This window comes from Zingiber officinale, chromosome 1A, assembly GCF_018446385.1.
Source record: "Zingiber officinale cultivar Zhangliang chromosome 1A, Zo_v1.1, whole genome shotgun sequence".
In the NCBI taxonomy this organism is placed as follows: domain Eukaryota; kingdom Viridiplantae; phylum Streptophyta; class Magnoliopsida; order Zingiberales; family Zingiberaceae; genus Zingiber; species Zingiber officinale.
This window is the reverse complement of record NC_055987.1, coordinates 114,731,532-114,803,620: the sequence shown is the minus strand read 5'-3', so window position 1 is coordinate 114,803,620 and position 72,089 is coordinate 114,731,532. Positions and strand designations below refer to the sequence as shown.

General features: G+C 38.0%; 2 protein-coding genes and 2 long non-coding RNA genes across 6 annotated transcripts; 3 read left to right on the top strand and 1 right to left on the bottom strand.

Annotated features, from left to right (window-relative positions):
• The first annotated feature begins 3,056 nt into the window (after positions 1-3,056).
• LOC122028893 lies at positions 3,057-5,312 on the top strand. The gene is made up of 4 exons (XR_006124991.1): positions 3,057-3,354; positions 4,178-4,360; positions 4,445-4,623; positions 5,243-5,312. It is a non-coding gene; the product is annotated as an uncharacterized LOC122028893 (long non-coding RNA).
• Positions 5,313-12,053: 6,741 nt separating this feature from the next.
• LOC122009358 lies at positions 12,054-13,247 on the bottom strand. 2 transcript variants are annotated; one of them, XM_042565480.1, is made up of 4 exons: positions 13,087-13,247; positions 12,831-12,918; positions 12,380-12,695; positions 12,054-12,259 (listed from the first exon to the last, which is right to left on the bottom strand). In XM_042565480.1, exons 1-4 carry the CDS (start codon positions 13,183-13,185, stop codon positions 12,115-12,117), a joined length of 648 nt encoding a protein of 215 aa, XP_042421414.1. In that variant the 5' UTR covers positions 13,186-13,247; the 3' UTR covers positions 12,054-12,114. The 2 variants fall into 2 exon arrangements, with proteins under 2 accessions (XP_042421414.1, XP_042421422.1); XM_042565488.1 differs by having other exon boundaries at positions 12,831-12,915; positions 13,087-13,239.
• A 7,911-nt stretch (positions 13,248-21,158) lies between these two features.
• Positions 21,159-22,069, top strand: LOC122001914. Its single transcript, XM_042556902.1, has 2 exons — positions 21,159-21,826; positions 22,066-22,069. Exons 1-2 carry the CDS (start codon positions 21,159-21,161, stop codon positions 22,067-22,069), a joined length of 672 nt encoding a protein of 223 aa, XP_042412836.1.
• Positions 22,070-25,608: 3,539 nt separating this feature from the next.
• Positions 25,609-26,505, top strand: LOC122009348. 2 transcript variants are annotated; one of them, XR_006119538.1, is made up of 3 exons: positions 25,609-26,067; positions 26,159-26,255; positions 26,446-26,505. It is a non-coding gene; the product is annotated as an uncharacterized LOC122009348 (long non-coding RNA). The 2 variants fall into 2 exon arrangements; XR_006119539.1 differs by having other exon boundaries at positions 26,144-26,255.
• Positions 26,506-72,089: the final 45,584 nt, after the last annotated feature.

Sequence of the window (72,089 nt, the reverse complement as noted above, 5' to 3'; positions counted from 1 at the left end):
GCTCTGGTAAGTTTGTGTCCTAGGCGTTTGCTGGGAGCAACTTCAGCCAGAGATTTTTCTGAGCCTATAGAGGGGATGTAAGCTTGATAACAGGAAGGGAAGTGGTTGCTGAAGAAGTAACAACCACTGGTGAAGAAACAGCTGGAAAAGGGACAGCAGGAGTTTTCGCAGGAAGGCTCTCAGGCACCTCAAGAACCACCTAAGAGCTGGAGGCTTCTGCCAGAGGAATTGAGACCTCAGTTGAGGAGGGATGATTGAGTGCGGCAAGACGTTCTTGCTCTTTAGCACGCAACTCAGCCTCTTCCAGACGTAGCTCTTCATCAATTAAAGCAGCATAAAAACCAGCCACTACACAAAGGGAAGAAAATGTTTTACTTAGTAAAAATTGATACGAGAAGAAACAGAACTTTACCTAAGGAGCCGTCTATCTTATATTTGACCGGGCTTAAACCAAACTGATACAAAAGATCGCTCCACAGCCATTTAGTGATAGAAAGACGACAACATATCAACTTTTCACAGTAAAGGGGAAAAGAAGGATGAAGGTGAAGCTCCTTAATATCAGGCAAAGGGGGTAAAGAAGATTTCCAAGCATGAGACCAAGGAATAGGTCCCAGAAAATTTACAAAAAAGAAGCGAGATTTCCAGGCTTTGAGAGAGGAAGGCATATCATCAAAAAGGGTCATCTAAGTCCTAGATTGGAAAAGGAAAACACCTAGCTCCGCTACCTTTGGATAGGAAAACATAAAAACATTTTGAGGAGTAGGAGGAATATCAAGTGTACGAAACAACATGTATATACCACACAAATAACGAAAGGCATTGGGCACAAATTGTTGAAGAGGAATGTCAAAGTATCGGCTTACATCGATTAGAAAGGGAGGAACAGGAAACCTTAAACCCCCTATCAACTAATCCTTAAAGAAAGTTACACAGTTAACAGGAGGATGGTGAGGATGCTCATCTAGCTTAGGAATTATGATGTTATATGCCCTAGGAATTTCATATTGCCTACGAATAGCTAGCTGAGCATCCTTGTTGAAAGAAGATGAAATTTGAGTATACCAGGAAGCAATCGTTTCTTCAACCATAGACAGAAGTAAGGGTTAACAGCACAACAAGTTACTTACTTAGAATCAGTAAAGAAGATCACTGGGAAACGGTGAGCGCGAGGGTTGATCAAAGATTGCTGGAAAGAAGAAACGCTAAGGCAGGAAAGGAGGGACAAGGTCGACAAGAAGATGAAGGGTTTAGGGTTGATAAAACATAGGGTCACCGTTAGATCATAATGCCTTTTTTCAATGAACACCGTTGATTATAGAAGTGTGCAGATGCTAGTGTTACAAAGAAGATGAGAAAAGACATGCATCATGTGACCATAAATGGGCATTTATGATGGATGCGACAAATCGAATCATAGAGGGGTTGGTGCCGCCTCGTTGTACGCCTAAAAATTGCTCTTATCGTTGAAAGGCCAATCATAATCAAGGAAATTCTGGAAAAAGAGGCGTAGTTTACTGTGTGCAATAAAGAGAGATGGGAGAAGAAATAATAAAATAAAGTCTGACACCATTTCTACAGATTAAACTTAAAAAGGAGCTTAGTAGTGATATAATTTAGATTAGAAGCCTCCTGGCTTGTCCAAGAAAGGGAAATATTGACCAAGCATTATAGATCGAGTAAGTGTCATAGTGGGATGTTTTGAACAGATAAGGAATCCCATTTACTCTTGTTAACTAGAAAACCCCAAGAAAATCATCCAGTCTTATACAAGAAACCATTCGATTTCATATGAAAGACGCAATTAGTCATATAGTGTTACATTTTCCTCTCAAAACATTAAACCTTAGAAGGTCAATAAAAGTTACAAACATGAGCTCTCAAACTCGCATGGGTGGGAGAAGTGGAAATATTTTGCTTGGCACGAAGGAAGCTTGCCCGGGTTGAAGAAGTGGTAATATTTTGCCCGGACGAAGGAAACCATGAAGTAGAGTGGTATCATGAACAAGAGGGCACAAACTCGTTCATACCCTCTCAAACATGTGGCTGAAGGGTTCGCCCCCTACCTGAGACTTTGGAACTCTGCTTCCAGAACATCCACCTTAGCCTGAGACCGAAGCAACCTGGGCTGCGATGGTGACATTAATTGATCACTAATAACACATCGAGCCATTAAGCCGTTCCACTCTAGGGTCTTACGCTCTTGAGTCGGACAAACTTTGCTCCTTAAGATTGTCCCTGACCTTGTTTGGAACTGGTGATCGACAGAAATACCTCTAACTCTCGTGCCTGAGAGTTAGCTAAATCTAGAGTTTGAGCAGCTTCATTACAAATCCTATCTTCCCCAACATAAATTGCTCCCAGAGAGGGAGGCCTAAAGTCATACTCTCAGTAAGGAAAATGGAAAAGAACTGAGGAAAGTGAAGAAGGAAGGGAGGATCACAACCCTATTTAAAGGGGCTAAAGGACTCACGACATCACTATACCTGGGTTCACGGGATTGCTGTACTATGAGTCACGGGGATTACTATAGAGAAAGTCACAAGACTACTGCAATGGCCATGGCAAGGACATGACTAAAGATGAGCAAAGAGACAAAATTAGGCTTGGGTCTAGTCAGTCGGCTACACCTCCTTCGACTAGACTTGAAGGGAAGACTACACTACAAGAAAACAGGGTTTCAGAGACTGATTTTTAAAACGGAATTAAAATCTGTTTCAAATTTTAATAATTTAGAAACAGATTTGATACGGAATTACTAATCCGTTTCACTTAAATAAAATATAATATATATAAAAAATTTTGAGATGGAATTTAAGATGAATTAAAAACAGAATTTATAAATAAATTTTTATAAACAAAAATAAATATGGAAGAGTAACGAAATTTGATACTAAATTTTATTTGTCCCTAAATCTGTTTAAAAAATTTATAAACAATAAATAATCCGTTTGTGATATATGGAATTTAGATAAAAATTTATTAAATAATTATAAATATATTTTATTTTAATTCATTATTTAAAACCCTAGAACTGTGTATCTTCACTCAAGACACGCCGACTCCAAGACTTTTGGGTTCTTTGGTATCTTTCTACAAGGCACGACAATCCACCAAAGCTCAAGTAATCCTAATCTTCTCCACCATCCTTCTTCTCCATCTTGCAACACACGACACCAGTTGCGTCCTAATCGCGCGGTGGCTATTGCACACGACATCGTTCGCTGGGACCTAATCACGCGGTGGTTGTCACGTTGCTGTTGACGCAGCCACCATAACCTCAGCCGTCTTGGCCACTGTCGCGGCCATCGCCGCTTTGGTCGCGTCTGGCACTATGTGATTCTTTGGCTGCCCGTATGAAGAGATATGCCCTGTTTTTTATAAATATTTACTGTTTTATCAATAAAATTATTTTTTTTCAGTATGATAGTATTATTGCAATGTTTTATTGTTATTGTTGAATGGGAATTTCCACCGTATATTGTTAATATTTAGGTTCTCTCGGTTTCATTGATGACCTTGTCTAGATGAAACTGCTTTTCCCACTAATTTTATCTTCTGCTCTTTCCATTAGCCAATTTAATTACATGGGTATGGTATTCTGAAAGGAAACGGTTTTGGAAAATCACTATTATCCTTTGCCTGTGTGAACATGATAATCACTTCGATCCCTTGTTATATCTCAGCATGTTGAAAATATTTCTATTTTTAAACAATTGGATGACATCATCTTCATTATCATTTTAAGAGCTCAGAAAAAAATATGTCATTTTCTGAGAATAATTAAAGCTTCTGAACTTTGTAGTGCAAACTCTAAAGTAGAGAATGTCAGTTTAATTCTCAAACGATGATTTTGATTCCTTATATTTATACTATTTGATAATCTCCTATTTTTCATGTCATGTTACTTTAGTAAAATGTAATGGTGAGCTCTTGTTCAGTTAAGTGATAGTATTTCATTTCTCCATACTATTTAATGCAACATGTAACTCATGATTTTGAAAAAAGATGAATCAGAAGTTTCGTTCACCTATTATTAATTTGCCTCCAGGTAGAGACAAATATGGGTCTATGTTCCTTTTTATCAGTTGTTATCTCTGTGTTTTACTTATACAGCTAACAATATTGCATATTTAATTGGTACTACAGTTTGAACTGGATGCCTCTTGTATGACAGGTCCATGGACACAATTCAGTAGTTCAAATAATAGCAGTCCACTACAAATTTTTAGTAAGTCTCCTCGTGGGGGTGCAATGAGTCCTGTTGGAAATAACCATGTGGTTGGATTAGCATCTGTACTTTCCCTAATTTTATCAACTTCTACTAAGATTGCACCAATTGGGAAGGACCAGAAAAAAGGTGGTCATTCTACTCTGGCAATCTATGTTACCAAGCATGTTGCATTTGGCAATATAGGCATTTGAAAGTTATTTACTTATACAGGCATTCAATGGGAATAAATTGGAGAAGTTCAACAGTGAGAAGGTTGATTCTCTAGCATATGCCTGAATCCAAGGCAGAGCAGCATTTGTTGACCATTTGCAGAACTCAAGCTTGATGAACGAGGATAAGAGATGTCACCCTATTCTTTTTTATTATGAGAGAAAAAGGTCGGTGATCAGGTAATATGTTATATGTTTTTGCACAGGTAATCATAGCAAATTTTAGTTGTGTTTGACAACTGGTACGTACATGCTGGCATCATAATGGTTGACATTTGGCAACCAGATCAGATGTTAAATCTTTTGTGACTGTCTTGCATAACAATGATCAATTTATTTCATGAATAAAGTAGATGTTCTTGGTTAGAAATAATGACAAATTTGCATTAATTTTCATTTTCCTTGTCATTTATTAATGAGCATATTTCATTTGACTGATCTCATCATGTCAAGTTGTGCTTAGATATTTTCTATGAGGTGCTTGACTAAATATAGTTTGATTACAATTAATCATAATTTTTTATTGCAGTAGAGTTGCCAAGTTAGATGTGCACGTTCAGTAAAGTCAAACATAAAAAATGATTAATTCTATCTAGTACCATTCATTCACCCATGGAGTCAGATTAGAGAACAATAAAGATTTACTATTTTTTTATTGTATATTTAGATGGGAAGTTTCCACAGAACCTTTTTTTAAACTATGTTTATCTGATTTTGATACATTCTTTTAAGTTTTGCATGCTTCACCCTTCCATTTTCCTGATGAGGATGATTGTTAATAGTCTAGTAAATTTTGCAGGAACTCATTCAATTAAGCAATATGCATGCTCCTTAAGAAGGTGGGAAAGGTGGGGAGTCACCTGAAAATCTAGAAGAGAGCAATCCAAATAGAACATCTAGAAGGGACTCACTTGAAGTTTTCGGGATAATTATTACCCGAAACTAGCTTCGAAGGATAGTACTTGACTAATTCATGGCAAACATGAGTGTGAATACTAACATGTCCATAGCTATCCAAGTGTACGATATGGCGAGTGTGGGAAATTCAGTTAGAAGTTGTATTGAAAGGGTGCAACCACTTTTGAAACCCTCGATGCACCAAACTATCACTAGTGTGGCGTGTGTGGTTAATGGAAATAGGAATTATATTGTATGATATTTTTGAATGTTAATTGTATGATATTTTTGGATTAGAAATTAATTATATTTATTTCAATGTTAATTGTATGGAAGTTGATTGTTTTAAATATTTTTAATCGGTTTGAAATGTGTGATTATTTTTGGTAAAGTATTACGTAGATGAGAAATATAAAAATATAATATAATATAAATTTAGTGATAAATTTAAAAATTAATTTATATATAAATTTATAAATAGAATTACAAATGGATTTATTAATATATTAAAATTATATTTGTTATGAAATTTGAGACAGATTAATGACGAATTTAAAACAAGATTAATGACGAATTTAAAACAAAATTAGAAACAAAATTTATATTTAAAATTAATTTCATTTGATCAAATTAAAAACAGATTCATAAACATTTTTTCAATCTGTTTTTGAAATTAGAGACGGAATATTTTCGTCTCAAAATTAGCTACGGGGCTTTCACTAATGATTTTTGAGACGGAATATTTCGTCTCAAACATTCTTTAGAGACGGAAAAATGACTTTCAAAGATAGAATTTTTCGTCTCTGAAGCCTTGTTTTCTTGTAGTGCTAGTGATATGAGCTAGGTTTAGTGGGTCCCCAGTGGGAAGGAGAAAGGAAATGGCAGAGTTAAGAAAGTAGGATAATATCTGTCGGGATGTGCTTTGAGAAAGATAGAGTAATATCGGTCGGGATGTGCCTTGAGAAAGATAGAGTAATATCGGTCGGTATATACCTTGAGAGGGATAGAGTACTACCGTCTGGGATAATACCTTAAGAAAAGATAGTCCAAACTAGTCAGGATATACCTTAAGAAAGGTAGACCAATGTCGATCGGGATATACCTTAGGAAAGGTAGGCCAATATCGATCGAGATATACTTTAGGAAAGGTAAGTCGATATCGACTCAGATATACCTTAAGAAAGATAGGCCAATATCGATCGAGATATACCTTAAGGAAGGTAGGCCAATATCGATCGAGATTAAGAACTATTTAGGTTAGTACATCTGAACATAGACTAGTATTAGTTGGGTGTATATAATCGCCTGGGTCTGAAAAGATACCAGGCTTTACGGAATTCACAGTATATTACTAGACGATTAGGACCTACGTTGAACAATAGTCATAACCAGCCCGGACATAACTTAGGCTCAATTTTGTCCAATATAAATCATAGTATAATATCGGGTTGTCCACAACATAGTGGAGACAGGGTAAGCAAACATGAGCGATAAATATAACTCGATATAAGATAGGGCGAGAGCAAATGTTTTAAGAATATTCATAAATAGCTTATGTGATTGTATAACAGGTTGACTAATTTGGCGGGAAGAATACTTCTAGGCTCTTCTGCAAGTACTAGATAACAAAGAAGATATATCTGAGATACAAAAAAGATTCCTTAAAAGCTATTTTCCACAAGTACACAGTTCACGTCATCTCATAACAAACTCTAACAAATCGGGGTCCACTTCATGACTACGAAGATTATGTGAAGTGGTATAAAAAGAGGAATCCTTTCCTTTGGCAAGGCAAGTAAAGGCTAGTATTGATACTCATCACTCGTGTGGCAAACCCTAATTTTCCATTATTGTTCTTCTTCTTCTTCTTCATCTTCTTCTTCTTTCTTCCACACTAAGAGAGATCACTGACTTAAGTGTCGGAGGGCCTAGCCAGGGATTCCCACCCCGGTCTTAGGTCACTGACGATAGTGTTGGCTGGTCTCTTGTGTGCAGGAAGTCTTCGGAGCTCCAGATCTAGATATTTCTCATCGGATTCTTCCTTTGATCCTCGGATTTCTGTGCCAGGAGGGCGTTCTGTGGCTTCATTCTTCCAGATCCGCTTTGGTTTTCTTGGATCAGGTGTTCTGCAGGTATTATTCCTCATCGGCAATGAGTTCTCTCCCCACCTTTCCATTTTGTACAGCATCTTAGACAGGATCAACAGCAATGATAGTATAGAATCAGAGAGCTAAATAGAAAACTAAAAGTGTACAAGTGTTGTTTCACAGTTTCTTGTCATATTTAGCTTCTGAGAGCAGAGCTGCTTATATATCCCTACTCGAGGCGCCTGGAATGGAATAATATTTTATACTCGACACAATTGTACGTGGAATGTCGAATTTGGCTAAGTTTCAGGTTTCAGGCACCCCGGACTGGTTTGGGCATCTCGATTTGCTTCAGGCGCCCTGGACCGATATCGGCGTCCCGGACTGGTCCTAGCGCTCAGACCGGTCCTGGCGCCCCGGACTGGTTTGGGCGCCCCGGGCATTAGAAGTCAGCCTTTTGCTGACTTTTGGTCCTGGCTTCCTTCTTCGGTTTTGCTTGCTTCTATCTGAGTCTTCCGCTTCGGCTCTGCTCGCTTGGGTGATTTTGGCCATTCGGAATATGACTCACCCGAACCCAACTTCCGACATTCACGAGCAAACTTCCGCTCCGGCTTCTTGTCCCTCGGAATCATTGCTTACTTCCTTATCGTCCGCCAGCATACTCTTCCATAGCTTTTCGTCCCTTGGACAGCTACATCTTTTGCTCCTCGAGCAATCTTCCGCTCCGGTTTCTCGTTCCTCTGAAACAACACACACTCCTTTCTCGTCCATCAGTGTACTCTTCTGCAGCACTTTAGGAGCCAGAGAGTGTGGTGAGAAACACTAAGTACTTTACACCTTCCGTATATTAGTGAAGGAGATAGGTGTTTTTGAATTTTAAGAGGTGGTCTTCGAAGTTGGTTACCCCTGCATATTCCCCTATTGCTAGGGGTGGTAATGCTTCTCCAATTTGTCATCTAATATCCTCTAGGAGAATGGTGTGCTAATCCACTTAGGAGAACTGCAAGCCATAGGGACCTTTCCTTTGTGCACGTCTTATACAGGTGCATTTCTAGAAGACTATGCTTTGTTCCACCCGGTCTATGTCCTCGATCGACGTGCAAAATAATGGTCAATGGCGTATGATCGAGAAGGGTGGCACGGGTGACAGATGGACTAGTGGAACATAAGGCGGTACCAAGCCAACAGCCGGAGGAATTAGGTGGTGCCCCACTGGATTCCCCGCTCAGGCTCCTCACTCAGTGTGAGGGCCTATTGTTGACATGGCAGGGTCATGCGACAAAGTGTCATCGTTGCTATTTGTTGTTGTTGCTGCACCAGCTTCTATGCCCAAGCATTAATAAACATTTCTAATGCTTTTTGCGTTAAAGTAACTGTGGTGAGTCGTCCAACTTCTTCCATCTTTGAGTTTCAGATTCAGGTGAAGGTTCCCACAGATGACGCCAAATATAATCCTGTTTGAAAGCTAGAGATAGCGCACTAGGTAGGTGGCTATGACGTTGACTCGGCGAACACTCTCAGATTTAAGGAAGGGTTGTGAGCTGGTGCACAAATTTGCTTTGCACACACCCAAACGAATAAACAAAACGTCAGTACCAAAAACCAGGGAAAAGGTCCCTAACAAAAGCCCTCTGATGCTTAAGTCAATAACTGCCCAAGCGGGAAGAAAAATACTAGTTGAACAATGAGAGCTTGCGATAATAAAATATGTGACAAAGCATACCTTACCATCGGAGAGGACCCCCATTTATATATCACCTCTATAACTTCCACAATTATGAAATAACAGAGAACATCGAGTGTCAGAAGTTATTAAATAAGGAAATATGTATAGCTTGGGAGGTGTGTAGTCACCGTCCGAGGAATCTTTCGTTACCCGTGTGCACCCTTTCTGTAACTGACACTATTAATGAGGCGGTTGGAGGACTATCCTGTCATAATATGTCGACTGATGGAAGGTGTAATAAAGCCACCCTCAAGAAAGGTTTTATTGAATCCTCATGTTATTATAGAAGAATATTCTCTAATAGATGGTTTTTATTTTCTGATAAACGGTTGCGATTTTCTAACAATGTTACCCTTGAGTATATCTCGGCTTGATATTTAGCCGTTCTGCCACATATTGTAGTGATAGCTAGCGATATATAAAGGAGACACTGAGTTCTGTAAGAACATTAAGCCATTAAGACTGCCCTACCATATATCGTGCGGCATTGGAGATCTGATTACAGATAGAGAGTCAAGTCCCCTAGGTCTGGGTAGTTCTACGACCGACTAGCCATATGCGAGTTACTTGCTTCTGAAGAATGGGGAACCAACTCCCTAAAGGCCCAACTAGTGATTTTAACCAGTCGTCCTGGTATCTGGAGGCCTATCTCTGAACTGATATCCTGAGCTCCATAAATTCGGTTGGGTTTCTTCTGAGTTTTGCCTTTGTGTGCTTGCTTTATAGAGATTAGGATACTAAGCCATGGCATTTTGGTCAACGTTATACTCGGCCATCCGTATGTAGGAGGACGAGGGAATGTCAAGTGAGAGCCCATATGCTTGACTAGCTGTATATTAAGTTGTAAATTTGAATCTGAGAGTGAAAAGTTGGATCCTTGAGACCTGGACGACCCTACATCCCATCGGTATTTTATTAAACTTGAGCGTCTCAAGAATGTTTGATTAGATGCTAATTGTTCTGATGCATGAACGACTCACCAGGTCTCTCGAGTTGTCCTTAGATTGAGGGTCTCAACGTTGTGTAAGGAGCAAGGGAGTGACATGCGGGTTGCCACCTTTCCTTGACTTTAACTGTCATATAATCTTGACCTTGACTTCCACATTATTCCAGGATCCACATTTAACACCCCGTATCATTACACAAAAGTCATTGTGCAGGATGTTTCATAATTACATCTTATTGCTTCTATTGTAGTCACAAGTTTGAGTTGAAAAATAACTTTTTGGAATGTAGGATAACATTGCATATTATAGATCCAATGTAGTCCAATTTTTTTCTTGAGACACATTGATAGAAATTTCATGCATTAGACTACCCTTTTTATACGGCATTTTTTTATTATTATTTTGATTTGTTTGATTTGATTTGTCTATTTGTTTAATCTACTTGTCTAGTTTGTATATCTGTCTATTTGATCTAGTTTATTTCTATCTGTCAAGTCTATTTGTCAGGTTGGTTTCGTTTTTAATTCTGGTTTCTAATTCTGGATTCTCGATTTTGAGTTTTAGTTTTAGGATCTAGTTTTGTTCTAAGTTTTGGTTTTGTTATGGGTTCTAAGTTTTTCTTGAGTTCTAATTTTATTTAGAGTTCTAGTTCTGTTCTGGGTTATGACTGTGTTATAGGTTCTTCTAGTTTCTATTTTTAGAGTATATATAAATATGTAAACCTAGTAGCCTCATTGACTAGCCCTAGGATGACCGACCCATCTCACAGAATTTTGCCATCGGTCATCAAAATAAATCGGGAAGTGCACGCGACGGGCAGCTCAGAAGCCTAACATCCTTTGATTGTGCACCCCATTTAAAGAATTTTTTTTTACAAATATACCATAGTTGGAAATTGAATCGCGGATATTTGAGTGACAATTTGAATAACTTACCATGACATTATAGCCCTGGGAATTTTTTTAGAGTTAGAACTTAGAAGGGGGTGATTGGGGATGGGTTGATTTAAACCAAGGGTAGATCTGGTCTAGTTTGTTGGATGGGTGGTCAACACTTCTTCTTGACTGCTATTTTTGAAGGCAATGGAGCATGTGATTTAGGCTTTAGGGAAAAGAATAATTAGGATTTAAGGGAAAAAAAAAAGAAAAGAAAAGAACTTGACCTTAATATTATAAAATAAAATTGTATTAACACTAAAATCATTAATTTCAATATATGGGATCCTAATCTATTTTATACATTAATGGCACTACTTATCTTCTTAACAAACTTTTTAAATAAAACTAAAATGACTTATTATTAAAAAACTAAACGATCTTTAAAAAATAATAACGAACTTTATCTTATTATATTTTTCTACACTATAAAATATAGTGCAAATTATTGAATAATTCAATAAGCTCATTTCATGAAGATAATTTCATAAAGATAGATTGTGAATTATCTGTGAATAATCTCCAAAAACAAAATTAAACTGGTAAATCATATTCATGAATATACTCTCAAAGAATAAATGAGCTTTAAATATCGAGTCCCTTAACCAACTAAATTTTAAAATATAAAAGTGTCAAGGAATCAAATAAATTCAAATTAAAAGCTTGATAATATATAAGCAATCAAAGCTCAAACTTTGTTAAAAGGAAATCAAGATAAATTTAGTTCATTTTAGATTTAAAATAGCTTAATTTAATTACCACATCAAATAAACTTAAACAAAATCCAAATTACCATCCTAAATAGGAGGATATTTCATGAGTTTTAATAATATATGATTAAAGTGGTCCGTGACCATTACTGTCCCATCACTGATTAAAAATCAATTTCAAATATTTATTTTATTTACGATAAATTTTATTGAGAGCTAGAAATTAATTATAAAATATGCATTTAATTAATATATAGAGATGATATTATTAAAATATTCTTGATAATAATTTACAAAATATATCTTACTGATCGGCATAACCATTTAGTATTGTCATTTATAACTTCAGTATTACAATATACAACAACATCACCCACTTTTTTCTTTGGTCGTCCTTATTAATTCACCAGTCGGGAGAATTTTGATATCGCTGACATCGCGATCGCGAACAAACATCGCAGGGATTCTGGCTGCACAGTCCGGACCATCGTACTCATACGATGCCAATTTATCACTGAAAATGAATTAAATGAACAAAATTAATATTAAATAAATTAAAATAAATAAATATATTTATTTATTTATTTTGTCAAATTTAATAATCAAATAAATAAATTTCTAACTTCTCCATTACCTGCGAGACCCCCGTCCATTCCACGGTCTGCTTTGCTTGGACTCCGTTGTTTTTTTACCACTATCAGCAACTACTTCGTTAACTCGCTTCTCAGGCAACCCTTGCGGTTGATCCAAGACATCCTGATTTTCTAAGTGCTCTATTACCGTCCCATCTCTGCCGCTATGAACGCTCTTAGTTGGGACGTCTGTAATTGACTTGATCGCATCGCCGGCCTCATTTTCTAACTTTATTTTAAGCTTCTCAGGATCAAAGCAACCCCAGACCATCACCGTCCCATCTCTCTTTTCACGCCATGTGTCGATGTCACTCGTTTCTTCAAATAATACATCAAGTTGCCAATTAAAGCACAGAGAGAGGTCTTAATTAAATGTCCATTGCATGATAATAATTAATAACAGAATACAGATTAATTGTATATATATTTAAGCAAGGGATCAGTCGTATATACCTCGAAGCTTTTCTAAGACGCCTTTTATCTTTTCCAAACAGTTTTCTGAAGATTCAGCCTCAACTTTCAGGACTCTCTGCTGCCGCTGCTGCAAGAAAATATAACAAAAGTAGCTATGCGGATTCCTTGCACACAAACCACGATATATACATGATCAAATACGCTAGCTAGCTAGCTACATGGTTTCAGAAATTAATTCGGAGAGAATTTTAAGATTTAATTAATTATTTCCAAAAGACGAGAAAGAACTCTTCACCTCCTTCATAATCTCGTTACTAGTTGGCGAAACGGGCTCTGATGAAGACGGCAGAGAATCGCCCACCTTCGCCATTTCGTTAATTACTTGATGGATCATGTGAGGAAATTAAGGGAGAGCCCCCATTATTTATGGAATGAATCATCTTAGTGGACAGGAGGAAACTTCCTGCTTAAGTAATTAAGAAGCTGCAGTTTGACCGGAACATGGAGTTGGTGTTAATTAAAGAGAAATAGATTAATTCAATTAACTGAAACGCGGAGGGGGCGGAATCAACTACGGGGACGTGGGGCCAAGGCCGGTCCTAGACGTTAAACAGTCTGGTGGAAAAAAAAATCCAGATTTTAGAATTAACAAGCATATCAATTTATTTTAAATTTTATAGTAAAGATAACGATTTTAAATTTTATAGTAAAGATAACGATGATATATATTTTTCTTTTCCTGATGATACTCCTTAATCATTGAGTCTCACTTAATAATCATCTCAATAGTAGCCCTAAAAATTCTCTTATTATCATCATAAAACTTTTATTACTATCACAAAATACTATATTTTGTTTAGATAAAAAACTCACAAGTAAAATTAATAGTGTAATACCTTTCTCCAAAGCTTTTTTAGCTACTCAATATTTATCTCATGTTTTTTAAATATACTACTGAGATGTCCTCAACTGCAATATCGTTCATTTACTAGTTGACTTGGTTGAGCCCCTTTTAAACAACTTGCAACAAAAAAATAAAATTTTTTATCAAGTGCTTTTGAATAGATCAACTAATCTCTATAGTATTTTGATCATTTGAAGAAATCTGAGTGAAGAAATCTGAAGTGAATCATCTATTTGATCTATGTTTGAGACTTTTTTCTGTTAATATATCTCTTATAAGATCTTTTTCCAATAATTTGTCCCTGCACTTGAGATCTAAATTCTCTTAATTTCTAGGATTAAAATGTCAAGTGTAATCAATGAATTTGGTTCTTCACTCACTGTATTAATAACAGTATCATCACTTTCAAAATAATTAATATTAAGTTTAAGTCATCATCATTTTCATCGCTTTCAAGTTCATTCATATCTTCCTCTACACCATTTTCAATGGCTAGGCCTTCGTGCAATTTATTACAATTATTTTCTTTTTCCTCTTCATTAACCATATCTTGAAGTGATGGATTTCTTTATTTTTTTACAATAAATTTGCCAACCGCCTCTCAAATTTGAGACTCAATAAATTCTTCAACTTTTTTTCTTCTTATCAAGTCCTGATAGATACTTGTTAGAGTCGATTTGTAACTAGAGGAGGGATGAATAACTCATCGCGCTAGTTGTCTTGCTTCGTAATGATGATATGTAGCAGAATGATTAACTAGAGGAGGGACGAAACACACTTACAATGCTAACACGAAGGATTTACTTGGTATCCACCTCAAGCTGAGGTGACTAATCTAAGGATCCATACACACAAGCACTCTTCACTATAAAAAAACAACTTATTCTCGGTACTACCGGAGGTGGAGAAACCTCTTACAACACACACAAGTATGCAATTCAACGCAAGGAGAAAAATACAAAGAATACAAATGAAAAACCTTCTTCTTGCTCTCTTGTTGCTTGTAGATACCTCTTTAACCTTGGAAATACAACAACACTTATCTCCAAGAGCTTCGAAGAACTGACGGAGAGTAGTCGGAGAAGTTGTATGAAAATCAGGAGAACGCTTGCGAAGAAGAAAGCGTGCAACGACTTTATACCTGGCGCTTCCAGGGCTCCCAATCGATTGGACTTGCTCCCAATCAATTACTACGTCAAATCCCAACGATCTCAGCCGTCCAAAACCTACAACCTGCACAACGTTCATAACTCAATCAATCGGTTGATCAATTGGGAAGGCTTATGTGTGCTTGCTTCCTGTGATAATCCTAGCTCCAATCAATCACTTGATTGATTGGGCTACTCTCTGTGCTTGCGAGAAAGGCTCCAAATCGATCGACTGATCAATTGTGCTGCTGTTTGTCGTAGCACTGTGTCCAATCAATCAGTTGATCGATTGAGCTTGGTCCAATTTGATCACTTGATCAAAGTGACCAACCCTAGCTCTCCCGAGTCACATATAGGGCTCCCAAACCCAATATCTGGTCAACCATGACCTGTTGGGACTTCTCGTGCTTAGCATCTGGTCAACCTTGACCTACCAGTACTTTTTCACTAAGTGTCCGGTCAATCCTTTGAGTCACTTGGACTTTTCTCCTCGTGCTAAGTGTCCGGTCAACCTTGACCGACTTGGACTTACCGTCTCGTGTTAAGTGTCCGGTCCTCCATGACCCACTCGGACTTCCTTCCACCGATGTCCGATCATCCTTGACCTATCTAGATTTTCTTGTGTTAACTATCCAGTTACTCCTTTGGCCTACTTGGACTTCCCAATACCAGGTGTTCGGTCAACCTTGACTCACCTGGATCTCCACGTGTCTGGCTTCACTCACTAGGTTTTTCCTTCTGCCTAACTTCACTCACTAGGACTTTCCTTCCGCCTGGCTTCACTCAGTTAGACTTTCCATCTGCCTAGTTTCACTGACTAGGGTTTTCCATCTGCCTGGTTTCACTCACCAGGACTTCCCATCTGCCCAGCTTCACTCACTAGAACTTTCCTCTGCCTGACTTCACTCACCAGGACTTTCACCTAGTTTAACTCATTAGGATTTTCATCTGACTTCACTCACCAGAATTTTTCTACTGCTCAGCTTCACTCACCAGGACTTTCATCTATTTGGCTTCACTCATCAGGGCTTTCACCTAGCTTCACTCACTAAGATGTTCACTTGTCTTCACTCACCGGGATTTTCCCACTACCCGACTTTACTCACCGGGACTTTTATCTGCCTGGCTTCACTCACTAGGGCTTTCATCTAACTTCACTCACTAGGATTTTCACCTGGCTTCACTCACCAGGATTTTTCCTTGCCTAACCTCCAGTTAGGACTTTCCCAGTCAAGTATCCGGTCAACTCTTTGACCTACTTGACTCTTCTTCTCATCAAACTGATCAAACCTTGACCAGAGAGGAATTGCACCAACAATCTCCCCAAACGGATGATCGTATCTGTAATTTTCACATATTGTCAAACATCGAAACTCAAACATTAAAACTCAAGCTTGAGTCAACTCAAGTTTAGTTAACCTGTCAACCTTAACCTAGAGGATATTTGCACCAATAATACTTTCAAGTAGGATGCATTCCAATTTTCTACATAAAAATAAACAAATCAAACTCTCAACCACTTATTATATTATAGGCATTATAAAAATACTTATTATATAATGCTCTTTTTTTTTTGCTTTAACAATCCTAAATTAGAATTTAAAAAACTAAGGGTGCGTTTGGTATGCATGTTTTTCATTTTCATTTTCTGAAAAATGCGCGTTTTTTAGAAAATAAAAAATGACTTTTTATTATTTTCTGTTTTTCTAGAAAATGCTATCTATTTTTTTAGAAAACAGACACGAAAAACACAAATCAAATACTATTTTTCAGAAAACGCACGTTTTTCAAAAAATAAAAATGAAAAACGCGCATACCAAACACCCCCTAACTTTTCATACTTCTCTAAAATTTGCAAACTCTACATTTCACTTCCAAAAATTATACATTAAATTTCTAAATATCATATTTGAGAATTCTAATGCATCATACCTCCAAAATCAAATTATTCAATGCTAAAACAGACAAAAAAAAATCCTCCGAATAAATAATCTGGATCGAAATTTCAAATATAATTGAAGATTGATTGTCACAATCCAAATTCCAAAAAGCCTACTTTCAAATTGAAACAATTAAAATAATGTTTAACTCGAAATAAAAATTCAAACTTGACGCTCGATTTGAGACGAAATTAATGGACACCTTCCGGAGCAAAAGCTTCAATAGCTACACAACAGCATTACACAACTAAACTAATAAGTAATTAACCACAACTCATAAGTTTCTAATCAAAATCAAAGAACAAGCTCATATTTTTCTCACCTCGCAAAATAGATTTAGAATCAACCCAAATCCTCATAAAAGACACTGATCTAGGTTACACAACGGTCAACAACAACACATGAGACAACGCACATGATGAAGACGCGCGATGAGGGTGACGGTTTGAGCTTGGAGTCACGGATTCTCTATAATTTTGGTACAAAAACGTAGTCTAAGCTGAGCTCTATAAAAAATCCATGGCCAATTTTTAGTTTCCGATGACCGACAGCTTAAAGTGGCGGTGAGGATTTGAGAGATTTTGGAGATTTTTTTTTTTTTGAACCGTGAGAATAAATAATTCTGAGAAAAGAAAAACACCTCTTATTTTATTAGCCTTTATTAAATAAATAAATAAATAAATTACTAAAAAATTGGGCCCTGTGCGACGTCAGTTTGTAGAAGGATGTGGAACTATATATTAAGTTAGTCAACAGTTGGGAAACTGTGACTTTCATACCCAGATATATAAAATCGGCATGAGTCATATTTTCTAATATCATTTAAACTAGGGTGCCACTCAATTAATTAGAAAGTGATAATTGTATTATAATAGGATGAGAAGAAATCAATTCCTAATATACTCTAAAAACAAAGTCTTTCTTCTACCTTCTAATTATCCTCTGAGTCTCAAAGTAGTTCATGGCCGATGTCACCCGTTTATATGATACATCAAATTGCCGGAGGCCGACAAAAGGCGACTACCTTGATTTTGTTAAAATATCAACACATTTGAAACTGATTTCATCATAATATCACCATCTTAATGTTGTTTTAGTCAAAATATTACCACCTTATAATTACTGTTTCTTTGGTTAAAATATCACCAGTGCTAATTTTTTAAAGCATCATTATTTTATTATTGATTTCATTAAAGCTTTATCATATCTTAGTATTAATTTTTTTGAAATATCATCATGATGTTGATTTTTCAAAGCATCACGTACCACTTTAGTTCAATAAAACATCATTGGTACTGATTTCATTAAAACATCATCGATGTTGATTTCATCCAAACATCACCGCTTTAATGTTGATCAAAACATATTTTCATAATGGTGATCTAAAAATGAAATATTAAAAAAATTGATTTAAGATATATTCCTTTCACTTTCCGTGTCTCGTCATATTTAAAAACTTTTAATTCATCATCACCTCTATCAATTAGAGAAATTATTTTAAAAAAATTTTCTTTTTAATTTTTAGTACAGTATTATATTTCGACTTACTATACAATAACACCACTAACTAATTTGCACTCTCCTAATTTTATCCATGCTAGAATTTAAAAATTTTAAAAACATTTAAATCATCAATAATTTTTATCAAAATTTATTGATAGTCCCAAACAAGTCAATTTCAATTCAAAATTTATTTAATAAATTTCTTTAATTTTCTAAGTCTCACAAACTGCTGATTTATAACCTCAATTTAATGATTCATAACTTTGGTCACAGATTTTATAACCTTCATTGTTTGTTAATATATTAGAGATGGTATCGCTTGTCACAAGCCCAGAGCTCCTATACATAAAAAAAAGTAGAGTAAGAGATAGGCCACTTATAATTACGGTTGGATTGTGGTCATGATCCGATTATAATTGGTTGTGATCCCTCCCTGAATTTATCGTCTCCTAGGTTATAGTTTAGGTCAGGACGGGTGACCAAAAGCCACCCGAAGGCTTCCCCTCGCTTAGCAACAGGCTACGTGACCACTTGTTCACTACCAGTGGCCTCCAGCCACTTGTCCCGATCCAAATTATAATCTGGAGGGATTGTGAATTCAGAGAAAGATCGTAACTAATTACGATCGAATCGCAGCCACAATCCGACCATAATTATAAATAATACATCCCTTAATCTACTGTTTTTAAAGACTAGAAGATCTGTCCCCCGCTTGCCACGGTCCTTGTGTGATCCCATGACGAGAGAATTTGAAATCCATTAGTGATTGGACACTGGTGACTCATCTAATAACCAACAATTATTTTTCAAAACGGTGTTACGAGTGCTGCTTGAAACAGTCAAGACACTTCTAATTAACAAGCCCAGCATGGCCACCGCAAGAATAGCTTCTGCAATACCAATTGTTCCAACATGATCATCAATCACCCAAGAGTCTCAGAACCCGTGCCACCAATAATCACCCATAACAGATCATCAATTTCGGAATAATGGCAATCGACAAAACAATCTATCTGCCAAATTAAGGAAATGAAGGATTATATATAGTATCACCAAAGAAATTAATAGTCCATAAAATGTCAAGAAGATGCAAGCGAGTGACGACAGAAAAATATATATCAGTTATTTTTCAGTGCTACATGCATTCTGCAGGAACAGCTTCCTCAAACAAGGAAACAAAGAACCTGGCCTCTACAGCAATAATATATATGATATATATATCCTTCTCAAAGAACTTTGTCATACCCTTATAAATTCCCGATCGACATGCTACCCGTTAATCCAAATTTCTTTTGGCAATATTATTGTATACAATACAATTTTCTTCGAGCACTTCTGGCTATGAACATTGAGAATCCGAGAACTTCCTGAAATTTATGGTAAATTTCAGCAGTTTTCTGAGTAAAAGAAGCAGAAATAAAATAATCCTCCAACAAGGTAATGTTATGACATGATATAATTTAGGCAATTGGAAAACTTTGATTAATGATTGCCCTAGATGCTTTACAAAAAATAAATGTATATTCCTGATTTTGTGTATAATATAAAAAATATTATAGCAAGACTCTTAATACTAATGTTATGGCATGTTCCAAGAATAGAACAATGCCCGGTTAATCTATCTACATGATAATACTAATTATATTGCAAGATTATAATTGACAATACACCAAATGCCACCAAAACTGTTATGACACTAAAAAAAACTTCAATTTAGGGACAAACATTTGGTACGTATATTATTCGTTACAAATTTACGATGAATTTTGCAACGAAAACCTAATTCGTCGCACATTAGCAACAAAAAATATTTATCACAAATTAGCAACAAATATATTTTCATCGCAAAATTCGTTCCCAATCAGCGTCGAAATATAAACTGTTAGAAATTATAAATGGAAAAATAATCAAAAAGGTTTAAATGCCTTTTGGATGATTAAAGGGTGCATCTAATGAAGAGGTAGTATGCTTCTTAGGAAAGGATGTGATCTACATCACCCATTTTGAAATGGATGGATGAGATCTAAATTGAACCAAGAGGTTCTTATACCCTTTCATATGTATAAATAAAATCCCTCACATACTCATTCACACATTCATTCACTCACTTTCTTCCAAGCAAAGCAAGCATTGCATTCTTGCATTGGAGAGTTCAAGAAGCTTCCTCGGTTCGGAGGCCTTGCGATTTGCAGTGCTGCTATCGCAAGATAAAAGTCGTTGTATCTTGGGAGACGATTGCCGTATTCCGTGAGCACCGTATGTGGGGCAAATTCATCTTAAAGAGAGAATCTAACTCTAGCCTCGACTTAGCCGAAAACGATGGTATACCGTCATTCTGCCTGCGCTCAGTTTGCATCAGTATAAAGCTCCCAACATTTTTAAGATGAATTTTTTTCGAGCAAACTGATGGCTGGAATCCATGACGTTCCAACCGCCGTTCCAATCGGAGAGAAGCCGGAAAAGTTCAACGGAGCCGACTTCAAAAGATGATAGCAGAAGATGTTGTTATACCTGACAACATTAAACCTAGTACGATTTTTGCATGAAGACCCGCTAGCCAGTATGGAAGACGAATTTTTTTTCGAGCAAACTGATGGCTGGAATCAATGACGTTCCAACCGCCGTTCCAACTGGAGAGAAGATGGAAAAGTTCAACGGAGCCGACTTCAAAAGATGACAGTAGAAGATGTTGTTATACCTGACAACATGAAACCTAGTACGATTTTTGCATGAAGACCCGCCAGTCGGTACGGAAGATAATTTCGATAGTAAGGCTGCATGCGATGTGTGGTCGCACAGAGATTTCCTGTGCCGTAACTACGTTCTCAATGCATTGGACAAGACGTTGTATAATATGTATTGTTCAATAGAGATGACAAAATCTCTATGGGAGTCACTTGTAAATAAATACAAAACTGAAAGTGCTGGGTTGAAGAAATTCATCGTCGATCGGTTTCTGGATTTCAAAATGCTGGATTCCAAGAGCGTAACATCTCAAGTCCAAGACATGCAACTGATAATGCATGATCTGGATGCCGAAGGCATAAAGCTGAACGAGTCGTTCAAAGTAGCCGCGGTAATTGAGAAACTCCCTTCGTCGTGGAAGGATTTCAAAAATTACCTAAAACACAAGCAAAAGGAGATGAGACTTGAAGATCTAATCCTGAGGCTACGAATAGAGGAAGATAATGGAAAGATGTCTGACTCCAGAGGAATGAAGCGGGTAGTCGACGAGATGTCCAACCTGACTGAGCCAAAAACCAAAAAGCTGAAGCAATCCAAAAAGAATGCTCAAGGCAGAAATACAAGGGCATATACTACAATTGCAGAAAGTCAGGACACATGTCCAAGGATTGTAGACGCCCGAAGAAACCAACCAAGAGTCAGAAGGATGCTGCGAATCATAACTTCTGATGACATGAAATTGGATCTCACTGCGGTAGTGTTTGAAGCCAACACGGTGGTGGATAACTCGAAGCAGTGGTGGATCGATACTGGAGCAACCCGTCATATCTATTCTGATAAGGCGATGTTCTCCAAGTATATTCCGATAAGTGGAAGAAAGCTCTATATGGGCAATTCCATGACATCCCCGATTGTCGGACTCAGGAAAGTTGTTCTGAAAATGACGTCTGGGAAAGAGCTAACGCTCATTGATGTGCTCCATGTTCCCAACATCAGGAAAAACCTAGTTTCTGGATCAACACTAGTTAAGGCCGGTTTCAAACTAGTGTTCCAGTCAAACAATTTTGTACTTACGAAAAATGATGTATTCGTAGGTAAAGGGTATTTAGAACAGAGTCTGTTCAAAATGGTTGTAATGACTATACACCCTAAATTTGATGGTAATAAAATAAAAACTTCCAGCTATGTTGTTGAGTGTTTAATTTGTAGCATGATTGACTTGGGCATGTCAATAATAATACTCTAAAACGTCTCGTCAGGTTAAATTTATTACTAAATGTCAATGTTGATGAAACACACAAATGTGAAGTGTGTGTGGAAGCAAAAATGACGAGACTACCTTTTCATTCGGTGGAAAGGTCAACGACTCCTCTAGAGTTAGTATATAGTGATGCATGTGACTTAACATTCGTGCAAACTTGAGGAGGTAAAAAGTATTTTATTACTTTTATCGATGACTGCACGAGGTTCTGTTATGTCTTTCTTTTAAGAAGTAAAGATGAAGCCTTAGAAGCTTTCAGAACCTATAAAACAGAAGTTGAAAATTAACTTGATAAATGAATTAAAATAATTCGTAGCGATAGAGGAGGAGAATATGATGCACCGTTTGATGAGTTTTGTTTAGAATATGATATTATCCATCAAACAACAGCGCCTTACTCACCTCAATCAAATGGTATTGCCGAACGTAAAAATTGGACACTAAAAGAAATGATGAATGCCTTGTTGATAAATTTAGGCTTACCCCAGAACTTGTTGGGGGAAGCTATACTATCAGCAAACCACATTCTCAACAAAATCTCTCACAAGAAAAATGATAAAGCAACATATGAACTATGGAAAGGTCGTGAGCCATCGTACAAATACCTAAAGGTATGGGGGGTGCTTAGCAAAGGTCGAAGTACCTAAGCCAAAGCAAGTAAAGATTGGACCTAAAACGTTTGATGTAATATTTGTCGGATATGTCCATAATAGTAGTACATATCGATTCATAGTTCAAGAGTCAGACATTCCTGATATTCATGTGGGAACAACCATAGAATCTCGGAATACGATATTCTTTGAAAACATATTCCCAAATAAGAAGAGAAATGTTCAAAGTGATAACAATAGAAGTTCTAATGAAAATGATGTTTCTGAACTTAGTTGTCGTAAAAGGACTATTGACAATTAAAGCGAAGAGCCACGTTGGAGCAAACGAGCTAGAGTTGAGAAATCGTTTGGGCCAGACTTCATGACTTTTATGTCGAAAATGGACCCAAGAACATTAAGCGAAGCTCTCTCTAGTCTCGACACCCCAATGTGAAAAGAAGCCGTCAATAGTGAAATCGAGTCCATCATGAATAACCATACTTGGGAACTAGTAGACCTTCCTTCTGGTATGAAACCATTAGGTTATAAGTGGATACTAAAACGCAAGTATAAAACTGATGGATCAATTGACAAGTATAAGGCCAGACTTGTAGCCAAAGGGTATAAGCAAAAGGAAGGCCTTGACTACTTTAATACCTACTCACCGGTGATAAGGATTACATCCATACGAGTGTCGATAGCCATCACAGCACTGTATGACCTTGAAATACACCAAATGGATGTTATAACTGTGCTCTTAAATGGTGAGTTTGAAGAAGAAATCTATATGGAGCAACCTGAGGGGTTCGTTGCTCCAGGAAAAGAGGAAAAAGTGTGTCGACTTGTTAAGTCGTTGTACGGACTTAAACAAGCGCCTAAACAATGGAATGAAAAATTTGACAAAATAATGCTATCAAATGAATTCAAAATAAATGAATGTGACAAATGTATTTATGTCAAAAACACACTTGAAGGTCATGTAATGATCTGTCTATATGTAGACGACATGCTTATAATGAGCAGTAATCATGAGGTAATCATAAGTACAAAGAAAATATTGACCAAGAATTTCAATATGAAAGACATGGGTCTAGAAGATATTATATTGGGAAATAAAATTCTCAGGACATCCAATAGGATAGTTTTGACACAATCCCATTATGTAGAGTCAGTATTGAAAAGGTTCAATGTTAACGATCTCTCTACAGTAAAAACACCTATGGATCTAAGTCAACACTTAGCGAAAAACTATGGTGAGCTCATATCTCAATTGGAATATTCTTAGATAATAGACAGCTTGATGTATCTCACAAACTCCACACGTTCGGATATTACATACACGATCAACAAGCTGAGTCGTTTTACGAGTAATCCAAACGACACCCATTGGAAAGCATTGATGCGAGTTCTTAGATATTTGAAATATAATATGAACTATGGATTACATTATGAAAAGTATCCCGCTGTCTTAGAGGGATATTGTGATGCTAATTAGATATCATATACAAAAGATTGCAAATCCACTAGTGGGTATGTATTCACAATCGGTGGAGGAGCGGTATCTTGGAAATCCACAAAGCAGACATGTATAGCTTGGTCAACTATGGAATCCGAGTTTATAGCATTAGAAAAAGCAACTGAAGAAGCTGAATGACTGCGAAATTTCTTGGAAGATATTCCGAGTTGGACGAAACCTATGCCATCCGTCCTTATACACTGTGATAGTCAATCGACGATTGGAAGGGCACAGAGTAGTATGTATAATGGTAAGTCTCGACATATATGTCGTAGACACAATACCATTAGGCAGTTGATCTCGAAAGGAGTGATTGTAATCAACTATGTCAAGTCCAAAGATAATTTGACAGATCCTTTTACGAAGGGGCTAAGTCGAGATCAAGTATACTGCTCATCGAGAGGAATGGGATTAAAAATCTACAACTAAAAATGACTGCAGTGATAACCCAACCTTGTTGACTGGAGATCCCAAGATCTTGGTTCAATGGGACAATGAAGTTACAGAAGTTGTGTTACAGCACACGAGATATATTATCATTATCTCTATCCCAATCCTAGGATGAACTTGTGTTGTCCTACCACATGAAGTGATGTTAAGCTTATGTTTTTAATGACTTCTATACCTTTATAAGGTGGAGTATGGTAGGATACTCTTGATAAAAGTGTCAACTATGTGAGTGTGAAAACTAGCCATTTTAATGAAACACTCATGAATCTAAGATGGTATTCATGACCAAAACAGAACCAACCATGAAAATCCAAAGTAAGTGAGATAAATCTTTGTGTGGATGTTATTGTCTTAGTATACATAAACAGCTGAGCAGTTCAAGATATCACGTTCATTGCGCAGCCTAGTATGCTCGATAGAATTCCACTACGGAAGGTTCAAAGCTACAAGCTACCTCTTCCGATGCATTGACTTATCAATTGAACTCTCCTTAGGTGATATCATGCATGCATTATTTTTCATTTATGTGAGGGATTGTTACAAATTATAAATGGAAAATAATCAAAAAGGTTTAAATGCCTTTTGGATGATTAAAGTGTAAAATATCAAAAATAGGCGAATATTAATAAGGGAATTTTTCGGAATTTTTGAAAATTTTTCAGAAATTTTTCAGAGCTCGTACGGACGAGTTAATGGGGATAAAAACGGGGCTCGGAAAAGTCTGTTTAGGCTACCCTGTTTTAATGAGGAAAAGTTTTATTTCCTTTTCCTTTATCTTTTCTTTTTCTTTTTCTCTTATTCTTTTCCCCGTGCTCGACACTTTCTCCGCGCGCGCCTGTTTCCTCTCCGCGATTTTTTTCTCCTCTGTGCCCTAACCGCGACAGTTCCTCCTCCCCCTCGCGACAAATCCCCACAGCCACATCTTCTTCCTTCTCCTCTCCTCTGCTGCCATCACAGCGACGCCGCACCCGTCGGTGCCCTAGCGCCGGTCATCGCGTGCCCTAGCCGAGCTCGCCGACGCCGCTGCCCTCTTTGGAACGGAGCAGCGCCAGCCGTGCCCTAATTGGGTTGTGCCTCCGCCGAGATTTCTTCGCCGCCACCGACCTAGTATTGCCGCCGGCCTTCCTCCGCCCTACAGCCGACTTCCACCGGTGTCTTAGCCTCCAGCCACCGTGCCCTAGGTCTTTCACCGACACGTCTCTGCTCGGGTGGTTTCCGGCCAGGAGCAAGGGGGGTCAAGTTTTAGTTCTTCCTGCTTGGTCCGATTGTTAACAGCAAGGTAAAAGATTTGGTGGTCAGGTGGGTTGTGGTTTGATGTGTGATCCCATTTATTGAACTCAACATGATCTCATCAGTGGGAAGGATTTCAGCAGGGGGATTTGGTTTCGTGGGGACTTCGTTTGGTTCTAGCAGCACTCCAGTGAGCAGTTCCCTTTGTTCCAACATTACGAGGGGCTGTGAATTGAGGTATCGTGTAAATTTTGATACATGATGAATTAGGTTTATGTATAGTATTGGATTGGTATTGAATTTAATCCATTTCTTATTTTGTTACATGGGATCAATTCCATTTCTAAGGAAGGATAAGGTTATTAAATAGGTTTGGAGATTTTTATTTAGCTATATAGCTAAATACATTATCTGTTTGATAATACAGGACCTTGACGCGAGACGGTATCTCGACGTCGGATTGGACATTTTTTATTTGGAGGCGGGTACTTTGACTTATGTCTTTTAATATGCATAATAAAGTGTTTAACATATAGCAATGATTATGTTTTCCATTTGATTCGGTTGGTCACTACATGATCTGTTACATGTTGTTTGTTTATTTATTATGCATTGCATGTTATTATTTATCTGACCATACATGCTTTCGGTAGTGACCCAACCATGTGATACATCATGTTCAGGACCTAGGGTTTATTTGATACCCTATCTGTTTGTGTACCTTCCATCTGATACATTGACTTGTGGTACACCTTTTATTTATGTATGGATCTTGCTATGCTATTCATGATATTGCCAAGTATAGAGTCATGCATCATCTTGCATGATTGCATGCTGTGCGGTTGTCTGCTCCACATGTATTGCACACACCACCACCACCCATGGATTAGTGGTATATCGGCAGGTGTGTGGCGGTTCTGCTGTTTGGCTCGGTGATAGCCGGCAGTCAGTTCCGCTCTGTTTGCTCCGCTGGCATTTAGTGTAGCAGTGGTAGCCGGCAGATGGTGGACTCTGTTTGGCTCAGTTGGTCGAGGAGTAGCCGGCAGAGATATCCTCCCGTCACGATCTGGAGATGAGGCATCGAGCTCCCCATTTACGATTTAGGGTCGAGGACAAGAGTACTCGATAAGATCCCGTCCACTTACGTACATCGAGCATGATGTCGAGCGCACGGTCACCCTACGATTTATCGGATTTATTGTTTGTGATCACGTTTACTTGCGATTTATACGGATGCGTACGATCGATACGGTGATTACGATTCCGATGCGACGACCTGCACCTTTATACTTTGATTCCGCTTAAGACGCTTATCTCCCGATTTCGCTTTGATTTATCCTTCTCGTATTCGTGAGACCGACGCATGATTAGTGTTGTCATTTATTTGTTTTATTATGCTTATACACCTGCCGAGTGTTGGACTCACCCCGCCCATTGTTGATATATTTTCGAGTTGAGACCGTCAGAGCGATAGTCATTGGTTCCCAAAGACGAAGTCCTTTGCTAATTTTGAGTTGTTATTTTATTTGAGCTTTTCTCTATCCGACTTTGTTTTAGTCTTGCTTTGGATTTTACATATGGATATTGTATGGAATCCTTCCGTTTGATGGACTTTTGGTATGATTTGGATTTTATTCTACTACATACCTGCCTGGACGGCAGAAGAGGTGAGTTCGTCGGATTTGAGTTTTACGAGTGTAGTTGAGTAGGGTGGATTTCGAGTCAGAGTACTATTGTTTGTGATTACTATTATTAACTGCGTGGTTGTGACAGCCAGAGGCTGAATATCTATATAAACTGCGTGGTGATTGTTTTTATTTATTGTTATAATTTCAGCCGCCTGTGGCTGAGGCATATGTGTTATGTAGAAGTTTCAGATTGTCCGCCGTATAGGGGAGATGCTGCCGAAATTTCTTCGGACAGGGACTCCTCTGGGGCGTGACAATTTATTTGGTATCATAGCAGGTTACGATACTTGCTATGCGTTTTGGATTTTCGAGATTTATCTGATACCAATTTATGATTTTGTCGTTCGGAATTTTGAGGTCAAATTGGGGACTGGACAGCGACGGAACATCTCCAGACAGCAAATAGGTATGATGTTTATTTTATGATTATTATACTGGTATTAATATTTGTAATACCACGTATTGCAGCGAGACGTGGTGCTGGAAGACCACGTGCGAGGACCACGGGATGTCTGGATATGCCAGAGATGCCTACTGTGGATGAGCCTGTCAGTCAGGGACAGACTCAGCATACTGCGGGCGCGTCGGGCTCTCAGACCCCGACGGCTCCTATAGAGGTACCGACCTCGGTTACGCCGAGTGTACCTATCCCTACTGTAGTTCCGGTATCATCAGAGGTACCATTGGCGTTTCCGATATCTGTTCCAGTGCAGCCTACGGTGAACCCGACGTAAAACGAACACGCAACCTTCTGATCTGGAGTCAGACGCGCTACCATTGCACCACGGATCCACCGTGTATCCGTGTATCCAGCAGCCCCTGTGCCCCCAGTACATACAGTGTACCCAGCAGCACCTGCATTAGGGATACCGGCTGCTCCACATTCGGTACCATTACCTACCGTACATCCAGCCGCGGCCACTTATGTTCACCCTACAGTGCCACCGACGGCATATGATCCAGTTTACCCAGCAGCACCGGGAGTATCTCCTCCGGTTTATGCACCGGTACCACCTGTAGCACCAGCTCCAGTGGTTCCGCCAGTTCCGACAGCCGTTCCGACACACCTCACTGACTTTGCCGCGGCACGAGCTAGGATTCCAGTGTTGGCAGAGTCGATCAAGAGTCGATTCACACTCTTCCGAGGAGACAGAGATCCGAGTGTGGCCTTGTCTTGGATTGAGACTATGGAGCGGACTTTCTTTTATATTGCTTGCTCCGAGTGGGAGAAAGCAGAGCTGACTGCTTTTCACTTACGGGACGCGGCCGACACTTGGTGGCTTACCTAGCGTTCCATCATCGGTGAGCAGAACATCACTTGGGCCAGATTCAGAGAGGCTTTTGAGAGCCATTTCTTTCCATGAGTTTATCAGATGGCTTGTCGGCTGGATTTCCTGAGTTTGCGATAGAATAATCGGACAGTGACTGAGTATAATGCAGAGTTTAACAGATTGGCCAGATTTTGTCCAGAGCTAGTTGATGAGGACAGTTCACGTATGCAGCAGTTCATTCAGGGGTTGGATGGACATTTGCAACTAAGACTTGTCGGTCTTGGTATCACATCTTATGCGGAGATGTTGGACAGAGCCCTCATTATTGAGTCAGCTCAGCAGAGAGTTTTTCCGGATAGGAAAAGGAAGCAGCCGAGTCAGACATCTGGACAGATCCAGCAGCCTCAGACTACACCACAGCAGAGTAGGCGTAGTCGATCAGATCAGGGTACATCTGGGGTATCACGTAAACCTCAGAAATCAGGACAGTCTTCTTCAGAACGTTTCCGGTCTTCCCAGTAGAGCCGGAAATATCCCGCCAGTGATATTCGCTGTTTCAGATGTGGGTCTAAAGATCATGTCACTTCAGCCTGTTCTCTGGGACAGTCAGTTTGCTTTCATTGCAAACTGCCTGGGCACCAGAGCCGAGATTGTCCGCAGAAGACTCAGCATATGACTTCCGGAGGGTCTGATCATGGAGGACAGTCTGGTCTGTTTGGAACTTATCGAGGAGGGCGAAGAGCCCAACTTTCGCATGGCCAGCAGCGGAGTACTTCACCTGCAGCAGCGACATATGTCATGCTTGGACAGGAGTACTCCAGTGCTTCCATAGCACCTCAGAGTTCTGTTCCGGGACTTTATTATCTGACGCAGGGGCAGTATCAGATGCAGCCTCAGCCTTTAGGCCAGTACCAGACTCAGTCCCAGTTAGCTGCACCGTATCAGACATCGTCCTCTCAGTCTTCTCTGGCACATTATCGAGCACCGCCTCAGTGGCAGGCTTCTGCTCAGCCGCAGCAGCCGCTGGCAGCGTTACCACCGTCTCCTCCGCCAGAGACTGGACGTGTTCATGCGATGACCAGAGAAGATGTGCAGTGAGCCGATGGATCCATTTTCCGCGGTATGATTTCTATTTATGCCTTATCTGCAGATATACTGATAGATACTGGTAGCTCGCATTCATTTATATCTCGTACTTTTATGCGGGAGGTTGGTAGATTACCCACTTTCAGACCCCAGCGATTGACCGTCTCCCTACCGTCCGGTGATACTTTAGAAGTCACCCAGGAGGTCAGAGGTTGCCCGTTAGATTTTGGCAACCTAATACTTACAGTGGATCTTTTAGTATTAGAAATGGTTGATTTTGATATTATTCTTGGCATGGATTGTTTGTCAGCATATCATGTCACAGTTGATTGCCAGACGAGGGTTGTCACATTTCGGCCTCCGAACCAACCCTCGTGGGATTTCACTGGCATCAGAGACGACGGCTTATCGATCATTTCGGCGATACAGGCTCAGAAGTTGCCGTCACATGGCTGTCAGGGTTTTCTGTTATCTTTGATCAGTACTGAGGACAACAGTACTTCGTAGCTCTCCGACGTTCCTGTTGTACGGGAGTACCCAGATGTGTTTCCAGAGGAGCTGCCAGGTCTGCCTCCCATAAGGCAAGTGGAGTTTGCTATTGAACTGATTCCGGGAACCGCGCCGACATCGAAAGCTCCGTATCGTATGACACCAAAAGAGTTGAACGAGTTGAAGGTTCAACTCCAGGAGCTTTTGGATAGGAGATTTATTCGCCCTAGTGTTTCTCCATGGGGTTCTCCGGTATTATTTGTCAAGAAAAAAGACGGCACTATGAGGTTATGTATTGACTATAGACAGTTAAATGCAGTTACCGTCAGAAATAAATATCCTTTACCATGGATCGAGGATTTGTTTGATCAGCTCAGAGGTACATCAGTGTATTCTAAGATTGATCTGCGATCCGGATATCATCAGCTGAGAGTCAGAGACTCAGATATTCAGAAGACTTCACAAGTACGGTCATTATGAGTTTTTGGTAATGCCATTTGGGCTTACCAATGCTCCAGCGGTGTTTATGGATTTGATGAACCGTATATTTCTGGAGTATCTTGATCAGTTTGTTATCGTTTTCATTGATGACATATTGGTCTACTCGCATTCTGAGGAGGAGCATGCACAACATCTTCGTATAGTCTTGGAGATTCTTCGACGACATCAGCTGTACGCGAAGTTCAGCAAGTGTGCGTTTTGGCTATCCTCAGTCGGTTTTCTGGGACACGTGGTTTCTAGCAGAGGTATTTTAGTAGACCCTCAGAAAATCGAGGCTGTCACCGGTTGGGAGAAGCCGAAGTCAGTACAGGAGATCCACAGTTTTCTGGGATTGGCCGGATATTACCGAAGTTTTGTCGAGGGTTTCTCGCGTATTGCTATGCCGCTAACACGCCTTACCAGGAAGGGCGTGAAGTTTACGTGGACCGAGGATTGCGAGACCAGCTTTCAGGAGCTGAAGCGGAGATTAGTGTCGGCTCCAATTTTGGTTCTACCTTCTGGAGAGGACGGATTTGTACTCTACACCGACGCTTCTCTTCAGGGTTTGGGTGCTGTTCTGATGCAGCACGGCAGAGTAGTCTCTTATGCTTCTCGTCAGCTGAAGGAGCATGAGAAGAACTACCCAGTTCATGACCTAGAGTTAGCCGCCATCATTTATGCTTTGAAGATTTGGCGTCATCATTTGTACGGTATTACATTTGAGATTTTCACTGATCATAAGAGTCTCAAATACATTTTCACTCAGAAGGAGCTTAATCTCCGACAGAGGAGATGGATGGAGTTCCTGAAGGATTACGATTGTACCATTAGCTACCACCCGGGGAAAGCTAATGTGGTTGCAGATGCACTCAGCAGGAAGTCCAGAGGGACTTTGGCTTGCCACCGGACTTCAGTCACCGACTTGATTCAGAGTTTTTCTGAGTTAGACCTTGAGGAGCAGGGATCTACAGAGCAGGGTATTCTTGTTACTATGGTTGCTCAGTCGTCGATCAGGACGAAGATCCGAGGGGCACAGGATGGTGATCAGCATTTGCAGTTCATTGGCAGTCAGATAGCTTCTGGGCAGCAGACCGAGTTTACACGAGACGAGGAGGGTATTATATACTTCCGAGGTAGATTATGCGTACCTCAGTCTCATCCGGTCTTATAGGAGCTACTCCAGGAGGCTCACCGTTCTCGATTTGCGATCCATCCAGGTGGGACCCGTATGTATCAAGATTTGAGACGTTCCTATTGGTGGAACGGTATGAAGAAGGACATCGCGGATTTTGTAGATAGATGTCTTATCTGTCAGCAGGTGAAGGCTGAGCACCAGAGACCTGCAGGATTACTTCAGCGGATTCCTATTCCTGAGTGGAAGTGGGATCACATCACTATGGACTTTGTGGTGGGTTTGCCGAGGACACGACGAGGCCATGACGCGATTTGGGTAATCGTTGATCGATTAACCAAATCCGCGCATTTCTTAGCGATCCGGAGGATTGATTCCCTGGATCGATTGGCAGATCTGTATTGTCGAGAGATCATCAGACTACATGGTGTTCCGTTGAGTATTATTTCGGATAGAGATCCAGGGTTTACGTCTCGTAATTCTTGGGCACGCAACTCCGATTTAGTACAACTTTCCATTCACGGACGGATGGACGGTCAGAGTAGACTATTTGAGGACTTGCTGAGATCATGTGTTATGGATTTTGAGGCGGTTGGGAGGACCATCCGCCGTTGGTAGAGTTTCACATACAACAATTTTCATTCGGCTATCCGGATGGCACCGTTTGAGCGTTGTATGGTAGACCTGGACACCCGTCCTCCGGATGAGGTTGAGAGGCCCAGTTGTTGGGACCTCATAGAGCTCAGCAGGATGCAGAGTTGATCCATACTATCAGACGGAGGATGTCAGAGGCGCAGGACCGTCAGAAGAGTTATGCTGATCGGAGACGCAGACCACTAGAGTTCTCTGTTAGCGACCATGTATTTCTGCGAGTTTCACCCACGAAAAGGGTGAAGAGATTTGACTTCAGAGGTAAGCTAGCTCCGCGGTATATTGGCCCTTTCGAGATCTTAGAGAGGATCGGAGCGGTAGCTTACCGACTGGCATTACCACCGTCCCTGTCAGGCGTTCACGATGTATTCTACGTATCGATGCCGAGGAGATACGTACATGACCCGACACATGTGCTGGCAGATATCCCAGTTCCAGTTCAGCCTGACATTACTTATGAGGAGGTTCCGGTACGGATTCTCGACCGGAAAGAGCGTCAGTTGCGGAACAAGACTATCTGGCTGGTTAAAGTCGGATGGCAGCATCATTCGGACGAGGAGGCTACTTGAGAGCTTGAGGATACGATCCGAGCTCGATATCCCCATCTTTTTACGTGAGGTATGTGATTCAGTTTACCGTTCAGCATTTATACTTTCTATATCTGTTGTTAGTACTTGTTGATGGTAGATAATGAAATTTGAGGACCAAATTTTTTATTAGTGGGGGAGAATGTAAAATACCGAAAATAGGCGAATATTAATAAGGAAATTTTTCGGAATTTTTGGAAATTTTTCAGAGCTCGTACGGACGAGTTAACGGGGATAAAAACGAGGCCCGGAAAAGCCTGTTTAGGCTACCCTGTTTTAATGAGGAAAAGTTTTATTTCCTTTTCCTTTATCTTTTCTTTTTCTTTTTCTTTTTCTCTTATTCTTTTCCCCGTGCTCGACACTTTCTCCGCACGCGCCTGTTTCCTCTCCGTGATTTTTTTTCTCCTCTGTGCCTTAACCGCGACAGTTCCTCCTCCCCCTCCCGACAAATCCCCACAGCCACATCTTCTTCCTTCTCCTCTCCTCTGCCGCCATCACAGCGACGCCGCACCCCTCGGTGCCCTAGCGCCGGTCATCGCGTGCCCTAGCCGAGCTCGCCGACGCCACTGCCCTCTTTGGACCGGAGCAGCGCCAGCCGTGCCCTAATTGGGTTGTGCTGCCGCTGAGATTTCTTCGCCGCCACCGACCTAGTGTAGCCACCGGCCTTCCTCCACCCTATAGCCGACTTCCACCGGTGTCTTAGCCTCCAGCCACCGTGCCCTAGGTCTTTCACCGGCACGTCTTTGCTCGGGTGGTTTCCGGCCAGGAGCAAGGGGGGTCAAGTTTTAGTTCTTCCTGCTTGGTCCGATTGTTAACAGCAAGGTAAAAGATTTGGTGGTCAGGTGGGTTGTGGTTTGATGTGTGATCCCATTTATTGAACTCAACATGATCTCATCAGTGGGAAGGATTTCAGCAGGGGGATTTGGTTTCGTGGGGACTTCGTTTGGTTCTAGCAGCACTCCAGTGAGCAGTTCCCTTTGTTCAAGCATTACGAGGGGCTGTGAATTGAGGTATCGTGTAAATTTTGATACATGATGAATTAGGTTTATGTATAGTATTGGATTGGTATTGAATTTAATCCATTTCTTGTTTTGTTACATGGGATTAATTCCATTTCTAAGGAAGGATAAGGTTATTAAATAGGTTTGGAGATTTTTATTTAGCTATATAGCTAAATACATTATCTGTTTGATAATACAGGACCTTGACGCGAGACGGTATCTCGACGTTGGATTGGACATTTTTTATTTGGAGGCGGGTACTTTGACTTATGTCTTTTGATATGCATAATAAAGTGTTTAACATATAGCAATGATTGTGTTTTCCATTTGATTCGGTTGGTCACTACATGATCTGTTACATGTTGTTTGTTTATTTATTATGCACTGCATGTTATTATTTATCTGACCATACATGCTTTCTGTAGTGACCCAACCATGTGATACATCATGTTCAGGACCTAGGGTTTATTTGATACCCTATCTGTTTGTGTACCTTCCATCTGATACATTGACTTGTGGTACACCTTTTATTTATGTATGGATCTTGCTATACTATTCATGATATTGCCATGTATAGAGTCATGCATCATCTTGCATGATTGCATGCTGTGCGGTTGTCTGCTCCATTATTGTGAGCGCATCGCCAGTTACATGTACTGCACACACCACCACCCATGGATTAGTGGTATATCAGGCAGGTGTGTGGCGGTTCTGCTGCTTGGCTCCGTTGGTCTCCGGTAGTCAGTTCCGCTCTGTTTGGCTCCGTTGGCATTTAGTGTAGCGGCGTGGTAGCCGATGGTGGACTCTGTTTGGCTCCGTTGGTCGATGATTCGTGATAGCCGTGAGATATCCTCCCGTCGCCATCGTGTCTGGAGATGAGAGCATTGAGCTCCCCATTTATGATTTGGGGTCGAGGACAGAGTACTCGATAGCATCCGTCCACCTTGCCGCTCATCGTGAGCGATGATGTCGAGCGCACGCCATATGCATTTATTGCATTTATTGTTTGTGATTGTTGCATTTACTTGCTGCATTTATATGGATGCGTATGATTGACATGCATATTCGGTCTGACGACCTGATACCTTTGTACTTTGATTCCGGTTAGTACAGTTATATCACGATTCGTTTCAATTGCATTTATCCTTCTCGTATTCAGGAGACTGTATGTAATTAAGTCTGTTATTTGTTTTATTATGCATATCAGTTGTACCTGCTGTGTGTTGGACTCACCCCGCTTCCATTATTGATATATTTTCAGGTTGAGGCTGTCAGGAGTAGTTCCAGTCGCTGGTTCCCACAGCACGTAGTGCTAGTCCTCTGCTAATTTTGAGTTGTTATTTTATTTTAGCTTTTCTCTATCAAACTTTGTTTTAGTCTTGTTTTGGATTTTACATATGGATATTGTATGGAATCCTTCCGTTTGATGGACTTTTGGTATGATTTGGATTTTATTCTACTACATGCCTGCCTGGACGGCAGAAGAGGTGAGTTCGTCGGATTTGAGCTTTACGAGTGTAGTTGAGTAGGGTGGATTTCGAGTCAGAGTACTATTGTTTGTGATTACTATTATTAACTGGGTGGTTGTGACAGCCAGAGGCTGAATATCTATATAAACTACGTGGTGATTGTGTTTATTTATTGTTATAATTCCAGTCGCCTGTGGCTGAGGTATATGTGTTATGTAGAAGTTTCAGATTGTCCGCCGTACAGGGGAGATGCTGCCGAAATTTATTCGGATAGGGACTCCTCTGGGGCGTGACATAAAGGGTGTATCTAATGAAGAGGTAGTATGCCTCTTAGGAAAGGATGCGATCTACATCACCCATTTTGAAATGAATGGATGAGATCTAAATTGAACCAAGAGGTTCTTATACCCTTTCATATGTATAAATAAGGTCCCTCACATACTCATTCACTCATTCATTCATTCACTCACTTCCTTCCAAGCAAAGCAAGCATTGCATTCTTGCATTGGAGAGTTCAAGAAGCTTCCTCGGTTCTGAGGTCTTACGATTACAGTGTTGCTATCGCAAGATAAAAGTCATTGTATCTTGGGAGACGATTGCTATATTCCGTGAGCATCGTGTGTGGGGCAAATTTGTCTTAAAGAGATAGAGTCTAACTCTAGTCTCGACTTAGCCGAAAATGGTGGTATACCGTCATTCTACCTGCGCTCAGTTTACATCAGCAATAAAGCACCCAACATAAACTTCGTTGGAAATTTTATAAAATCTATGATAAAAAAGTTTCTTCACCGTAGAAGATGATGTAAACAAAGCAATTTTTGCGACAAATCTCTGGATTCATTGCTAATTGGCAAGGAATATATGTCCGTCGCTAAATTTGTCGCAAATTAGGGTTGAATTCCAAAATTCGTCCCAAAATTATTTTTTTAAGTTATACTTTTAAAAATGGAAGATAACCCTAGAGAGCTCGGAATGACACGAAATGAGTTTCTATGAGTTTGTATCATTCTCTTGATTTTACTAATAGGTCAAAACATAATTTTTAACCAATACATCGACATTTATAAATTTTTGGAACAAGAATTTTATATTTATTAGCTGTTCGGGGTAAAAAATTTATAAACATCAATGTATTAGTTAAAAATTATGTTTGAGCACATTATAAGATCAGGAGAATGAGACGAACCCATAGAAACTTGTTTCGTGTCATTTCGAGCTCTTTAGGGTCATCTTCCATTTTTTAAAAATAGAACTTAAAAAAAATTAGGGATGAATTTTGGAATTCGTCCCTAATTTGCGACGAACCTTGAAGTTCGTCCCAGATTTGGGACGAATTTCCAAGTTCGTCACAAAATTAAAATTTTTCAAAAATCAAAATAAATGCTTCCAAAATGTGGAAGATGGACCTAGAGAGCTCCGAATCACATGAACAAGTTCTTATAAATTTGTATCGATCTCTTGATTATAATGATGATCTCAAATATCTAATAAATTTTTTTAATCGTAATAATAATTAGATGGAGTTTATAAATTGTATGACTTAGGGAAAAAGAGCTAGAGTTTAAAAATGGTAAAGTGATTTTGATATCCAAAAATCACTCACCAAAATATATTTTGTAGAAAAAATATTTGAGGTGATCATTATAATCAGGAGATTGATACAAAGTTATAGGAACTTATTTCATTGATTCGGAGCTCTCTAGGTCCATCTTCCGCATTTTGTAAGCATTTATTTTGATTTTTGAAAAATTTAAATTTTGCGATGAACTTGGAAGTTCGTCCCAAAACTGGGACAAACTTCTAGGTTCGTCGCAAATTAGGGACAAATTCCAAACTTCATCCCAATTTTTTTTTTAAGTTATACTTTTAAAAAATGGAAGATGTCCCTAGAGAGTTTGGAATGACACGAAACAAGTTTCTATGGGTTCGTCTCATTCTCTTGATCTTACTAATACACTCAAATATAATTTTTAACCAATACACCAATGTTTATAAATTTTTGGAACAAGAATTTAATATTTATTAGTCGTTTGGGGTAAAAAATTCACTAAAACCCTCTTCTGGTACCTCCGGAAGAGGGAATCGAGTACAATGAAAGTTGAACAAGTGCAACACACTGAACTTGTCCTTTTGCAGTAATTAATTAAAAAAAAATTACCGACACTTAAAGATCAAAGTGGGAGTGCCCGTGTCGATGTTGATCTGCCGGCCATGATCAGAAGTCCTTGGAGTAGTCGTTGGGCGCAGCAGCTTTGCAGTGGAGTCGTAGCAGGAGTCCGGAGAAGTCGGAACCTTAAGCAGGCGTATAGTACCTCGTATGGAAGGTGTTGTTGAATGTCTTCTCGAGATAGCCTTATAAAGGGCATAAAAGGTGCCTTCCATAGCCATAGAAGGCTTATTCTATGAACAGTACGAAGACGCCTTCCATATCTATGGAAGACATCTTCGGGCACTATTCACCTAAAGATAATTTTCTCTTTTTACCCTGTAAAACAATGCTAGCCTAAAATACCCTACAAAATAAGTATTATGACAATAATAATGAATAAAAAGTGTAGTAATTGTTGAAGCAATCTAGGTGCCCTAGGTTTTGATGTTTGGGCAAAGGTTTAAGTTAGGTTTATTGTTGTATTTGATATGCATTGTGAGTGTACAGGATACAAGTACAACAAGAAAAGTCCAAGTGTGATCTTGGCAAAGGAGGAAAGTCCAAGAATGGGTCTTGGCGGTGTAAGTCCAAGCATGTAGTCTTGGCAACATAAGTCCAAGTGTGACTTGACAATGGATGAAGCCCCGGAGGTGAGGAGCCTCTTGGCAAAGGAAGACCCGACAATATGGACAAGGCCGAAGGAAGCTCCAGAAGGCAAGACGTGAAGGATGGGGAGACATCCGAGGGACGCGAGGCTGATGGAGGAGGCTAGAAGGCTAGGTCTAGGTTGGTCGGGAGAGAACGAGTGATGAGTGAATGTACTCGAGGCAAAATCCTAAAATCAGGGTTTACTGTAGCGTTACTGTAGCGTTACTGTAGCAGTACTGTAGCAGTCGACTGATGATTGTAGCAGTCGACTGATGCACTGTAGCAGAGAGCCGTTGAGATAGCCGTTGGTACCAGTCGACTGGTGCATTGACCAGTCGACTGGTAACGGGCAAATCAGCTTTCTGATTTGCTCCAAGCTCTATAAGAAGGAGCTTGGGATGGCCGGCAAAGGTGACGAAATTAGACTTGGTTAAAGCCTAATTAGTAGTCACCAAAGTGCTCAAGGATCTCTTGTGTCCAAGTGATCTTGGTTGGAGTTGTGGTGAAGTTTCTCCACCCACAAGGAGGTTGAGCTAGCCGGAGTTTGCCGGGGACTAATCCACCGACGGATTGAGGGATCGTCCACCTTACGGACACGCCGTGGAGTAGGAGCAAGTTATCTCCGAACCACGTAAACACCTTGTGTTAGGGTTTGTGTTTGGTTTGTTGTCTTCTTCTTTCTTGTTTTAGGTTAACTTTTGTATTTGTTAGTTTGTTTTTGTATTCCGCTGTGCACTAACATTATAGGAAGTAAAGTTTTGGGTGAGACGCTATTCACCCCCCCTCTAGCGGACGTCAAGGTCCCAACAGTAATTAGTTCCTGTCCTCCCAGGACCAAGAACTAGTCAAGGTATCAGTTTAGGGGTTCCAAATGAACCTAAACTAGACCGACGCCTACTGTCCCTTCAACTGAGATGCATCCTCACTTGGTCACTCTCCTCTAGTGACTTACCTTAACTTACCAGCTTGCCAGACATCTGGTCAGCCCATTGACCTATCTGGACTTCATGCCAGCTATCTGGTTGGCCCTTCAACCTAGCTGGACATCCCTATAACACTGAGTTAGCACAAATATATAAAATAGTAAAGTAAAACAGTGTCATGTAAACAGATTTTAAGATTAGCTGGTCCGATCGACCGCGTGCGGTCGACCGAAAACTAGGTCACCTCCCTAGGGTTGCCTAGCTTCACTCACTAGGACTTCCATTGCCTGTCTTCACTCACTAGGACTTTCATTACTTGGCTTCACTCATCAGGACTTCCTCCACCAAGCTTCACTCACTAGGTCCCAGCTTCACTCACCAGGACTTTCACCACCTAGCTTCACTCACTAGGGCCCAGCTTCACTCACCAGAACTTCAATTGCTTGGATTCACTCACCAGGACTTCCTTTACCTATCTTCACTCACTAGAGCCTGATTTTACTTACTAGGACTTCCACCACCTAACTTCATTCACTAGGGCCCAACTTCACTCACCAGGACTTCCACCACCTAGCTTCACTCACTAGGGTCCGACTTCACTCACCAGGACTTCCACCTTGTCTAACCTCCAATTAGGACTAGTCACTTAGTAGACTTCTCACTTGCCTATCTTATAGTTATGACTTACCTTTGCTAGTCATCTAATCTTGACTAGACTACTCTCTTCTAAACATCAAGCTCTGTTTAGATTAACCCTTGGTCAAACTGACCAGACTTGCGTGCATTGTCAATGTCACACCCCCAAAGGAGTCCCTGCCTGAAGAAATTTCGGCAGCATCTCCCCTGTACGGGTGACAATATGAAACATTACTACATACAAAATATACATCAGCCACACTTGGCTGGAATATATATAGAATATAACTATCACAACCACGCAGTTTAATAAGCCTACACGGCTGAATAAAAATAATAACTGACATACAAACATCATCCATAACCATCAGCCTACACGGCTGGAACAACATAGAAACAGACACAGCGGAAGACATAACAATAAATACTCAGCCTGCACGACTGGATGTAAACACAGCGGAAATCACAAAAGGAAAACAAATGTGTGACCGACAAAGACACTAACTAAATTACCTGCAACCACCAGACTAGACTCCATAAACCATATCGAAGCATACAATACCAAGTTCACAAAACCAAAACATAAATAGCGTTAGAAACTAAAACCAGAAAAAGAACTATCCTCGAGTGTGACGTGGGACCGGCAGCCGAGACTCTCCAAGCATCTATGACTCATCTACCTGTTACCTGGCGAAAGAAAACCATTTTACGGGGTGGTGAGTATTGGAACTCAGCGGGTAAGGAAAGAGATAGTGCATGAACATAACATATAAGTAGAGAGTGTCAACAGTATACAGTCTCATAAGAAGAATAGCAGATAGTATAATAGAACCAAAATAAATGTTCATACCTGAAACCATATCCTATGCTAGGTATAGTAGGTCAGAACTGGTACTAATCTGCTACAGTAATGCTCATACTACAGAGGTAATAAGCAAGGTATATACATATTTCCAATGACTAAACATCTACAATGAGAATATATCTCAACCTAAGCAAGCATATCAGCATATGTGAACAACAACAGTAAGCAATACAACATATATAGACAGCAGTAGCCAAAGAAAATATAATAACAACAGCGTATGCACGGATGGTCACTCCCGCCCACCTCTCCGCACCATGACCCCTGCATGGTCGAGATGCCGGGTCAGTGACAGACTATACACCACTCCAGCTACCACTCACACGAATGGCCGAGGGGACAGTTGCATAGTAGCTAACTAGCTACATCTGCGATGGGGTCCCTGCTGCTCGTACTCCAGCTACCACTCACACGAATGGCCGAGTGTGGCATGACAGGACAAGCGGCATCAACTCCAACTACCACTCTCTCGAGTGGCCGAGGATGCGGCATGCATGCAATGACATGATACGAACAATGCAACAGTCATCATATATATATATAAGCAGAAACAGGTATGCTACATGAAGCCAGCATGCTCAACATAATATATAAATAAACAACAGTCAAAGCATACAAACATGGTATCTAGTATTTGCTACTGATCATGGACAACAACAAGAGACTGTATAGATATGGAACGAATTTCTCAAAGATTGCGTGGAAGTATCAAGCGTAGGAAAGTAAGAGTGGAGTCAAGGTAAACAGTCCTTATCCAAAATAATTCATGCACTAAGGTCAAAGTACCAAAAGAAACAAAGCAAGAAGTACCCGCCTCTAAACATAGATCATGATAAACCAATCTCATGTCGAGACGCCCGTCTCGAATCAACGTCCTGCAAATCATATACTGTACAATTAAGCTAATCTCATAAGCACCAATAAACTAAATTCGAACCTAACTTAATTAGGAGAAAAACCCTAATCGAACTATGAATCTCGATTCACTCAAATCCATTGATTAAATTAGACTTAATCCAACATTATCAATTCTTAAATTGATTCATTTAGCACTCCATTTACTAATAGGTCAATTCAATATAATTCCAACCTACTTAATTCATCCAACTAATTAATTTAGAGTGTGATCCACATTAAACAAAAACCTAAGCAAAATTATCTGATACGGTTTAAAGAAAATAAATCTATGCACAACTTAAATAGTCTTGGTATGATTACAACACCATCATCCAAACCTGGAGGTTTAAATACACAAACTGTTCTCCATTATTTCTTAAGCTCCTTATTCTGTGCTTAAACAACCTAGCATTACTGCAGGACCAGGAAAACAGATTTTCAAAACTTAAACATTTAATACCTAGGACTAATTGTTACACAACTAATTATATCCATAAACCACTTCCACTAAAGCTACATCAAAACTATCTCCTATTGGATAAGAGAATAAATTCATGCAAACCACAATGAACCATAATGAAATTCTAATACTGTTAATAGAACTAGGGATTACAGCATACACAAGTTTAGTTTTCTATTAAATCTATCCCAAACTAAGTCAAAGGAAAATATGAGCATGGCAGTAATAGCACGGTAGCCTTATCTAACCCCCACAACAAGAACATGAAACTAACTAAATCATCACTGCCTACTTCGGTTAACAATGCCCAAAAACCTCTATAAAGTTTAATTGCTTACCTCTATGGTGGCAGTCGGGTAGCAAAGCACACTAACGATCGGTGATCGAAGGCAACCACTGCTTGAACAGCAAGAAGCTGGAAATATCTTGGCGTCGGGTGATGGAAGGAGGAAGAATTGGGGCTCGGTGACGGAAACCACAGTGCTGATCAGGGACAGAGGAGGGGCGACGACGGCAGGCCAAAGATGAGGGAGCAATATCGTAGTGCTCGCGATGATCCGATGGCGCTCATGTTAGGGAAAGAGACCGACGGCTATGGTGCTAGCGTGCGAGGAAAAGAGGGAAGAAGGTTCGGGTATGGCTCGGGAGAAGAAGAAGGGCCGGTCGGCGCTAGGGCACAAAGGCGACGGTGCTGCGGTGCTCGCGTGAGAGAGCGAGATCGGCGGCATCCGAAAACTCGAGAGGGGGAAGGAGATTGCTGGCTAGGTTGTGGTGGCGAGAACAAGAGAGGAGGATAGGGGAAGAAGAGATTCGGCGCTGGAGGGGGAAAAGGAGGTGTTGTCGGGTAGGTTATTAAGGATTGGAGGGATTTTATAACAAATACTTAGGTTTAGTGCAATTAAACCCTAAGTTGATTCCTTAATCAACTCCTACTTCCGGGTATTCCTAATAGGCTTTTATTGGCCCCATTAGTATATTCCTTTAAAATACATCATACGAGCTCCAATTAAATCTCAGAAAATTTCTAAAAATTCCTAAAAATTCCATTAAGATTTTTCGTCCATTAAAACCTTATTATTTAATTATATTTATTGCTGTATTTTACAGTCAAATATCAAAACCCTAGAGGTCAATTGCATAAACAATCTCTCCATTTTTTATGTTTGACAATTTTCTTAAGTTAGTCTTGGGTCTTTAAGGGTTAATTCTCAAAATTTGAGAGATTAGTCACTTTCCCCCTTTAACTTTTCTAACTTAAGATTATTCTCCCCCTTTGGCATCCATTAAAAAAGATATAAACTTAAGAACACTCTTGATTAGGTTTTGCACCAACAATAACATTTGAAAGCCATAATTATGTGTTTCAAAAACATATTTTTTTTAAAGTGATGTTGTAGACTGATTTTTTAAAGTTGGTTGTCAAGGTAACTTTTGAAAGTTTAAGCAACTTTTGATAGTGAAATTTCTAAATATTTTTCAAGGTGTTTTCACAAAAACTTGTAAAGCAAAGTGGATTTTGTAAAAGATTATGTAAATAAATTTTCAAACTTAGTTTCAAAGATTTGAAAAACTAATTTTTGAATGAATTTCAAAAATTATATTTAATCTTTCAATCAGGACTCCCCCTTAACTTTACACATATCTAGGAATTCTTGTTAACCACAAGTAAAACTTCCCATGTGTCTAGGAGGTTGATCCAAATTAAAAGAAAGGTTTGAAGATGAATTTTTAAAACATTTTTCAAAATACTTGCCAAAAACAAATTTGAAAGTAATATTTTCAAAAAGTATTTTTCAAACATGATTTTTAAAACATTTTGCACAAAGACATTTGCAAAATCTTTCAAGGAGATTTTCAAAATTAAGGAAATTTGAAAGGAACTTTAAAAACTAGAGCATTTTGTAAATGTTTTTCCAATGGTATAACAAACACATAACATATTTCAAAGATATATTTTTGCAAGAATTTGATAAAGCTTTTCAAAACCTGTAAAAAAAATTCTTAAATATAGTTTTAAAGATAAAAATTTTGAAAATTATATTTAATCTTTTAATCAGAACTCCCCCTCAACTTGACACATCCTTAGGAGTCATTGTTAACTACAAGGTAAACTTCCTATGTGTCTTAGGGTTGATCCAAGTTAAAAGAATACCTAAGCTATTGGAAAAAATATTTTAGAATAACTTTAAAAGGTTTTCAATAGTATTTTTCAAACATTTAAAAGACTTGTCAAAAAGATATTTTCATAAGGGTTTAAAAATAACTATTTTATCAAAAGTTTGAAGATACATTTTCAAAATATTTTTCAAAGTATGTAATTAAATTTGTTTTTGAGTTTGCCCCTTAAGCTGACCCTCCCCCTTAACCTAATACTTATAATTTTTATTAACCACAAGGATTACATACCTATGTATTTGGAGATCTAGAATTTTATGGTTGACCCAAGGAATCTAAACACTAAGTGTTGGTCAATAATCATTTATAAAAGTGTATACTTTTGAAAACTGTAATTGCAAACATGAATTTTCTTTTCCTAACATCTCAACCATTCTAAATTTTCAAACAAGGTAATCTTAAGTGTTTAGAGAGATGCTTTAACACGTATTTTTAAAATTACTTAAGTATTCTGAATTTTGAAATAGAATTTCGGATTAATCTTGTGTTACATTTAAGTTAAATTTATGATAGTTTTTTAGAGCAAATTAATTGATTAGTTATTATGTTAAGATTGATTTAATGGCTAAATTTCCAATTAATTTGGATTAACTATAAGTTAATATAATTTAATCAATAAATAAGTTATAATTATTTTTGGATTAATACTAAATAATATTAAATTAATTATTAAAAGTAATTAAGTTAAATAATTTATAATAGTAATTAAATTAGATTAATTGATCAGAATGATTAAAATTCATATTATTGAATGAGTTATTAAATTTGGACTAACTAATTAAAATTTGAGTTAATTCATAATTAGTTACCTTAATTCATATAAGTTAATCTATTTTAAATTAACTAAGATGAACAATTACAGAATTTCAAATACAATGTATGTTGAATTTAAATTAAGATTTAACTTTAAATTAAAAAAATATGTTACAATTTTTTTTAAAATATAAAAATAAGTTTTAAAGAATTTTAAAATAAATTTTATAAATAAATTATTAAAAACATTTTTAAAGTAATTTTTAAAATAGTTTTTTCCATATTATTATTATTTTTAAAATCAAAATAATTTTCAAAGTAATTTTAAAAAATATTTTTTATTATTATTTTTAAAGTCAAAGTAATTTTCAAAGTAATTTTTAAAATGTTTTTCAAATGATTTTTAAATATTTTTTAAAAATATTTTTACAATAAATTTTTAAAATATTTTAAAAGGATTTTTAAAATGATTTTTAAAGATTTTCAAAATATTTTTAAATTTATTTTTTTCAATTAATTTTTAAAATATTTTTAAATAATTTTTTAAAGGATTTTAAAATATTTTTTAAAAATATTTTTTTAAAAATTTAAAATATTTTAAAATAATTTTTTTAAAGAATTTTTAAATATTTTTTAAAAGCCTTTTTTTAAAAAAAAATAATTTTAAAAAGTCTTTTTATAAAATAATTTTTAAAAGATTTATAAAATAATTTTTTAAAGGATTTTTATATAATTTTTAAAATTTAAAAGTTTCTTAAAAGAATTAACCTAAGTTTAATTTTAATTTTGATTGTAGTGTTTAATTAATTTAATATTTGTTTTAATGCAATCAAATTTAATTTAATTTAATTTAATGTTATTTAATTTAATGTTATTTAATTTAATTTAATCTCAAAGTTAAAATCTTAGTTATCTCACCCGATCTATATTTTCAATCAAGGAATTCTATAATTTTGTGGAATGAATTAAGTTTAATTTTAAGGTTTGGTTTAACTTCATGTTAGATTCAGATTTAGCTTTAGGTTCAACAAACAGACATTCTTTGGATAAACTTCTGGGCTATGGTGAGTCACTTGGACATCATTAGAGTAATCATTCCTTCAAGGTTTTTCAAATAGTCTCATCCACTGAACTTAGTATAAAACCTTGGTTTAATTAGTTAGGATTCATAAGGGGTATTTGTAGTTAATTCCACTTAGTCAAATGCACCAGGTCGAAGCCATATCTTCCTAGACATGCATAGATAGAGTTTTCCTAACTTACTATCATCCAAAACTTCACCGGTATCGTTGGTCAAGTTAAACTTTTTGTTCTTATTTAGACTAGTCCTAATTACCCATCCGGATAAGTTGTTGATTTTTTAGGTGCCAACTAGTTTGGAGCCTCACCTTGAATTGTTGAATGTTAGGTTTATTTAAATATTTAAGTATTTAATTGAGTTAGATGTAGGTTTTATGTATTTTAATTTATGTTTCTGATTTAAGTTTGGTTTGTTATATTTGTTGATTAATTTCATAATCAAGAGATACTTGATTATATCTTAGTTTTTTATTTAAATTTGATTTAGACTTCGAGTCTAGTTTTAATGATCTGGTGAGATTATTAATTATTTTTTCTAGTTTATAAATTTTATTTTTCTAATTTTCTTAAACTTAAAGATAAATTTTTAAACTTTGAAGGATTATTAAATGATTTTGACTTAGCATGGTTAGTTAAATTAATTGATTTGTTTGAGTGAACATGCATATCTAATTGTTAAGGTAAATCCAAACTAGAGCAATGATGATTATCTAATTTACTAACATGTGTAGAAAAAATTGGATTATCATGTATTGTAAACTTACTAACCTTTGCTCCCCCTAGATCCTTAGGTCTTCTTTCTGGCCATTGAAATTTGTAGTGACCTATCTTTTTACACTTGAAGCATTGGATATGCTCCTTCCCTTTTTGAACTTTTAGTGTCGACTTCTCATTTACCTTTGGTTGTGTGGTTCGAGTCTTATAGGTGGGGCACTTACTTTTGTAATGCCCTCTTTCACTGCATTTAAAACATATTAAATGATATTTAAATTTTGAATTTACAACTTTACCTTTAGAAATCTTGTTAAGATTCTCCTCCTTGTCCACCGTCATCTCAGATTTGAATTCTGACGTTTGTTCTAATTCTAATTCAGAACCTTCTACCTCCTCTTTTGCTATTAACACCATCAAGCTAGTTTGGTCTGATTCTGAGGATGACTCTGGGGATTCGGACTCAAATCTGAGCTCTAGTTTGACTTGATCCTCTAACCCCATCGGCTCCTCGTGAAGCTTGGTCAGTCGAACCCAAAAATCATAGGCATCTCGATGTTCTCTAATTTTGCATGTGATTTCATTAGGTAACAATTTTACAATTGAATTTATTACCTTTCTGTTGGCTTCTGTGTCTTGGGTTGATCTTCTCAATGCCATGCCACCATCGAAGTCGTTCATAAGGATGAAAATTTCCATCTGCATCCTCCATAGATTGAATTCATGTCTCTTGTGCATCTCATATGAAGGTGGTTCATGAACGCTTCATCCTTTGCCTTGAGCCATTGAGTACTGAAGATAAAAAACTAAAAGAAGGTACCAAGACTTGGTCTTGGATTAGCAGTGTTTGAGAAAAAAATATTGAGTGGTGTTGCACCAACTTCGTGTTAAAACCGAATGGGAAAAATTATCTAAATAGGTAAAGTTTTACCAATTCAAATATAATGTGAAAAATTGAAATTTGAAAAGAAAATAATAATTCCCCCTGGCTTGATTGGTGGTTGCACCAATTCAGAGCAGAACCTGCTCTGATACCACTTGTTGGAGTGATCACACGTGAGAGGGGGGATGAATCATGTGATTTTCAAAAACTCATCTTTTTGATTTTAAAATCAAAGTTCTAATGCAGCAGAAAAATAGAAATAAGAACAATTAAGTGAAATAGAAACATACATGGTCGATTTACTTGGTTCAGAGCCATCGGCGACTCGTACTCCAAGACCTAGGTCCCGCGGACCTATCAGTGGATAATTTACTAAAAACTTCTTCCTGTACCTCCAGAGCAGGGAATCGAGTACAATGAAAGTTAAACAAGTGCAACACACTGCACTTATCCTTTTGCAGTAATTAATTACAAAAAAAATTACCGACGCTTAAAAATCAAAGTGGGAGTGCTCGTGTCAATGTCAGTCTACCGGCCACGATCGGAAGTCCTTGGAGCAATCATCGGGCATAGCAGCTTTGTAGTGGAGTCTAGCAGGAGCTCGAAGCAGTCGGAACCTCAAACAGGTGCGTAGTAGCTCGTATGGAAGTTGTTGTTGAATGCCTTCTCGAGATAGCCTTATAAAGGGCATGGAAGGTGTAACGACCCAATTTTCCCTATTCTGAGTTTCAAATGTCCATAAAGATATTTGAAAATGCTTTTAAAATATTCTAGAGATTTTTAGAAATTTTTAGAGTATTTTTGCGTAATTTTTGGAGGTCGTTTAGCATTTTTACAAAACCAAAGAAGTTTAGGCAAAAAGCGTTGGAAGTGAGGTTTGAACCCGGGACCTCGGGTCAGACTGACCCAAGCCAAAACCGGCATGACCAACTAAGCCAGCGAGTTTTTGTTAGTTGTATATGGAGCAATATGTATATAAGTAGTAGTTAGGAATAAGAATAAATAAGAAGGAAAATAGTGGCAGCCGAGATTCGAATCCGCGAGCCTTGACTTAGTCAAAGCGCAGCAAACCAACCGGTCTACAAAAGCTTTGTTAATTATATAGGAGGTGGAATATATTTAAGCTATAGTTAGAGCGTTTTGAATAAAAGGAGAATAAAAGTGCGCGGCTGGGATTCGAACCCATGAGCTGGGCTTTAAGCAAAACCGACCCAAACCAGCTGAGCTACACGGACTTTGTCAACCTAATATGGAGAGAATTGGATATAAAGTATAGTTATAATGGAAAAACCCGAATTATAAGAGAAGGTTTAAGTTTTCTTTTCCCCAAAACCTAACTTTCCTCCTCTCCCGACGCGACGGCGCTGTGCTCGGGCGTAAACGTAGCCACTTTGGAGCTTCTTTCCGGCGGCCGGCGAAGGCTTCTTCCGGCGAACCTTGCGGACCCGAGTTCCTCCCGTCGAAGAGAGCCCGCGAGCACAAGAGGAGACCGAGATTTCGAGCTCCACCCGGAACCCTAATCGCCCCTTCCTCCTTCTCGGTTGTAAGTGCAAGAACAAGGGGTAAGTACTACTCACCTGTGGTAGGAGTTGCTCCGATCTTTCGGTTTTGTTTCCTTGTTTTCTTGAATTTTGCCGTGAAGAAGTTTAGTTTTCGGTTTGCTGTCGTGAACCCTAAAGGAAGAAGAGAAGAGTTAGTTCAGTTTAGGCATGAAGGACAGGTTTGATTTAGGGTTTAGTTTCCTTTTTGATTCGGATTAACCTGCACATCTTTTGCTGCCATGAGTTGCTTGTTTCGGTTTTGTTCCCTGTTTTCTGGAGCTTGTTGGAAACCCTAGAGTGGTTCCAAGATTTGGTTGCTTCTCTTTGTTTGTGAGCATGATGCATAGATTGGGCGGTGTTGGTTTGATGTAGCTGCCGTGTACCTCAAATGGGCAGCAAGTTCAACTTGAAATTTTGCAAAAATAGGGATATGAACAGCTTCATTTGGAGCTTAGAACAGCCCCATGCCATTTGCATTTCTGCGGGCATGAACCAAGCCATCTGGAGCTTACGGATTGGGTCTGTTTTTGGTAATTGCAGTAGATAGTTAGAAGGGAACAATACATTTAGCACTGTTGTTTGTTGTTAATTAAGTGCAGAATTCTTTAAGCATGACATATGTTTTATTTTAATAGCAATCTATTCCTTCTGGTAATTGCTTCAAGTATTGCTTCTGGTATGCATCAAGGCAAGACTTATTTATTTAGAGTTTATGTCTAGTTTATTTTCCTTATTTCTGTTATGAAATTATGAGTTTATGATTGAGTTTGATGTGCATTGTAGCTTATTATGCTTCATTCTGGGAGCTTGAGTTTAGTTCATGTTGCTAGATTAGTTTTTGATTATGATATGATTTATTACTGCGTGGTTGTGAATAAATTGTGATCCAGCCGCATGTGGCTGTGTATATATCTTGTGTATTATAGATTTGGTCACCGGTACAGGGGAGACTCTGCCGAAATTTTTCGGTAGGAATTTCTCTGAACCGTGATAAATCTAAGTGTCGCTAATAATAGCATAAGTGACACTAGTAAGTAGAGTAGGAGTTAGGTAACGGTCGCCCTTAGAGAGTAGTAGTAAGAAGGGTGGTTGTTACAGAAGGCGCCTCCAGTGAGGCAAGTTCTATTTCGAACAACCCGACACTTATTCGCACCTTCGACCAAAATTTATCCTATGGAAAGTGCCTTACATAGCTATGGAAGGCGCCTTCTATGAACAGTACGAAGGCGCATTCCATATCCATCGAAGGCGCCTTCGAGCACTGTTCACCTGAAGGTAATTTTCTCTTTTTACCTTACAAAATAATGATAGTCCAAAATACCTTGCAAAACAAGTATTAGGATAATAATAATGAATAAAAAGTATAGTAATTAGTTCCTATCCTCCCGACCAGGAACTAGTCAAGGTCTTAGTTTAGGGATCCCAAATGGACCTAAACTGGACTGATGTCTATTGTACCTTCAACTAGGATGCATCCTCACTTGGTCACTCTCCTCTAGTGACTTGCCTTAACAGTTTGTCAGACATCCGGTCAACCCGTCGACCTGTCTGGACTTCGTGCCAGCTATCCGGTCATCCCTTCGACCTAGCTAGACTTTCCTACAACACTGAGTTAGCACAAATAGATAAAATAGTAAAGTAAAATAGTATCAACATATTTTAAGATTCGCTAGTCCGGTCGACTGCACGGTCACACATTAGCTAGGGTCACCTCTATAGGGTTTCCTAGCTTCACTCACTAGGACTTTCATTGCCTGACTTCTCACCAGGACTTCCTCCACCTAACTTCACTCACCAGGGCTCGACTTCACTTACCAGGACTTCCACCACACTAGGACCTAGCTTCACTCACTAGGACTTCCATTGCTTAACTTCGCTCACCAGGACTTTCTCCACCTAGCTTTACTTACTAGGGCCCAACTTCACTCACCAGAACTTCCACCACCTAGCTTCACTCACTAGGGTCCGACTTCACTCACCAGGACTTCCACCTTGCCTAACCTTCAGTTATGACTAGTCACTTAGTAGACTTCTCACCTGCCTATCCTTCGATTAGGACTTACCTTTGCTAGTCATCTAGTCTTGACTAGACTACTCTCTTCCAAACATTAAGTCATATTTGGAGTAACCCTTGGTCAAACTGACCAGACTTGGGTGCATTGTCAAATATTGAAACCCTCGAGGTCAATTTCACCAGCAATGTCTATATGAACTAAAGCTAGCTGACGCTGACCAATCTCGTCATATGCACTAAGGGAACTAGACGTACCCCGGGTCATATCTACTCCTATGGTCGACAACATCTATGTCAAGAAGTGAGAATAGGGCATATGAACCTGACGCCTAGTGACGAGACTGGATGCATGAATGACATTATGAAACATATGTAATGCAATATCAATGTCTAGGCGATGGCAGAGGCATACAAAAAGGAGTGGGAGGGTCGCATCATCGCTATGTCACGAGATGTGATCGACAAAATGCATGTGGTCAGGACTCTATATAGAACATAGTCCTGGACCCTAAGAGAGAGTGACTTAAAGTCAGTCACTGTATATATATATATATATATATATATATATATATATATATATATATATATATAATGTAATTTGTAATTGAGAGTAGGGTTCGCCAAATGGTAGATCCCTACTAGGGTAGCACAAAAATGGACATGCAGATCTCCTAAGTCCTAAACTATCATATAATAAGGTAGGGAAAAAGTGAAAGTCCTTTCCACCAATTCTGGTGGAATATGTCAGGTCATCAATCTTAATTAGATTGTTATAAAACTGTGCACACAGGTCTAGATTTATTGTATATTATAGTAAACTAGTCTATCTAACTGATAGTCATCAATAATCTCTATGATCAGTGCACAATACTGGGTAAAGAAAGTTCTACTTAGAAACCTAGACTTTAAGGCAACATATGTATGTTGTAAAAAAAATAACCTAAGTTGCTCAGTGGGGAATCTAACATTAGTAGATGAAGTGTTACTAGGCCTAGGGGCAACATGTTGTCTTTTCCTAATTTTATACAAGCATATAAGCACAAATTGATAAAAAAAAAAACAAGTATAAACTAAGTATTGATGTGATAAACTAAGTTGAGGTATACCTAGGAGGCGTTTTGAGGTTTTGGGAAGAAGAATTGAGGGAGAAAATGGCTGGAAGGTGGCTTGTTGCTTCTGCAATTACGAATAGAGAAACTCTTTGTTCGTTGGAAAAAGCTTGCTCAAAGGCGCCTTCAAGCTTAATGGAAGGCGCCTTCCATGTGCTTCGGAAGGCGTCTTCATCTGACCGAAGGCGCCTTTGGTTAGTTAGGGCTGGATTTTTCCCGCTCTTCCGAGGGCGCCTCTAGTTGATCTGGAGGCGCCTTCGATAGGCATTTTTTTTAGTTTAATTTTTAATTTTAGGTTTAATTTTAGTTTAAGTTTAATTTTTAAATTACGTTTTAAGTTTAATTTTAAAATTTAAGTTTATTTTAAATTTTAAATTTTAAAATTTAAGTTTAATTTTTTAATTTTAGGTTTAATTTTAGTTTAAATTTTTAATTTAAATTTAAATTTTAGTTTAAGTTTAATTTTTAATTTTTTACTTTTAAGTTTATTTTTTTTAATTTTAGTTTAAGTTTAGGTTTAATTTTTTTATTTTTAATTTTAAGCTTAGTTTTTTAAATTTTAGTTTAAGTTTAAATTTTTAATTTTAGTTTAATTTTAAATTTTCATTTTTAGGTGTAAGTTTAATTTTTAAATTATGTTTTAATTTTAATTTTAATTTTAATTTTTAAGCTAAATTTTAAATTTTAAATTTTAAAATTTTCATTTTAAATTTTAAATTTTAAATTTTAGGTTTAATTTTAGTTTAAGTTTAAATTTTTAATTTTAATTTAAATTTTAGTTTAAGTGTAAATTTTTAATTTTAATTTAAATTTTAGTTTAAGTTTAATTTTTTATTATTTTAAAATTGTAGTTTAAGTTTAAATTTTTTATTTTTAAAAAAATAGGTTTAATTTTAAGTTTAATTTTTATTTTTAATTTTAAGTTTAAATTTTAATTTTAATTTAAAATTAAATTTTAGTTTTAAGTTTTTAGTTTTCTCACCCGATCTATGTTTTCAATCAGGGAATCCTATGATTTTGTGAGATGAATTAAGTTTGATTTCAGGGTTTGATTTAACTTTATGTTAGATTCAAGTTTAGCTTTGGGTTCAACAAACAGACATTCTTTAGATAAATTTTTGGGTTATGGTGAGTCACTTGGACATCATTAGAGTAACTATGCTTTCGAGGTTTTCCAAATAGTCTCATCAACTGAACTTAGTAAAAAAACCTTGGTCTAACTAGTTAAGATTCATAAGGGGTGGCTTCAATTAGTTCCACAAAGTCAAATGCACTAGGTTGAAGTCATATCTTCCTAGACATGCATAGACAGAGTTTTCCTAACCTACTATTATCCAAAACTTCACCAGTACTGTTAGTCAAGTTAAAATTTTATCCCTATTTAGGTTAATCCTAATTATCTAGCTGGGTAAGTTATAATTTTGAAGGTGCCAACTAATTTGGAGCCTCCCCCTCAATTATTGAACATTTGGGTTCAAGTTTTGGGTTTATGTCTATTTGTTTTATAGTTGTAGCATACTCGGTTATAGCTTGTGTTTATGTTGTATTCTTTTAAGTTAGGTTTAATTAACTTAAGGTTTTTCCTTTGATTTGTATTTATTTTTGAAGATTTAATTTTAGAATTTAAGGGAGAGTCATTTGATTTATATAATATATTTTAACTTTAGGTATATAATATTAATTAAGTTCTACTTGTGTGGTTAGGTACGCTTTTGAAACCCAAGCCTTAATTTGATTTTTATTTTGGTTAACTAAAGAAATAAAGATTTTGTTGGTTGAGTTGGAATTGTATCCGAGTCCGGACTTGTTATACACAGCTCTTTGTGACCTAAGTATCATGTCGAGGTGCTTGGATCTAGTTGTGAATTTTTGTAGTAATTCTTTTAGTTCAATTATTTTATTTTTTAGTCTGAAATTATTCTCCTCAAGTTTTGAAACTTGAGTTAGGATTTCAGCTTGAATTGGTTTCAGTTGTTGAACTTGATTTTAATTGTTCATTAAGTTTGTTATTTTCTTTTATTAGTTCATTTTTGGAATTTTCAGAGTTAGTTAATTTCTTATTTAAACATGCAATAATTTTAAAAAACTTTCTGCTTAAATTGAAACGCACCTCATTGGAACCTTCGGAAACGACTGTGGACTCGTGGCTCGACTCGGGTTCGGACCCGTCTTCCGATTTGCTTTCCGATTCTGATCTGTAGGCCATCAACGCAAGGTAGTTGGAGTGCTTTGGTTCTCCACCATCTGATTCATCTCCAGACGATTCATCTCACGTTGCTTTGAGGGCCTTCTTCTTCTTCTGATTTTGATAGTCAGTCTTGTAATGACCTTTCTTGTTGCATCCGAAGTATGTCACATTCTTGCTGTTAGCATTGTAGGTAGAGTTGATCTTTTACAGGTCCTTTTTGCTGAAATTCTTCTTTCTCCTGGTGAACATCTTTCTTACCAAGTTCAACTGATATTCTTCATCATCTGACTCTGGGTTAGACTCGACTTCAGGTTCCAACTTGGTCCTGGATTTTTCTTTCGATTTTCTTAGTTTTGATGTTAGTCTGTTCGTGCAGCTCTAATTCACAAAAGAGTTCATCTAATTTTAATTTTGATAAAATCCTCAAAATTTTATAGGCATCCACGATGGATGCCCATAGTGCATTCCGAGGAAACACGTTTAGAGCATACTTGATTAGATCCCAATTCTCCGTGGTCGATGATGTGAAGTCCGTTGAAGATATCTTTTATCCTCACGTGAAGCTGACTGCTAGCCTCACCTCACTGTATTTTTATATTAAATAGTTTATTTAGATATAAGTCTCTTTTCATTACCTTTGCGTCGTTGATCCTCTCATGTAATTCTATAAGTTTGTCTCATAGCTCTTTGGTGTTTTGGTGAGGTTCGACGCGGTTCAACTCTTCTTTTGTTAGACCACACTAGATTGTGTTGAGGGCCTTGAAGTCAATTTATGTTTTTTTCTTCATTTCTAGATTCTAATTTTTTGGGTCCATTGGAATTCCAGCAATGTCCATTGGTGTCTTGTATCCTTTGGTGACGCTAAACCACTAGTCGAAGTTCGTTTTTAGATACACCTTCATCCGCTTCTTCCAATACAAAAAATCATCCCCATTGAAGCGTGGGGGATGAATGGTGTTGCATCCTTCATTTTGGGTCATTTCACAGCTGTAGATAGAAAATTTAAAAAAGGTGCTAAGACTTGGTCTTGGATTAGCAGAGTCTGAGAAAAAAATATAAAAGAACTTGACAGGTATTGTACCAACTTCAAGTTAAGATCGAACGACAAAATTATTTGAATAGGTAAAGTTTTACCAATTCAAATAGAATATGGAAAATAAAGAAGTCTAAAAACGATTCCCCCGGCTTGATTAGTGGTTACATCAATTCAGAGTAAAATATGCTCTGATACAATTTGTTGGAATTATACGCACACATGAAGGGGGGGGGGTGAATCATGTGGTTTTTAAAAACTTGTTTTCTCATTTTAAAATCAAAGTGTACATAGCGGAAAGTAAATAAGAAGACAAGGAAAACACTAGAAAATACGAGCGATTTTTTACTTAGTTCGAATCTTTCAGCGACTCCTACTCAAGACCCAAGTCCCGCGGACCTATCGATGGGTAATTCACTATAAACCTCTTCCGGTATCTCCAGAAGAGAGAATCGAGTAAAAGAAAGATTAGGGCAAGTGCAACACACTACACTTATCCTTTTATAGTAATTAAAAAACGTTGCTAACACTTAAGGATTGAAATAGGAGCACTTGTGTTGATGTCGGTCTATCGGGCGTGATTAGAACTCCTCGGAGCAATCATCGAGCACAACAGCTTTGTCGTAGAGTTGTAGTAGAAACCAGGAGCAGTCGGATGCTTAAACAGATGTGCAGTAACTCATATATCAGTGTTGTATGAATGACTTCTCGAGACTGTCTTATATAAGGCATGGAAGGCACCTTCCATAGCTGTTGAAGGTGCCTCCAATGGGTTAAACTTGATCCCGAACATCCCGGTGCTTATCCACGACTGCGTCCAAAATTTATCCTACGGAAGGTACCTTCCATAGCCATGGAAGGCGCCTTCGATGAATAGTACTAAGGCGCCTTCCATGGCTTCGATGAACAATAGTAAAGTGCCTTCCATAGCCATGGAAGGCGCCTTCGATGAATAGTACTAAGGCGCCTTCCATGGCTTCGATGAACAATAGTAAAGTGCCTTCCATAGCCATGGAATGTGCCATCTATGAATAGTACAAAGGTGCCTTCACTGCTTGAAGGCACCTTCAGACACTATTCATCTAAGGTAAATTTTCTTCTTTATCCTGCAAAAAAATGTTAGTCCAAATAACCTACAACACAAATATTAGAACTGTTGGTTAGTCCTAGGAAGATTGTACTGGTTCCATTGTACAAAAATTTTGTACAAGTGTCGAACCTTTCCTAATAACCTATTGTGTTCTTTAGAAGTTAAATTAGGAATCGCATACGGAACTTTACATTATTGATTCCAAATTTAACTTATCTGTTCTTAATGGCTGAGACTTGGATCGTAAGCAGAACTTAACACTATTGATCTAAATCTACCTATGTTATAAATTCAATTAAATATTAATTTCCAAAATTGGCTTCCAGGACTACATGGCGAGGCACTAGTCCTTCTTGGGTATGAGATCATCCACCACCGCCTAGACAAAGCCTTTTAAGGAAATTTAATATTTAATTTCCTAAAATAACATTAAGTTTAACCAAAAGGAATAATCGAATCACAAATTTGAAAAATAAAAAAACACAAACTCGAATTATAAATTCGAAAAACTAGAATCTAATGCCTCTTGTGTTTGGAATTCATACAAAGAAAAACTAGCATGATGCAGAAAATAATTACTAGTTATACCTTTCTTTGTATGTTAATAACCTCGAGATCTTCTGTCGTATTCTTCGCCTCCTCTTGGACGTTGTGTGAGTGACGATCCTCCAAGATGAACACCACCCAAAAGCTCCTCCTCCTTCTAGTATTCGACCACCACCACCACCAAGGAACCAAAGAGAGCAAAGGGAATGGGAAGGGAGAGAGGGTCGGCCACAAGAGAGATCACCAACAAGAGAATAAGAATTGATGTCTCATGAGGCCTCTCCTCCCCTTCTTTTATATTACTTGCCCAAGACAAATAAGGAAAATTTTTTACAAAAATTAAAATCTTCCTCTTGTTTTTCCTTTTCCCTTTTAATTTTCCTTATTCTCCTTTTAATTGATTGATTGGCTGGCCCCTTGCTTGGGCACCAAGGAAGGGTGGCCGACCCCTTAAAAGAAGAAAAAATAAACTTGTAAAAATTTTATAAGCAAAGAAGGAAAGCTCTTATAAAATTTTACAAGCTCTCTTTTAATTTCCTAAAGTGGATGTTAAAAAAGAAAAGTTTAAAAATTAAAACCAAGTTTTAAAAATTAAAACCAAGTTTTAAAAATTAAAACCAAGTTTTAAAAATTAAAACCAAGTTTTAAAAATTAAAACCAAGTTTTAAAATTTAAAACTTCTCTTCTAAAAGTTCCTTTTTTAACATGATTACAAAAAAGGAAAATTTTAAATTTACAACTCTCTTTTAAAAAAACCATGAGGATGGTTAAATAAGGAAAGCTTTAAAAACTTTTAAAACTCTCTTTTAAACCATGTGGCCTAATTCAAATAAGGAAAGTTTTAAATTTTAAAATTTCTCTTTTAAAACTTGTAGATATCTACAAAGAGAAGATTTTAAAAATTCAAAACACCCTCATGATTTGAATTATGTGGTCGGCACCCTTCAAATTGCTTGTGGTCGGCCACCTTAAGGAGATTATGGCCGGCCCCTTTGGCTTGGTCACCAAGCCATGGGTCGGCCCCTTCTTGGACACTAAGATGAGCTTTTCATGAATGGATTTGAGGCACTAATGAGGCTATGATAGGGACCTAGAGGAGAAATTGGTTTTGGCCACCCGATGAGCTAGAGTATCCCGTGTTCGCCCCGAACACACAACTCAAGTTCATCAATAATAACCCATTCCACTAGAGAGTTATTATTGCACTACTGCACCAATCTCAAATTACATTATGGGCTCCTTCTTATCATGAATGTGTTAGTCTCCCTGTGTTTAAGATATCGAATGTCCATTAATTTAATGAGTTACTGACAACTCATTTAATTAATATCTAGATCCGAGAGTAGTACCACTCAACTTTATTGTCATGTCGGACTAAGTCCACCTGCAGGGTTTAACATGACAATCTTTATGAGCTCCTCTAGGGGACATTCTCAAACTAGATAACTAGGACACAATTTCCTTCTATAATCAACAACACACACTATAAGTAATATCATTTCCCAACTTATCGGGTCTATTGATTTATTGAGCTAAATCTCACCCTTTGATAAGTCAAAGAAATAAATAGTAAATATATGTGCTTGTTATTATATTAGGATTAAGAGCATACACTTCCATAATAACTAAGGACTTGTTCTTTTATTAAGTCAGTATAAAAAGAACTTGCCTTAATTGGTCATACTCAATACACTTAGAGTGTACTAGTGTAATTTATTAGTCAAGATACACTAATACCTAATTACACTACGACTATTACAATTGTTTGTTCCTTTCCATCTTAGTCATGAGCAACTGTTTATAATTTATAAAGAACTGATAACATGATCTTCTGTGTGTGACACCACACACCATGTTATCTACGATATAAATTAATTTAATAACTCCACTTAACATAAATGTAGATATTTTTGACCAAAAATGATTCTTTATTTTAAAATAAATGTTTACAAAAGTTAGACTTTTAGTATACACTCTAACAATCTCCCACTTATACTAAAAGACTAAGCTACCATATTTGCTGCCATACATATGATTCTCATCCCCTCCACATGCCGATCAAAATCTTTTGCCAGAAGGGTCTTAGTGAAAGGATCTACCAGGTTATCCGCTGATGCAATCTTGGCGACGACAACTTCTCCTCGCTTGACGATATCTCGTATCAGGTGGTACTTGCGCTCTATATGTTTACTTGCCTTATGGGCTCGTGGTTCTTTCGAGTTTGCAACTGCACCACTATTATTACAATAAATTGTGATGATTTTGGGCAAACCAGGAATCACATCTAAGTCCATTAGGAAGTTTCTGAGCCATACAACTTCTTTGGCTGCCTCAGAGGCTACCACATACTCAGCTTCCATAGTTGAGTCTGAAACGTATTTCTGCTTAACACTCCTCTATGCAATGGCTCCACCTCCTAAGGTAAACACATAGCCTGATGTATACTTAATATTGTCCCTATCTGATTGGAAGTCTGAATCCGTGTAACCCACAGGAAGCAAATCGTCTGCTTGGTAAACTAGCATATAATCTCTGGTCCTTCTCAGGTACTTTAATATATGCTTTACAGCAGTCTAATGTCCTTGTCTAGGGTTACTTTGATATCTGCTAACCATACCTATGGCAAAGTAGATATCCAGTCTCGTACACAGCATTGCATACATTAGGCTTCCCACAGCTGAAGCATAAGGAGCTGTCTTCATGTCCTCTATCTCCTTTGATGTCTTCGGGGACATCTCTTTAGATAAAGCTACTCCATGCCTAAAAGGTAAGAAACCTTTCTTGGAGTTCTGCATGCTAAAACAAGCAAGGATTGTATCTATATATGAAGCTTGAGATAGGCACAACATCCGTTTCTTGCGATCCCTTATGACTTGGATCCCAAGAATGTGTGCACATTCTCCTAAGTCCTTCATATCAAATTGTTTGGATAACTGTCACGCCCCGGAGGAGTCCTTGTCCGAAGAAATTTCGGCAGCACCTCCCCTGTACGGCGGACAATCTGAAACTTTCTACAATCACTATATACCTCAGCCACATGCGGCTGGAATAATAACATGTAAATAAACCAATTACCATGCAGTTTAATAATAGACAAATATAGCAGTAATAAGATGACTCGAAAACAACCCTACTCAACTACACTCGTAAAGCTCAAAACATATTCCTACTCCACTACACTCGTAAAGCTCAAAACCGACAATAAAACCAACTTACCTCTTCTGCCACCTAAGCAGGCATGTAGTAAAACATATCGAATAAAAATCCATCAACAAGGACAATCCATACAATATCCAGGTATCAAACGAAACTAAGTGTAAACATGGTCAAATAAGAAGCAAAACAAAACCAAAAGATCCATAAGTTTTCAGGGTCTTCAGGGGACCAGCAACTAGAACTCTCTCCTGACAGCATCATCCTGAAATATAACAACAATGGAGGCGGGGTGAGTCCAACACTCAGCAGGTACAATTGATATGCAAAGTAAGGAAATAACACCTAGCACTAATCATGCGTACAGTCTCCTGATAAAAATAAAGGTAAATGCAAACCAAAGTAAACAGGAGAGAAATTGTACTAACCAGGACCTGGGTATAAGGACAAACAGTCCGAAAGGTATAAAAGACCTGTATGCATGTCAAACATAGGTATCCAAACAATATGCAGCATATAAATGCAGCAAACACAAACACAAGCAATAAATGCATCATGCATATGATGCCAATGTCATGGTCACCCCTGACGCCAGTCAGCCAACTCACAACAAAAGTGGGACCGAGTGGGTAGGGCTGTGACAACCGTGCACTCCGCATCACTACTCCTGATGAGTGACCGAGAGAACGGGATGCTATCGGAGTACATACATACTCCTACCCCAAATTGTAAATGGGGGAGCTCAGTGCTCTCATCTCCCGGTACACTATGATGGGGAGGGATCTCTAACGTGCTACACGCTGCGTCACACTACCCCTGAGCGGGCCAACGGAGCACCGGAAGAGCAAACTGACGTGCTATCACGCTGCGTCACGCTACCCATGAGCGTCAACAACGGAGCACCGAACAGTGATGAAACTGGCGATGTGCTCGACAATAATGGAGCAATCTATCACACAGCATGCAATCATGCGAATGGTGCATGACACTAAGCATGGTAATATACTACACTAATCTATGGACATATAATGATGTGTACCATAGTAAATAAATCATATCAAAGTACACTGATCAAATAAGGTATTAAACCTAGGTCCTGAAACATGGTGAAGCATGGTTATATCAGTACCCCTATGAGCATGTGTAATCAGGTACATAACAACACGAAATACAAAACAAACAATCAATCAAGCAGGTAACAGGTAATCGGGTAGTGATTAATCGAAACAAATGAGGAACATAATTAATGCAACTTGTTAATTTCATTACTATGCATATCAAAGACAATAAGTCAAAAGTACCCGCCTCCGACAAAAGAAAGGTCCAATTCCGACTCCGAGATACTCGTCTCGCGTCAAAGTCCTGTATTAACACGACATACAGGTTTAGCTAATTATATACAAATTAATTAGCTAAATCGAATCCCTGAAATCTAACTTAAATACAAACCCAATTTATAAACCTCAATTGGATCATCAATTAACTTATCCAAATAGAATACAACAAATACATTTATCAATCTAATATCAACTAATCAACTAGTACTATCCATTACTATTAATGAAATTCAATGTAGAATGGAATCACCTCTAAACTCACCTAAATCTGGATGTATCACTTTTAAATCCAAGGTCGAAGAATTTCCAATTGACACAGCTGAAAACCTTGCTGCCAGAATCCAAAAACAATTAGCACATGATCCAACTACAAGAGATGGTTGCTACTGGAATTAGAACAAGTGACTTCACTGCTAGGGCATGGGTTAGAGGCTTCAGCAGTAGGAAACTAGGGCCCAGGTGAGCAAGCAACGATCTAGGGTTCGGCTGGCCGGCAATAGGGCGAACGACGACGGCACTGTGCAGAGGAGCAGCGGCGACAGTACACCCAACTAGGGCACGAAAGTAGGCTGTGAGAGTCGGCTCGGCAGCACAGAGGGAAGGAGGATGGCGCTAGAGAAATGTGAAGGCTTTGCTCGGTTGTGCTCGCATGTCACCGGCGCTTGGACAGGAAGAAGAGGAAAGGCGGCGTCACTGCTCCCTGTGGCGGCTGCGGCAGAAGGAAGGCTAGGGCACTATGGTCGGCTGCCGGCGCTAGTGCATAGCAAGGACAGCAACAAAATGGCCGCCGGAGAGAGATGGAACCGTGGTCATCGGCTTCCGGCTAGGGCACAGCGGCGGCGGGTAGAGGAGAGGTCGGCTCTAGGGTCGAAGACGGCGGCGTCGGTAGAAGGAAGGCCGGCGGTGTCTCGCCGGACCAGAGGAAGGGAGGGGAAAAATCCGGAGGCGACGTCAGCGGTGACGCTAGGCACAGAGGCGATCGGCGCTAGGCGGGAGGGCTCGACTTCACAGATAAGAGGAGAAGATGAAGAGGAGGACTCGGCGGAGGGGTTGTACGCTCGAGGAGTAACCGCCGCCGGCGGTTAGGGCAAGGAGGAGGAAGGAAGGCGGCGTCGGGATGGCTCGGGTGCGAGGAGGGAGGCTAGGGCACGCGGGGGAGAACTCAGGCGCGAGATTTCAACGAGGAAAAGAAAAAATAAAAACTAAAGAAAAGGAAATAGAAAAAGAATTAAGAATATAAGCATTTCCTCGCTTAAATGGGTAGCCTAAACAGGCTTTTCCGGCCCCATTTTTGTCCCCGTTAACTCGTTCATACGAGCTCCGAAAAATTCTCGAAAAATTTCTAAAAATTTTGAAAAATTCCCTTATTAATATTCGCCTATTTTCAGTATTTTACAATAACCATACCCTTACGTCCGATAACACTTTGACATTGTTGCCAATTAACAAAATATCATCTACGTATAGTACAAGAAATACCACCACGTTTCCGTTACACTTCTTGTATACACAAGACTCAGTCGGACACTGAATAAATCCATATGACTAGATTACTTCGTTAAATCAGATGTTCCAAGATCTTGAAGCTTGCTTCAGTCTATAAATGGACCGATTGAGCTTGCATACTAGATGCTCTTTGCATTTCTCAATGAACTCTTCTGGTTGCTTCATATGGATGTTTTCTTCAAGACTTCCGTTAAGGAAAGCTGTCTTGACATCCATTTGCCAAATCTCATAATCCATATGAGCGACAATGGATAAGAGTATCCGGATAGACTTAAGCATAGCTACCGGTGAAAAGACCTCTTCATAATCTATTCCCTCTTTCTGAGTGTACCCTTTCACAACAAGCCTTACTTTGAAGGTTTCTACCTTCCCGTCTGTCCCTCTTTTCCTTTTGTAGATCCACTTGCACCCAACGGCTTTTACACCATCTGGTGGTTCTACAAGCTCCCAGACCTTATTAGAATATATAGATTCTATTTCAGAGTTCATCGCCTTTTGCCAAGATACTGCATCTTTATCTTGGAGTGCTATGTCATATGTCCGGGGATCAGGTTGATGTTTATCCGAGATCAAGTCCGAAGACTCTCCCAAAAACATGAGTCTCTCAGGTTGCCTCATAACCCTCCCACTACGACGAGGCACTGTCTGTGGTTGTGTATCATGTGTGATACATGTTGCAGTTTCTTGTGGTACTTCATCTTGTACTGTTGGTACTAAAGTAGACGTGCCCTCTCTAATTTCTTTTAGAACAATTTTACTTCTGGGCTTGTGATCCATTATATGTCTTCTTCTAAAAACTAGGCATTGGTTCTAACAATAACCTTCTGGTCTTTAGAACTATAAAATAAACCACCTTTCATTCCTCTGGGATAACCCATAAACACGCGAACTTTTGTACGAGATTCTAACTTATCAGCATCTGGTTTTATCACATGTGCTGGACTACTCCAAATCCGACTATGTCTTAGACTGGGCTTTCGCCCATTCCATAATTCTATGGGAGTAGAAGATACTAATTTAGAAGGTACTAAGTTCAGAATGTGCGCAACCGTTTCTAGAGCGTATCCCCAAAACGAATTTGGTAATTCTGAATAACTCATCATCGATCTAATCATCTCCATAAGAGTCCTACTCCTTCGTTCTGCCACACCATTCTGTTAGGGTGTACCAGGTGCGGACAATTGGGATTGAATTCCGCCCTCTGATAAGTAATTCCTAAAGTCTCCTAAGAAGTATTCACCACCACGATCAGACCGTAGTTTTTGATACTTTTACCAAGACGTTTCTCCACATCAGCCTTGTACTCTTTGAACTTATCAAAGCACTCAGACTTGCAGCGCATCAGGTAAATATATCCGTATCTTGAATAATCATCTATAAAAGAGACAAAATATTCAAAACCACTTCTTGCCTGGATAGACATATGACCACATAAATCAGAATGAACTAGTTCTAACACATCTTTGCCTCTATACCCTTTGGCCTTAAAAGGTCTCTTGGTCATCTTCACTTCCAAGCAAGATTCACAGGTTGGAAAATTTTCCAACTCCAATGAATCCAAGAGTCCATCAGCCATGAGTCTTTGAATCCTACTTAAGTTAATATGACCAAGCCTTAGATGCCAAAGATATGTTTGGTTCATCTCCGAAGGTTCCTTTCTCTTATTGGAATTAGAAGATGAGTTATTAATTTCCATTTGTTGCTTTGTGGGAGAAATTAGATTTAAAGTATATAAATTGCCAACCAATGCACCAGAACAGATAACAACCCTATTTCTATTTATAACCACATTGTTATTGAAAGAAACAGAATCTCCATCCAAATACAGTTTAGAAACTGAAATTAAATTCTTTCTAAAACTGGGTACATAAAGACAATTTCTTAAAACCAAACTTTTATTCCTATCAAAAGATAAGTAGACAGCCGCCACCTTAGTAGCATTGCCTATGTAGACAGTCATCTCTCCTTCAAATAGTGGTCGGATTTCCTGGAACCCCTGCAAAGAATTGTAGACATGATCAATGGCTCCCGTATCTATACACCAGGTACTGGTAGATAACACCACTAAACATGTTTCAACTACTAGAGCATGGGATATACCTTTATTGTTTTCTTTTCTATGAGGACAATCTGCCTTCCAATGTCCTGTCTGCTTGCAAATGAAGCACTTGCCCTTCGGCTTCTTCATTCCAGCTTTTGGTCCTGTACCTTGAGGTTTATTCACCTTCTTTGCTGAGATAGCCTGTTTCTTATTCTTTTTGCCTTTCGACTTAGAAGTAGAACCATTTTCAGCATAGTGAATCTGAGAATTATGACGAAATAGCCCTTTTGCTACCTGAAGTTCTGTCAGTAGTTCTGCCAATGAATACATCCTTTTATTCATATTATAGTTTAGGTGGAATTTCTCAAAACTTCTGGGTAGCGTTTGGAGAATCATATCGATCTGGGTTTCCCCATCAATTTCTCCTCCAAGGATTTGTATTTCGTTCAAATAAGTCATCATTTTTAGGATATGATCCCTAACGGGAGTCCCCTCAGTCATGGTGGCTATCATTAATTTTCTCATTGCTTCTTGCCTAGAGGCCTGATCCTGGTGACCAAAGAGTTCCTTGAGATTGTTCATTATATCATAAGCTGTTGGTAAATCCTTATGCTAATGTTGCAGCACATTTGGCATCGAAGCCAAAATGTAACACCACACCATCTCATCTGCCTTTACCCATTTCCTATGATTCTCAATCTCCTCTTGAGTAGATTCACCATTAGGCGCATTAGGGCAAACCTCTGACAGTACAAACTTATAGCCCTCAGCAGTTAGGACAATGTCCAGATTTCTTTTCCAATCTATTTAGTTGGGACCAGTAAGTTTGTTCTCTTTTAGTATAATGGCTAGTGGGTTGAAAGTCATCCTAAGAATCACAAAAAAAAACTTTGGTCAGGACTCTAGATTTAGAATAATATTGATTCCTCAAACAATACTATTTAAATTAACCAACACCTCAAATCACCGTGAATTTTGCATGCCACGATAGTGTGGACGTATACAAAATCAAACATTTGTAAGAGGAGGTTTTACCCATTAATTTTATTCTTGTCAACCTAACTTTATGACAAATAAAATTAATAGTTGGTTCTCCTTCGGTCACACAAATAATAGTAATGACTCTGATGGGGAGGATACTATTAAATGTGCCTAAGTGTACACCATTACTTGATACTTAGTCCATTAGTTAAGATTGTGTCCCTTCCGATGGGGAAGATCACACGCTCTTAGTTAATTTCCTATAATTATCCAAATGGAAGTTTGATCTAGTGATCCACAAACAAACTCATCTGATATGGAGGAAGACATTCAGAGCCAACGCGCAAATTTGTTTGCATCACTTACAAATCAGTAATGGAGACCGTGGAATTTATCTAAAAATCCCTTTCCCACTTAGTTATTTTAGGTGAGGAATTTTAACCTATGCTAGCATACATCACATGCTCACACACACATCACAGTAAATAAAAGCAATAAATTTGGAAATTAATTTTTCAACTATTATGACTTCTTCCATCACTGTTCTTTGCATGCTGCCATCCCTAGGGATCATGTCGTCGGGTCCATCGAGCTTCCTTTTCCGCTGCGCCTCTGGTCCTCCAATAGTACCACGCCTCGCAATGATTTGATCCGCGATAATAATAGAATTTTACATATATCGATCCTATATTTCATAAAGGAATGTACATGTAATCTAGATCGAAATAAAAATGTAAAAACCTAATAACTAATACAGCTTCTACTGTATTTAATATTACAATCATGCACACACAAAATAATGCCCTTGACATGTCCAAGGGTCTAATCACACATAATATCTATATGCCATAATAGTTAGAGTCTGCAACCACAAAGCTAGCACATCCTACTATTATCTTGCCTAAATTATGTATGACATGTGCACAATCTATCTGAAAACCAAACACACAGAGGTAAACCCTAGCTCTAATACCAAGTGTTGGTTAGTCCTAGGAAGATCGTACCAGTTCCACTGTACAAAAATTTTGTACAAGTGTCGAACCTTTCCTAATAACCTATTGTGTTCTTTAGAAGCTAAATTAGGAATCGCAAACGGAACTTTACATTATTGATTCCAAATTTAACTTATCTGTTCTTAATGGTTGAGACTTGGATCGCAAGCAGAACTTAATACTATTGATCCAAATCTACCTATGTTATAAATTCAATTAAATATTAATTTCCAAAATTGACTTCCAGGACTACATGGCGAGGTACTAGTCCTTCTTGGGTATGGGATCATCCACCACCGCCTAAACAAAGTCTTTTAAGGAAATTTAATATTTAATTTCCTAAAATAACATTAGGTTTAACCAAAAGGAACAAAAAAACATAAACTCGAATTACAAATTCGAAAAACTAGAATCTAATGCCTCTTGTGTTTGGAATTCATACAAAGAAAAACTAGCATGATGCGGAAAATAATTACTAGTTATACCTTTCTTTGTATGTTAATAACCTCGAGATCTTCTGTCATATTCCTCGCCTCCTCTTGGACGTTGTGTGGGTGACGATCCTCCAAGATGAACACCACCCAAAAACTCCTCCTCCTTCTAGTATTCGGCCACCACCACCACCAAGGAACCAAAGAGAGCAAAGGAAATGGGAAGGGAGAGAGGGTCGGCCACAAGAGAGATCACCAACAAGAGAATAAGAATTGATGTCTCATGAGGCCTCTCCTCCCCTTCTTGTATATTACTTGCCCAAGGCAAATAAGGAAAGATTTTTACAAAAATTAAAATCTTTCTCTTGTTTTTCCTTTTCCTTTTTAATTTTCCTTATTATCCTTTTAATTGATTGATTGGCCGGCCCCTTGCTTGGGCACCAAGCAAGGGTGTCTGGCCCCTTAAAAGAAGAAAAAATAAACTTGTAAAAATTTTATAAGCAAAGAAGGAAAACTCTTATAAAATTTTACAAGCTCTCTTTTAATTTCCTAAAGTGGATGTTAAAAAAGGAAAGTTTTAAAAATTAAAACAAAGTTTTAAAATTTAAAACTTTTCTTCTAAAATTTCCTTTTTTTAACATGATTACAAAAAAGGAAAGTTTTAAATTTAAAACTCTCTTTTAAAAAATCATGAGGATGGTTAAATAAGGAAATTTTTAAAAACTTTTAAAACATGTGACCTAATTCAAATAAGGAAAGTTTTAAATTTTAAAATCTCTCTTTTAAAACTTGTAGATATCTACAAAGAGAAGATTTTAAAAATTCAAAACAACCCTCATGATTTGAATTATGTGTTCGTCACCCTTCAAATTGCTTGTGGCCGACCACCTTAAGGAGATTATGGCCGGCTCCTTTGGCTTGGTCACCAAGCCATGGGTCAGCTCCTTCTTGGATACCAAGATAGGCTTTTCATGAGTGGATTTGAGACACTAATAAGGCTACGACATGGACCTAGAGGAGAAATTAGTTTTGGCCTCCCGATGAGCTCGAGTATCTCGTGTTCGTCCTGAACACACAACTCAAGTTCATCAATAATAACTCATTTCACTAGAGAGTTATTATTGCACTACCGCACTAATCCCAAATTACATTATGGGCTCCTTCTTATCATGAGTGTGTTAGTCTCCCTGTGTTTAAGATATCGAATGTCCATTAATTTAATGAGTTACTGATAACTCATTTAATTAATATCTAGATCCGAGAGTAGTACCACTCAACTTTATTGTCATGTCGGACTAAGTCCACCTGCAGGGTTTAACATGACAATCTTTATGGGCTCCTCTAGGGGACATTCTCAACCTAGATAACTAGGACACAGTTTCCTTCTATAATTAACAATACACACTATAAGTAATATCATTTATAACTTATCGGGCCTATTGATTTATTGAGCTAAATCTCACCCTTTGATAAGTCAAAGAAATAAATAGTAAATATATGTGCTTGTTATTATATTAGGATTAAGAGCACACACTTCCATAATAACTAAGGACTTGTTCTTTTATTAAGTCAGTATAAAAAGAACTTGCCTTAATTGGTCATACTCAAAACACTTTGAGTGTACTAGTGTAATTTATTAGTCAAGATAAACTAATACCTAATTACACTACGACTATTACAATGGTTTGTTCCTTTCCATCTTAGTCGTGAGCAACTGTTTATAATTTATAAAGAATTGATAACATGATCTTCTGTGTATGACACCATACACCATGTTATTTACGATATAAATTAATTGAACTACACTTAACATAAATGTAGATATTTTTGACCAAAAATAATTTTTAATTTCAAAATAAATATTTACAAAAGCTAGGCTTTTAGTATATACTCTAACAAGAACAATAATAATTAATATTAAAGAGTAGTAATTAGTTCTTGTCCTCCCAGGACTAGAAACTAGTCAAGGTCTCAGTTTAGGGATTCTAAATGGACCTAAACTGGACTGACGTCTACTGTCTCTCAACGAGGACGCATCCTCATAAGGTCACTCTCCTCTAGTGACTTACCTTTACTAACCAATTTGCCAGAGATTCGGTCAGCCTGTCGACCTATCTAGACTTATGCTAGCTATTCGGTTGGCCTGTTGACCTAGCTGGACTTCTCGCCAGATATCTAGTTAGTCCGTCAATCTATCTAGACTTCATACCAGCTATTCGATCGGTCCGTTGACCTAGCTGGATTTCCGTCAAATATCTAGTCAACCTGTCGACCTATCTGGACTTCTCCTGCACGCTTAATCAAGTGTTTAAATCATAATAAAACCTAACTTAACTTACTTAGTATTTATCAAAATCTGAATTAAACTATTAGTACAAATTATACCAACTTCATTCTCACATGAAACACATTAATCTAGATTATCATTTTATTCATGAGCTGATTCAGAATAACAAAATTAATGTCTCTTATATTTCACCATCTGATTATGATACTTTGACCAAGCCTCTAGTTCACGCTTTCATCTACTATGCTCCAAGACTGGTGTCTGCATGCGCCCACCAACTTTAGAGAGTCTATTGGCATATATCTTTTATTTATTATATATTTTTTATGTATATTATATTTCCTTTACTTCATATAATTATTTATTAGATTTATATTTTATATATAAACTGATGTTATATTCATTCTTAAAATATACGGGAGTATATCTTCTCCATTAACTTCTTCACAATGTATGTAGGCAATTTCTGACGTCCGATGCTTAAAGTAGTCCATGACCATTTGTGTCCCATCTCTAGTTAAAAAATAATTTTAAATATTTATTTTATTTATAGCTTCAATATTACCAACAACAACACCCACTTTTTTTTTTGGGCTCTGATTTTAATTCAGACGATAAATAATCGAAACCACTGACATCGGGAACAAGTATCGCAGGGATCCTGGATGAAAAAGCCTTCTCACCATGCCTGAAAATGAATTAAATGAATAAATTTAATATTTAATATAATATTTGATATATATATATATATATATATACACCCACCCGCATCACTCAAGCTAACTTCACTATAATCAATTAAAGAAATTTTAAAAATAAACAAATAAATCTATATTATCAAACTTAATAATTAATTAAATAAATATAAAATTATAAAAAATTTAAATAATCAAATAAATTTGAATTAAGAACTCAATAATATCTAATCAAACTATAAACTTAAACTAAAAATAAACCAAATTCAAACACATAAAATAAAATCAAACCAAATTTAAATAGTCATTTCAATGATCTAATTATTTTAAACTCAATTTAACTCAAGTATCTTATCAAGTAGACTTGAAATCGACTCACCTAACTTGACTCGTTTAGAGTCCTATTTAAACGTACTCATAGTGCATGGCCATAAATCCACTAAATATTATTATAAATAAATCACTTTATAAATTAATTTTAATGTTAAAATCAATTTTAATGTTAAAATCAATTTTAAATATTTAGTTTATTTCTAACTTCTCCATTACCTGCAAAACCACCGTCGAGACAACGGTCTGCTTTGTCTGGACTCAATTGTTTTTTGACTGTGGTAGAGAATTTTATGACTACTATCAGCAACTTCGTTAACTCGCTTCTCAGGCAACCCTTGCGGTTGACCCAAGACATCCTCATTTTCTAACTCGAAGATTACTGTACCATCTCGGCCGCTGTGAGTCCCGTTAGTTGGGTCTGTAATTGACTTGATCGCATCGCCGGCCTCATTTCTAACTCCATTTTAAGCTTCTCAGGATCAAAGTAACCCCAGACCATCACCGTCCCATCTGTCTCTTCACGCCATGTGTCGCTGTCACTCGTTTCTTCAAATAATACATCAAGTTGCCAATTAAAGCAGAGAGAGAGATCTTAATTAAATGTCCATTGCATGATAATAATTAATAACAGAATACAGATTCATTGTATATATATTTAAGCAAGGGATCAGTCGTATATACCCCGAAGCTTTTCTAAGACGCCTTTTATCTTTTCCAAACAGTTTGCTGAAGATTCAGCCTCAACTTTCAGTACTATCTG

Bases quoted from the DNA above. Each gene is read 5' to 3' on its own strand.
- LOC122009358 (XM_042565480.1), bottom strand. From the start codon at position 13,185: ATGATCCATCAAGTAATTAACGAAATGGCGAAGGTGGGCGATTCTCTG. The intron at 12,919-13,086 runs GTGAAGAGTTCT...ATTTTCTTGCAG, and splicing joins GTAACGAGATTATGAAGGAG to CAGCGGCAGCAGAGAGTCCT. The intron at 12,696-12,830 runs GTATATACGACT...TATTATTTGAAG, and splicing joins CGTCTTAGAAAAGCTTCGAG to AAACGAGTGACATCGACACA.
- LOC122001914 (XM_042556902.1), top strand. From the start codon at position 21,159: ATGACAAAATCTCTATGGGAGTCACTTGTAAATAAATACAAAACTGAA.